Source organism: Canis lupus, chromosome 15 (assembly GCF_003254725.2).
Source record: "Canis lupus dingo isolate Sandy chromosome 15, ASM325472v2, whole genome shotgun sequence".
NCBI lineage: Eukaryota > Metazoa > Chordata > Mammalia > Carnivora > Canidae > Canis > Canis lupus.
Genome location: NC_064257.1, coordinates 57967147 through 58039235, shown reverse-complemented (window position 1 = coordinate 58039235; position 72089 = coordinate 57967147).

Here is a 72089-nt window from a genome sequence, read left to right as displayed (position 1 = left end):
CAGAAGAATCAAGATACAGTTCTTTGAAAAATGAAAGTGAATGTTTAGGAAAAGCATGAAGAATAATCCTTCCAGATACAGTTTTATATTAAAACATATCAATTGTTGTACACTTTTTTTTTTTTTAGAAAAAATTTAAAGCATTAACTAGGGAAAAAAAAACACCTGTTTTTGGAGATAGTAAACTCAATTTTGTATAGATTCACCACTACATTATGCATGTACTTGTTTTGTTGAATCAAAGATGGAATGAGTGAACATTTGAACTTGAACTAAAATAAATGAGTGATGAGTGTGGATATTGTGGCATAAATCATGCAAAACTTTAAACTTTTATTCATTATATATTTTCCCAAAATGCCAAGATGACATGGCATGGGAGGTATTATTTTGAAGCAGATTTTAAGGCAAAGGCATTTAATTAAATTTATCTTTTTTCAAAATAACATTCCTCCAGCAGTACATCTGGGGAATGTCATGACTATACACATTTAAAATGTACAAAAATATTTTTATGCTCTGAGGCTTTTCATTTGCTATTATTATTACTCATTACTATTTTCAAATTATATCATCTAACAAAGCTTTTTTAAATTAAAAAATGCAATGGCAAGCAATTGTACTTTCTGAATCTCAAAATAATGTATAAAGGGGAATAATTTGGGCCATAATTAACTTCAGGTTGCCCAAGGGAGTAAGAGAAAATTAGTTTGTGTTGTGAATATTCTTTTTCATATACACTGTATTTTAAATTCTTTTTCATCTAGGCACTTCTCATTAGAATAAATACAATTAGTGTGTAGTCATTGTTTTTAAAGTTTAAATTTCCTTTAGATACATTTGGAATTAAAGTATATTTTGGATTTAATTAGGAGGTAGGATAAACACCTTGCCATTTTAATTGTTTCTGTTTCTTATATTTGGGGTCAAAAAAAATGAACAGTTGTTGGTAACTTATTTCTACTTCGGATAGGCCAATTAAAGCAACATAGCCAACCATTTCCTGCTTTTGTGTTTTTAGACTTAGCTTTTATTGGCATTTGGAAAGAACATGACACTGAAAATTAAAGCCATAAATGAAAGCCCTATAGAGTTGAGAACACTTGAAAATAGCATGATAGATCAGAACTAGCTGAGAACAGAGGAAGGAAACTCTCCCTTGGAGGGTCTTAAAATCAAAGGAAAACAAATGCATAAACAAGATAAAGATAATGTGTTCAAAGTCACCTAGAGGATTACAGCATTTTTTTTTTTTTTTGGCACAATCTGAGGAACTACGATAGTTTTTAAATGGGTATGGCATTTTGAAACTTGAAGACAAACAACTTTAGAGTTGAATTTTGTCTGGTAGCCATCTTCCCTAAAATTTATTCTGTTTAAAAAAAAAAAATAGTGGAATGGCCTTAAGGTTAGATATCTATAATAACGATTCCAATTTTGCCCAGCTAGTTACTAAAACCCTATTGACCTCAGAAGTGTTCTACTCTACCCCTTAGCGATTTTAGCTTTCTTTTTAAATCATGTAGTTTTGCTACTTTCAGGCCTACAGGCTTTTAGAATCTCAGTATAACTGGTGTTTTGTGGCATTCTTCAGAGTCCACAGCAATATGTCTTTGTCTCTCACATTGGAAGGTTACATAGCTGATGTTAATTTTCTTCAGCAAAGTCTTTCTGTCACCAGGATTTATCCTGGAATTGTTTAGAATGGTCACGTCAATAAAAATCTTTTTTTTCTACTCTGCTCTCAACATTCAAGGATTAAATGACAATATAGATGCCGTATTACATCTAATAGTTGTATGACTTCTTGCAAAATGTCTAAATGAGGGAGGAGGAGGAGTATTTTGAAGTATAAAATCTGACTGTCAATGATGTCCAGAACTCAACAGTCTCACAGTGATTATTAGTATTAGATCGCTCTAATCTTCAATAACTTCTTCATCCCCATAATATATTTCCAGAAAGAGGATGAAGGGATTGAAAGAAATAAGATTTATGTCCTGAATTTAGGTATTTTTTCTTGATTCATTCATTAGTTTCATAAAAAAGTATCTTTTCTAATAGTACTGCAGCATGACTAGTATTAAAGTAAAAGGGTAAAAAAGTAATGGATTGAAAATAAAACTTGTTTACCAGAAAGGCCATGATAAAAAAAAGATGTGTCCTTTTTATCCTAAGCCAGTCAATTTAAAAACACATCTCTTGAAAGGAAGATTTGGAAGAGGAAAAAATACATATAAGCGTATAAAAAATATATATGTGTATAATGTATAATGCTATTTCCTGAAAGACTTGTTGGTGTAAATAATACAGGCAGATTTGCATACTGAAACAATCTCTTTCAGACCAATATGCACATGCATGCAAATGTAAAATAAGACATAGGAAACTATTCAAATTTACCCAGTGAAGTTTTAAATACAGAACAACACACAGAAATATTATCATGTGACAAGATGAACACTTCATTGGGGCAATATTTTCCCATTTTTCACTATAATAGGTAAATTGGATATATTCTTATTTTATCTATATAAATTGAGTATTCGTGTTAGGTAGAGTAGCGCCTCCCTCCAAAGAGATCCACATCCAGTCTCCAGAACCTGTGAATATTAGATTTTTATGGCAGAGAAGAATCAAGGTGTAGATGGAATTAAGTTTGCTAATCAACTGACCTTAAAATAATAGAGAACTTATTCTGCATTATATGGATGAGCTCAACATAATCGCAAGGATCCTTAAAGCGGAAAGGGAATTGGAAGAAAAAACAAGAGAGATGGTAACTGTGCTGGCTTTTAAAATTGGAAAAATGGGCCATGAGCCAAGAAACACAGGCCACCTCCTCAAAGATAAAAGAGTAAATGTTCGAGTTCTGCCCTGGTGCTTCAAGAAGCAGTCCAACCCTGAAGATACCCTGACCATAGAGCCAGTTGGGGTTTCTAATCTCCTGATTATGAGAGAATAAATTTGTATTATTTAAGCCACCAATTTGTGGTAGTTTATTACATTTGGAAACTAATTCAGATTTGGATAGCTTTCTATCAAGAATTTTCAGAATCCTTCCTTATCCAAAAATTTATGGCCACCCAATTTAATTTTCTCTACAATATTATCATGTCAGAAAAAATTAAAGTATTGAACTATTGCAGGTAAATCATTGCTTAGCAGTTACATCTGAGATTCAGAAGCACAGAGATGCACTCAAGTTTATAATCTATAAACTTTTAGTAAGCCTTTCTATTTATGTTTAGACACTGAGGTTTAATATATATTTTCTTTTTTACATTAAGATCACCATTCTGGGTGAAAGATGAAATTTTAGGCTTTACTAAGAAGTGTGACTTATTTACACGTAACAAGTATTTATTACATTCCAGCTACTGTTCTAAACATATTTGCCTCAACTCATGTAATTCTCACAACAATCCTCTGAGTTTATTTACTCTTCTCTTCCTCAAAAGAGGACTCTACACTCCAGTGTCAGCAACCTAACCAATGTTGTTCACTTAAAAAAAAAATAGTGTGGTTAGAATCAAAACACAGGCAGTCTGGCTCAAGCTTGACTGACTCACCAAAGCCTTACACACTGTATTACTCAGCTATTGCTGGGTGAATGTATAACAAATAATCCCCAAAGCTCAATGACTTGCAGCAACAAATATTTATTCTCCTGGTTTATGGATCTTTAGGTTGGACACAGTTTGGCTGATCCTAACTAGACATATTTGGTTTTAACAGGCCTCAGTTGAGGCTGTAGGCTACTAGTTCATTTATCTTCTTCAACTAGGGACCAAGAGTCACCCAGGTTATGTTCTTTTCGTGGCGGTGGTAGAAGCTGAAATGACTACCCAAACGAAGCCCAATTTTAAAACACCTTTTTACCTCACATCTATTAACATCTTATTGTCCAAGCAAGTTTTACATAGTCGGTGGGGTGGTAATATGTACACTGGTAACAACTACAAAGGCAAATGGCAAACTGAGTGGATGTGTAATTAATTACAGAGAGGTAGTGGAGGCACGGGAAGAATTAGCAAATCTAACATAAACTCTCTTACATCAAATTTCTATTTCCACTTCTGGATTTTACCTTGCTGTTTTTTCTATAGTTCAGTGTTCTTTATAATAGTTCATTATACTCATAAAGGAAAGTTTTTAAGCTAAATACTTTAGCAATACCTCAGTCAACTCTCAAAGGACTTAAAATGTATTTTACCAAGTTAGACTCACAGAAATCCGGTAGGAGTGATTAATCTTTTCATTTTATAGTTCCAGTGCGAAAGAAGGAAAGTATCCTTCATGTTCATATCTCTCTTTGGTCTTTTCAGTGAAAGTTGAGTGGTGGTAAAGTAGATTTGTTTGCATTCAGTTTTCTTATTTACTGAGATTTGCGTATGCTCACCATTTTATACTGCTTTTAAATAATTTACTCTTATTGTAAGTGCTATTTTGAAAAACAAATACACACCTATTTTTGGAGAGAACCTTAGTGAATACAAGCAACCTGGTTGTAGTCTGACCATTTAAAACTTATGTTCTTCTTGTATACCATCTCTATTCATAGAAAAGTAAAAGAATAAAAGTATGTACATGGAAATATTTAGAGAGTTTTTCTAGTTGTGTGTTAAAGAAATTTAAACAAAGTTTCGTTTCTGATTTTATTTTAAAGTTCCAAACATTTACATTAATTTTAATATATGCATATACAATTTTATCATAAAATATTTTAAAATATGTGCAATTCAATTAGGCGGGTAGCATTACTCATATCATAAAAATATATTAAATGAATTTGCTATTTAATTTCCTGAGCTTATTTAATATGCATTTATTCAATAGGATTTAACTCTTTTTTCTCAAACTGGTAATAATCCTCAATAAAGAATTATTTTCCAAAAAAAAAAAAAAGAATTATTTTCCAAATCTGTTGAATTATTTTCCAAATCTGAATGAATGTATCATAGAGTGCTCAAATATGACCCAAACTAGAAGTAGGAAAATGTCTTTCAAGCTATAGATAACTAAGAAGTAGAAATAAAAAGGTCTGTCACTCTCAATGAGATATACAAATTCAAGTGAATCTGGAATGTCTTATAGTATATACTTTTTAAAGTGATTACTAATATATAATTAGAAGACCATGTTTCCATGAGAAAACTTTATAATAATTAATTGTATTGAATTATAGAGAATACTTCCCATTCCATGTGTTTTTCAGAGACAAATATAATGGCAACTAAATTAAAATTTCATGGTCTATGATTTGATTTAAATATTCATGTATATTTATATATGATGTCCTGTGAAGCATGCAGACTTACAAGACCCAGGAAAACATTTGGATGTTCTTCTTGTCTTATATTGCAAATTAAGCACAAATGCTTTCTATGGTTTATTTAATTCACTCTCTAGGTTTTCTCAAAGAGAGAGTGGTATTAAATTTGACTTATTGAATGTGCAGAAAAGAAGTGTTTCAGACAGTTAGGCCCTGAGTAAAAATAAAGACCCCTTAGGAAAACACTCAGCATGACAGTTTGAGAGCTCCACTTCTTGTTTATTCTAAAAACTACCAGAGATTTTCTCTTTCTATTTATACTTACCTCTTATTGGTGTTATGATAGACATTCTTAAATACTCAATGGAGCAAGGTGTTTGACTTTAGTTCATCCTGGTAATCCTGTTTTTAGACAGTAGAATTATGATAGACAGAGCACTTTTTGTTTTATATGAAAGCCCCTAGAAAAATCTTGCATTGGCTGCCTTTATGTTTTATGGAAACAAAACATTACCACTTACGAACTGTAGTACAAAATACATGTAGTGCTAGAGTACAGTCAAATTGCCTTTTTTTTTTTTACATATTACTCTCTTATAATTGGATTTTTTGTTTGTTTCATGGTATAGTTTATTAATTCTTGTTCGAAAAAAGTTTTAGATTATTTTAAATTGAGATATAGTGGACGTTTAACATTATATTGGTTTCAGGTGTACAACAAAATGATTTGATATTTGTATATATTGTGAAATGGTCACAATAGGTCTAGTTGACATCTGTTACCACACATAGTAATATAATTTTCTTCTTTGTGATAAGAACTTTTAACTTCCATATTCTTAGCAACTTTCAAACTTATAACTACTGTATCATTAACTATAGTCACTTCCTAATTGAATTTTTATTTTTGCTACTTCATGGCATTAGTGTTTGTTCTAACCAAAGCTTATACACCTCACAGGTATGAATGTAATAGTGACAATAGTAGAAGCAATGGAAAATAATATTTTAAATGGAGAAAATTTTGGAAAACCTTATAAATGTGTTCCTAGTGATGATATGTAGATATTTTTATATCAAGTTTCTTTTTTTAAGATTTATTTATTTATTCATGAGAGACACAGAGGGAGGCAGAGACACAGGCAGAGGGAGAAACAGGCTCCATGCAGGGAGTCCAACGTGGGACTCCATCCGGGTTCTCCAGGATCAAACCCCCAGCTGAAGGCGGCACTAAACTGCTGAGCCACCGGGGCTGCCCTATATTAAATTTCTAAGTGGAATAAAATTCTCCTAAATAAGATCAAAATTTCAAAATAATCTAGAGATATATGTATATATGCTTGCATACACATATATGTATATTCTTGGTTCTAAGTGCATTGTGTAATATTAAATAAATAACACCTTATAGTAGAGCCTAGAAGTTCTTATTTTATTTTATTTTATTTTATTTTATTTTATTTTATTTTTAACAAGGGAAAATAAAGGCACAGGGAGAGGTTCAATAAGATTTTCTGATCAAAAGGTCAAGGTTTATCAGTATTGCAGCTGCTCTTGAACTAAAGTTGTTTGCACTTTGTATTATCTGCCATACTATATTGCTTCTGATTACAAGAGAACCTCAAACTAGCATTTCCAATAGTTTATATTTATGCCCAATGCTTTATAAATATCTTATTCAATCTTTAAAGTAAAGCAGACACCAAGTTGTGGTAAAATGTCAATAATTCTCCATAATAAATTTTTATAACTGTTCTCCACTTTAGAACCTCTGTTAGGGAAAGAAGTTGAACTGTTTCTATTTATTTCCCTTGTAGCAGGCTCTATAAGTAAGATTGATGCATTAGCCAAATGTTGTTTTGTTCCTGATTTCATTAATAGTATTAGTTATTAAGTTCACAAGCTTTATTTGTATTATAAATACAATATTTTGTAGGTCATCTATATTCATTTTTTAAATTTCTCTTAAAATTCTCAAAAATCAGTGGATTTTTATAGAAACATTTCATGAATTTTAATATTCGCTATTTAGCATCACAGTGGAACCCTTAAATGAATTTGCTATGACATGCCTACCCCCAACTGAAAGTGTGAAACTCATATACTGTTCTTATAAATAACATAATATGAATCAAAAGATAAGCACCCTACATCACTGTCACCCATAAGCAAAGGCTGTGTGTTCAAAGTAATGGAGAAAGAAGAGACAGGCAAATCATAAGAGACTCTTAATAGAGAACAAAGTGAGTGTTGCTGGAAGGGAGGTCAAAGGGGGATGGACTAAGTGGGTGATGGGGATTAAAGGGGGGCACTTGTGATGAACACTGGGTGTTGTATGTAAGTGATGAATCACTAAATTCTACTCCTGAAACTATTACATTGTATGTTGGCTAACTGGAATTTAAATAAAATCTTGAAAATAAAAAAGTAATGTCTTTGAAAAGTCAGAGAATATTAGAAATCCAATCACTTCAAGTAATTTTTTAGATGGTTCAGGATACTTGTAACTGATATGTAAACCTTAAAGAGTATAGTGTCTCAAATTTGTTATATCAAATTTAGATCAGTTTAACTCTATGATGCCTTTTACTACCTCTTATCGCTGGATGAGCTAGAATAATTTGCCAACGATTAATGTAGCTCCCTACGGAGGGTCCTGCTGTCAGATTCTTGTGAAGAAGACCATTTGAAACAGCTGACTAAACCACAGAGTCATTGTGTGTGGAAGATTTCTTACATTGATTGTCGAAACTCTAAGGAATTTGATATGTTACATCATTTTTGTTCTTTCAACACCTAAGTTTTCTATAGATGATTTTTACTTAGAATCCATGAAGTGTGTCTTTAGAAAATAATAAAACAGGTGACTGACTGAACTGATCAATGAAAAGCTTTATTTTTATTCGATTCTTTAATTTCAAAGTGGTTGCCTTGTTCGCTTGTTTACTCATTTAATTTTGGCGTGGCGTTTTAATTTAGTTTTCATTTATATACCTAACCTATTTACACTCAATCTCTTTATTAAATTATGTTTCCATTTGGAATAAGGTATTTGTAAATACTTGAAGATGCTTCATACTCTTGCAACCCAAATTATTTCTGGACAATGCTGACCAGGGAAATGCAGTTATAACTTCCTCAAGGATGAGGGGAAGACATAAAAACACAGAAAGCAAAATTTGTAAGTAATATAGAGTTTGCATCAATTTGTATTTCTCACTTTCTGCCCTTATTTCATATCATTAAGGCAAATCTGACTTAGGTAGCTCTAAAACTCTAATTTTATGGTAATAACAAATATCCACAACTTCCTATGAAGTGTATTAACTCTCTTTCAAAATCACTGACCATGTTAAAGTTAGATTATCATACAAAAGTAATTTAGAAGTGTACATTTTGTGTTTAACAATTATTTCTCAAAGGGTTTATTCCTGCTAGTTTTCATTTAATAGATATATTTAATATGACTTTGAAAAAGTTTTAGTATTGTCTTTATCAAGCAACCTGTCCATCTAAATAATTTTATAACTGGAGTCGGGTACCTCTCTTCAAGCTATACTGTGGTAATTATTTTTACTTGTTTGAAGAAACAAAAGAGAAAAACTTACATCTTTCAGCAGACCAATGTGGACTTTTGGATTTATTCTATTGAAACTTTCTGCTAACACAATCACTATGTTATTTGTCTTTTTTTTTTTTTTTCGTCAAATAACAATCCTTTGCTCACTCAAAAAAAAAGAAAAAAAAAAGATAAAGGCCATTACATTTTGGTTAGAGATGCTATACAGGCCTACCTCATGAAGGGAAACATTGTCCAAAAGACATTGTTCTATGAATTTGTAAATTCATAATTTGTAAAGAGTTAAGTGAAAAGACTGCTATATAGATGAAACAGTACATAACATGTAAATAAAAAGGCAGATAATATGTTTTTGAAGAACCAACAGAAGGTCATGTCCTATTTTGAAGAGCTTGAAGAGGTTGACAGAAGCCAGAACATGGTGTGTGTTTGTGTGTGTGTGTGTGTGTGTAGAGCAAAATTTTGTTTTATTATAAACAATGTTATTAAAAACCAACAAATATTGGTTTTGGTGTCTCTAGTATGTTCAAGTTACTATTTATCTACATAAATGACACAACATACATAGGTGAGACTTTACCCTTCCAGAATTAAACAAAAACTGGCATTTATTTAGTATATATTGACTGCTAGGCATTGTTTCTAAATGTTTTATTTATTCTTCATGACAGTTCTGAGAGATAGCTGTTGTTATTATTTACTTTACGCACAAGAAAAAAAATTACCAAGGGGAGCTCAATAAATTGCCCAGACTACCACTGCAAGTGGCAAAGGAAGATTTTGAACCCAACCCACTTAACTTCAATGTTTCTGCTTATTCTCTTGATCTTCCTTCTATTTCCTCTTCTCCGTCATCCTTTTTTGAAAATATAGAAGAAAATGCAAAAGTCTTTAATATTTCGAGGTTTAATAATAAAATGAATGCTAGCAGTTTAGTCAACCACTAAACTTAATAAATAGGATATTACCATTGGAATAAAATTCCTCAATGGTTCTGTTGTGAAAGGATCCTATATTTCCTTCCTGCCCAAAAAATCATCCAGAATGTTGTTATTAATCTTTTTATATTGTTTCATAGTGTTATGGCATAAGTATATATTTTTAATTACTCTTAAGTTGTTTTGCACAGTTGATCCTAATTTCAATGTAATATTCATATGTACTCTTCTATGACTTGATAGTTTTCATCAATTATCTTTTTTAAGGTTTATATATGTTGATGGATATGAAAGCAGTTAATTATTTTACACTGCTGAATAATATTTTTATGTATCAATCTATAAAAATTGTATTTATCCATTCAAATACTAATAGACATTGGTTTTTTGTAGTGTTTTGTTGTTAGAAATAATACTGTATGTGCATTCTTGTACAAATCTATTGCTCATCTGTGCAAGAATATTTCTAAGAGGGACGCCTGGGTGGCTCAGTAGTTGAGCATCCTCCTTCGGCTCAGGGCGTGATCCTGGAGTCCAGAATCGAGTCCCTCGTCGGGTTCCCTGCAGGGAGTCTGCTTCTCCCTCTGCCTATGTCTCTGCCTCTTTCTCTGTGTCTCTCATGAGCAAATAAATGAAATCTTTTTTTTTTTAAGAATATTTCTAAAAATAAAATTGTATGTCTACAACTTTACGTGGTAACCCCAAATGGTTTTCAAAAGTACTCTGCCTAAACTGCCTATTTGTTCTATTCTCTACTAACAACTGTTATTTATCCAATTTTTTTTTGGTGTTTTTGTTTTTCAGTTTGTTAAAAATAAAATGGTGTGCAGGTCAATAGTAATTAGTTTGTATTTTCCAGATTAATAACAAAGGTGAAATTGTTTTTTTATCTTTATCATTGAATTATATTTTTCCTATTATGAAATAGTTGAACATGACTTTAGCCCAATATTCTATTGTGGTGTTTGTGTGGTTTTTTTTATCAATAGATAGGAAATAATGTATTCTGAATACTAAAACTTTTGAGATTTTATATATATGGCTAATATTTTCTCCCAGTTTATGCTCTGTCTTTTCATCTTTTATGCATTTTTTTCAAAATAAAAAGGCTACATGTAGTCAAATGTATCAGACTTTATTTCTACGGTATGTACGGTACCCCTAAGGAATTCATTCCCAGGCCCAAAGTCATTTAAAGATATTCTCATTTGAAAAAAAATTTAAAATTTTGTTTTTCTTGTTTAAGTTCTTAATCCATATGAATTTTTAAATTGTTTTTAAAAATTATGTGAGGGAAAGAATTAAATTAGGAGGAAGGAATTTAGGGAATTAAAAAAATGGGAAAAGAAAGAACAATTCTATTCAGAAACAATGGGTGGATTATTTGGACTAAGTTAATGGTTATTTTAAGAGACTTCAAAATGCACCAGAAAGATAAGCAGTAACGTATAGTAGTGATCTTTAATATGGATCGAAGAGTTACAACTTTTCACAGTATAACATATGGTGTTTTTTGAAAGTTTTGAAGAGGCCATTTTATAATTAAATGTCCAGGAAGGATAATTGAATAAAGTTCTGCAAGTTAAACTTGAATAAAACTAAATTAAAATAGAGATAAATCAAAGGGCTGTTCTAAAAATTCACAAAAAAAAAGGTAGTGGCAGTGAAATTATAAAGAAAAGAAAGAAAATTAAACAAGAAAGCATAAAGTGATTAATAATTATCTATTTATGATAAGAAGAAATAACATATGTTTACTAGGTGTATAGGCCATGTGAACAGACAGAAGTTCAACTATAAGAGCCAAGGATATTTGCCTGAAGTGATTTGTGGCTAACAGAGAAAAAAAGGAAAGTAAAGAAAGTGTGCTAGGAAGTTAGCTAAAAGATAAATACTGTAAGTGTTGAATAGCTTTTAAAAGTCAGTGTAACTGAGGGGGCACTTGATGGGATGAGCACTGGGTGTTATGCTCTATGTTGGCAAAATGAACTCCAACTAAAAAAAAAAAAAAAAAGTCAGTGTAAGACCTTGCTGAAATTTTTAAATATCTGTGTGGTTATTATCTTTCTTTTTTCCTTGGAAAATTTGGAGGCAGAAATTCTCAACTATTTGAAAATAGTATAAAGTTATAATAATAGCTAAGGTGAAAATATTCCTACGGCTAACTGTAGCAAAGTTCAAAGCAGAAGTGCCCACTGTAGTGTAGCGTCTCACAGACATATCTACAGCAAGATTATAAGCAGCATTCCTCAAATCTATGTGAACCATTTGTTATACAGCATTGATAAAGAATTTGGAAATATGAAATTTTAGGAACATAAATTTGATTGCCTTAATGTCTAAGATCAAGAATAAAAAAGCAACTCATAGAAACTTCTGGTTTATACGTCTGCGTGTAAGGAGCTTGAAAATTGCCACTCTGTTGTAACAAGTAAATAGCTGAACAGACTGAATAACCAAGAATATTTCTTAAATCTCTAATAGAGATAAGGGAACAGAGCAAATGCCAGCCCCCAAGACTGATGAGGCAAACAGGAGAATACAGTTTACCAGAGCAGAGATTCACGAGAAGAAAACTCTGACGACATTGGAAAATCTGAATTATAATTGACAAATTATTGGAGTCTGAGAGGCAGGTATGAGCATTATAAATCCCAGTGGGATCAGTAATGGGGACACCCTTCCTTTTGTAAAGTTTACTTCCAAAACTTTGACCAAGGTCACACAGTAAATGTTGGAGAAAAATCCCTTCATCTTGCCAGAAAAGGGAGGGAAAAGGCACCCTCCCTTTTGAAATATGCCAGAGCAATGTTATTCTTAAAATAATCTGGGGATCCCTGGGTGGCGCAGCGGTTTGGCGCCTGCCTTTGGCCCAGGGCGTGATCCTGGAGACCCGGGATCGAATCCCACATCGGGGTCCCGGCGCATGGAGCCTGCTTCTCCCTCTGCCTGTGTCTCTGCCTCTCTCTCTCTCTCTCTGTGACTATCATAAATAAATAAAAATTAAAAAAAAATAATAATCTGCCCTCAGGAAAAATTAGCTAACCAGAGCCTAACTTGAACAGAACAGACTTTATGTTTTCAGAGCAGTGCTAGGTTCAAATCAACACTGGGAGGAAGGAACAGAGATGTCCCAAGGACCACCTGCCCCCACACATATAGAAATTAATCCCCCATTATTAATATCCTGCACTCTGTGGTGCATTGTTAGTGAGGAGCTGATATTACCATTGAAATTACTCAGAGTCCACAGTTTACATGATGCTTCGCTCTTGGAGCTGTATATTCTATTTATTTGAACAAATGTCTGATGACCTACATCTGCCATTAGTGTATCATACAGAGCATTTGCACTGCCCTAAAAATTCTGTATGCTTTTAATTAAAAATCGAATCATAGGTCTGACCACAGTTAGGTAGGGTATAGAGTTTTCCACAAAAGATATAATTGACTGGTGATTAGCTACCCTGGTGAGAGAAAAGATGAATGTATTGGAAATAAAAATAAATCTAGACTTAGGTGGAAACTTTATTTCTAAAAGACTATTGTGTTGCAGGGGAGACTCTGATCTTGGTAATTTGTAAGCATCTCAAACTCAAACAAACAAAAATGGTTTTCTTTGCTATGAATGCATAAGCAGAGCTAGCAGGGACTCCGTGGGAGAGGAGGTCAAGTGGTGTGAATGTGCAGGTGGTAAATCGGTATGCATCAGCAAGAAATGCTTCTCAGTGCGGTTGACTGAATCTCAGAATGAGCTGGTCAGGGGGGATGTTCTGCACCCACTGCGTTTGCACTCCCTGGAACTTGAAAGCCAGTCAAGGTTTAGGGGCCTGAGGAGAGAGGAGAGGCCTAACTAAAGTTTGGCCAAGCCAAATTTCAGTGGACAAATTTAGGGCCATCGTGAGCACTTGGTCAGCAGGTGATAGAGAAACGTGACAAAGGTTTAGTATTTAGAGACAACGTGTTCAGTTTGAGATATTTACTGTGAAATAAAACAATGAGGTCCATGAGGGGTACGTTTTTGCAGTGAAGGAATCAAAAAGCCTTTGTTTCCTAGCATAGAGTTCTAGAAAATAAGATGCTCATTAAAAAAAATCGTGGCAATATCTGCCCACACATTTTATTTATTTGTTTACTACTTGATTCTTGAGATGTTAGTCACACTGCATTGATCCGAGAAAGTTTCATGGATCCAGAGGTTTTTTTCATCCATAATTTAAATAAATTAATATAAAATAAGTATAATACAAGTTATTGCATATATACACATATGGTATTGTTATAGTATATATGTATATATGGGCAGAATCAAGATCTAGATTAACTCAAGGAAATGCAAAGTATGTGGTTTCTATAGAACTTCAAAAGAGGCAACATGACTTATAAACGTGAGATTATCTCTAAATTTCTAGTTCAAGGATGATGTTTTAAATAACGTTTGAGTTAAAGACGTGTTGCTTGAAACCTTTAGAATTAAAAGCTTTTGCAAATACATGAATCACATGCCTTCCTCACAGAATTAGAATCTAGCTTTGATAGTCATTTGAGTTTTCTTTGAATAGAGATTTTTTTCTTATAATCTCTGTATGGTTATGGATATAAATATTTTAGCTTTTGAAATTACGAAACTGTGATACTACAAATATCATAGTTGATGCACAGAACTAAAATGCAATATATAGCCTCACTATGGTATTTGCACCTCAGATTTCCTTGTCTGTTCATCCCTTCAACTTCATTTACATTCAAAATGTAGTGAAGATGCATGTACTATTATAGTAACCTTCAACTCAGTCAAAATTCAATTCAAACTGGAGCCTCAATGTTTGTTCTGTGAATGTGCACTGACCTTATCTCTGTGTTAATGTGGTATTTGAATATCACCAATGTCCTGTAATACACAATTTATGATTTACACATCAGTGAGGGGTTCACACAGTCATATATTTAGTTGATCCAAGAAATCTCAATTCAAATGAATACAGACAGTCAAACAAGGTAAAGAAATCAGCTGTAAAGGGTCAAATTCTAAGGAAAAAAAGTCAAAGATGATCTAACTTAACTGACAGAAAGAAAATGGTGATGTTTACTTCAAGAGAAATTATTCATTCTAATGGGAATACTTTATCCAAACTGAATAGAAAGAATTTACCAGCGTGTAATTTTATTCATGATATAATGAATAGGAATTATAATGTACGGATCTAAATGTAAAAAACCTTGTTCTGAAATGAGATTAAGTGGTCAGATAGAAACAGAACGGGCAGTTCAGTTGAAGAAAACCAGCATCGAAGAAGAGACTCTAATATAATTAATAATATAAGACCTCACTGGAAATACATATATTCTTTTTAAATTTGGATATTGGTTGAGACTGCAAAGAGTTTGGAAAGAGGCTGTATTATGAAATGCATGACTGTTTTATTCTTAACTCAATAGGTAGTAGAGTTTTGGTTGCGAATGGATAGATATTGACTTAAAAGAATAGAATAGGCCTGTACACTGAGTTGGATTTTTGTGATGATGTATCTGATCAAAAGACAGAGGTATGGTTATACAGGCCTAGTAATGTAAAATCAGTCTAGAAATACAGTAAGGGACTGACCTGGGCAAAATGTATTTGACATATAAATGAAAGAATAACTAAAGTAATAATGCAGAGAAAAAGATAACAGGAAATGGGGTAAATGATATTTATTGAGCAGCTACTATATGCTTGTTTGGGCTTTTTTTTTTTAATTTTATTTATTTATTCATGAGAGACACACAGAGAGAAGCAGACATAGGCAGAGGGAGAAGAAGACTTCCCGCAGGAGCCGGATGTGGGACTCAATCCCAGAACTCCGGAATCATGCCCTGAGCCAAAGGCAGACACAGTCAACCACTAAGCCACCCAGGCATCCCTATGTGCTTGTTTTGTTAATAGCATGACATACCTTATCATATCTAATCTTCACAACAAGTCATTTTGGAAGGTATTATTAGGCCAATTTCAAAGATTAGGAAATTAAGGTCTATCTGTAGAGATGAAATGTTTAGCTAGAAAGTGCTAACACAAGTATTTACACCTGGATCTTGTTCCTAAGTTCAGGAACTTTCTCCTCCCTAATACAGTATGATTATAGAATGAAGACAAATAAGGCAGTTCTAATAATTAATAATGAAGACTAAAGATTATAAAAGTAGTATGGGTTCAGTTTTCAAATAAATTTAGTGTTAAGAATAAATGAACTGTATCATAGAATTTCTGTGGAAATATATGGTCTAGTTGAGAAATGTTAAGATGGAAAAAATATGTTTAAGTTTTAACCAAATAAATTGGTGCTAGATGGCAAGGAAACAAATAAGGTGTCTAGAGCTGTGTTGTCCAATACAATAGCAGATAATCAAATGTGGTTATTGAGCCCTTGAAATGTGGCTAGTGGGTCTGAAAAACTGAATTTTAAATTTTGTAAATTTTAATTAATCTAAACTTAAATTTAAAAACTGATATTCTATTCAGGTCTTTACATATATGCTAAATCTGGTATTAAGTTTATTTTTTAAAAATTTTTTAATTAATTAATTTATTTATGATAGTCACTGAGAGAGAGAGAGAGAGGGGCAGAGACAGGCAGAGGGAGAAGCAGGCTCCATGCAGGGAGCCCAACGTGGGATTCGATCCCAGGTCTCCAGGATTGCGCCCTGGGCCAAAGGCAGGCGCCAAACTGCTGCACCACCCAGGGATCTCATTTTCTTCTGTTGTAAATCTGATGCTTTCTGTGATGGTTAAGTTTTATGTGTCAACTTGTTTAGACCATATTACCCAGTCTATAAAAATGTTTCTAGGTATTTAAGATTATTTAAAGTTATTTAATCAAACAATAATCTAGTGATGGCTGTGAAAGTATTTTGTAGATGTAGTAAATATCTACAATCTGTTTGCTTTTAGGTAAGGGAAATTACTTTCTATAATGTGGATGAGCTTTATCCAATAAATCTAAAGGCTTTAAGAGCCAGAACCTAGGTGTTCCAGAGAAGAAGAAATTGTGCCTCAAGCCTGCAGCATCAACTCTTGTTTGAGTTTCCAGCCTTCCAGTCTTTCCCAAAGGTTTCAGACACTGACTATTACAATCACATGACCCAGTTCCTTAAAATACACATTTAAAAAAAAAATACACATTTTTTTTAAAAGTAAAAAAAAAAAATTTGGGACACCTGGGTGGCTCAGCATTTGAGCCTCTGCCTTTGACTCTGGACATGGGGTCTGAGATGGAGTCCTGCATCGGGCTCCTTGTGGGGAGCCTGCTTCTCCCTCTGCCTATGTCTCTGCCTCTCTCTCTCTCTGTCTCTCATGAATAAATAAAATCTTTAACAAAAAAAGTTAAAAAGTTTTTAAAGATTTTATTTATTTCAGAGAGAGGGAGATAGAACATGGGAGGGAGGAGCAGAGGAGAAACAGACTCTCTGCTTAGCAGGGAGGCTGAAGCAGGGCTCCATCCCAAGACCCAAGATTATGGCCTGAGCCAAAGGCAGCCAATTAACTGACTGAGCCATCGAGGTGCCCCTAAAATACACACTTTAGTATATACTTTAAAAAAATAAAATGTATTATTAAAATAAATATCTTTCTGATGAAAGGCTTATATGCAAAGTATACAAAAAATTCTTAATACTCAATGATAAGAAAATGAACACAAATAAAAATGGTCAAAAGCTGAATAGATTCCTCACCAAGACAATATACAGATGAGTATATAAAAAGACACTAAAATATTTTGTCATTAGCGAACAGCAGATTAAGTAATAGATAATCTAAAAAACTGACAATACCAAATGCTGGTGAGGATATGAAACAGCAGGACCTCTCATGCATTGTGGATGGGAATGCTAACTAATATACCACTATTTAAGGTCATTGGGCAGTTTTTTCAAAGCTAAACATGGTATTACCATGCAATCCAGCATTTGCACTTCTAGGTATTTAGCTAATTTGTAAGCACTTTCTACACAAAACCTTGAAAATATAATTATGACCAGCTTTATTCATAACTGACAAAGCTTGAATGCAACCAAGATATCCTTCAATAGGTAAGTAGATAAACAAACTTTGGTACATCCATTTAAATACATGATTATACCTTAAAGGCATATTGCTAAGTGAGGGAAACCAGTCTATATAGATAGGCTAGATATCATGCAATTCCAATTAAATGAAAGTCTTCAAAAGGCAAAATTATAGTCAGTAAAATGATCATATTGGTTTCCAGGAGTTTGGAAGGGCAGTAGGGAAAGTTTAAATGGGTAAAACTTGGTGATTTTGGGGTGGGGAAGCTATTCTGACAGTGTAATGGTGGATCCATGATATTTTGTGTTTGTTAAAATCCATAGATATTTACATCAGAAAGAGCGGAACTTTATGTATCCAAAATGTATCCAAAATCTAAAAAAATCATTTAGGAAATTGAGAGAATCATTGAAAGGAATTCAGAATCTGACAAGAGAATCTAACTGAAATATCAAATTTGGAATACCAGGTACATGGAACATCCTCAGTGAAGGAAGATGGAATTGCTGACCTAAGTGATTTTAGTGGCATCTATAAGATTAAAAGTCAAAAGAACTGCATATAAGCACTGCATTTTATTTGCTAAAGTTGGTTCATCCAGGGATACAGTTAAGTATTCTATTATATAACATACTGTTATACTGTTAGATATGTATATCGAAAATGTACAATAAGTAAATAAAGAGTTGATCATGGAAATCATGGAAATCAGATTTCTCACCTTTGAAGCATGAATTTATGGGTAAGTAAGCACTGAGGCTACAATGATCCATCTGGCAATGGAATAAAATTGAAGATGGTATGAATTCATATTTAGCTTAATATACTTAGAGTGGTTACATATAGACATTTTTAGAAATACATCTATACACAGAGGTTAGTATAGACACACATACTAATTGATTACAATAAATCAATTAATGTAATACATTATAATTATAATAATTATAATATATATAATTATAATGTAATTATAATATATTATATTATATAGAAAAAAACCCAAGATACAATTGTCTCAACAGACATAGAAAAACATTTGGCAAAATCCAAATCCTTACATGAGGAAATAATCAACAAACTAGTAATAGAAGGAAAGTTCATTAACCTGATAAATAGCGTTTACAAAAATCCTACAGCTAAGAAAAAAATTAATGGTGAAAGACTAGATGGTTTCCTCCTGAGATCAATAAGAAATAAGAATGTCTGCTACTTACCTACTGAGTATATCAACTCTGTCTGTCATCATAATTTAGTTCACAGAGCCCTTGATCACCTTTCCATTCCACAAGACATCCCACTGGCCCACTACATTGATGGCATTATGTTTTTTTGAACCCAGTGATTGAGCAGTAGCCACTGCATTAGATTTATTCATAGAAAGACATTCACATGCCAGAGGTTGAGAAATATGTCTAACAAAAATTCAGTGCCTTATACCTCAGTAAAATTTCTAGGGGGCCAGTGATGTGGAACATGTTGAGGTATCTCTCTCTTTCTCTCTCTCTCTCTTTCTTTCTCTCATTTTCTTAAGAGACACATTGAGTGTGAGCAGGGGGTGGAGGAGGGAGTAGGTAGAAGGAGGGGGAGAGAATCTTAAGCAGGTTCTATGTCCAATGCAGGGTCCATATCATGACCCCGAGATCATGACCTGAGCTGAAATCAAGAGTTGGATGCTTAACCCACTGAGTCACCCAGGTGGCCCTTGAGATACATCTGCTGAGGGGAAAGGATAAATTATTGCATTTGACATTTCCCAAAAAGAAACACAATGCCTACTGGGCCTCTCTAGATTTTGAAGGCAACATATTCCTCATCTGGATATGCTACTCTGGTTCATTTACCAAGTGACTCAAAAAGCTCCTACTTCTGAGTGTGCCACAGAACAAAAGATGGCTTTGTAACAAAGGATGGCTATTGTAACACAATATTTTTATATCTACACAAGCTCCTCTTCCATTTGAGCCTTATGATCCAGTCAATCCAATGGTGGAATGAATGGTCTTTTGAATATGTAGATTATGTCAGCTGGGCCACAATATCTTGCAAGGCTGTAGCAAGTTTCTCTAGAAGGTTGTGTATGCTTTGAAACTGTGTCTGATACATGGTGCTGTTTCTCTCATAGCCAAGACCTCTGGGTCCAGGAATCAAGTGGAAGAAATGATTATGACACAACTTGCTAATACACCTGGTGTAACAAAAATTGAGTGTAACAAAATTTTCACCTCCTGTCTCTATGACCTTATGCTTTGTGGGTTTAGAGACGTTAGTTCCGAAGGAAGAGGGCTTGCATCAGGAAATACAGTGATTCTTTGAATCGTAAATTATAACTGCTACCCAGCTACTTTGGACTCTACCTTTCTCTGCATCAATAGGGAGAGCAAGGATTTCCTATACTGCTGATTCTGATGATCAAGGGGAAACTGGGCTGCTGCTACTCAGGGAAGAGTATGTCTGGAATACAGGAGATTCCTTGGGGTCTCTCTTAGTACTCTCACTGTCTGTGATTAAAATCAATGGAAAATTAGAACTCAAAACCAGGCAGGGCCATTAGGGCCCAGCTAATTCAGTGTGAAAGTTGGGGTCACTTCACCAAGAAAAGAATCACATTATCTTAATAGTTGATGAAAGAAAATGGAATATCAAATGGGTAGTAGAAAAAGATAGTTATAAAGACCAGCTAAGATTACATGACAAGATGCATAAACTATGACTATAATTGTTATAAGTATTTCTTCCTTATTTTGTTATGAATATGTTTGTGTGTTTGTGATATACATCAGATATATATGTTTTTTCTATTTATAATGGTCAACATCACAATATTTTTATATCTATGAGAAGACTGAACACCATCCAAGAACTCTGCATCCTCTTTTGGGAAAAGAGCTAATACGTTTTTCATTATATGTAGGATAATTTTACCGTGTTAGGTGGAAATGTGACTTTGCTGTTCTTTATGAATTAATTATGGTTTAAGGAGCTATATATGGATACTAAGTTGACGAGCATTGGAAGGCAATGATTATTTTCATATTCCAAGTTGGCTAGGCCATAGCACCCAGTTATTTGATCACACATTAATATATGCTTTGCTGTGAAGGCATTTTGTAGATGTGATTAACATTTAAAATCAGAGGATTTTCAGTAAAGGTAATTACAAAAATCAATTGTATATCTATATATTTGGAGTGAACATTCCAAATAGAAAATTAAGACATTTCCCCTTTTAATAGCATTGAAAGAATAAACTATATAGGAACAAATTTTAAAAAGTAAATGCAAAATTTATTCACTGCACTAAAAAACAGTATTGAAAGAAATTAAAGAGATTCAAAATAAATGGAAGAATATGAAATATTCATGTATTGGTAAACTAATATTGTTAAAATGACAATACTTCCAAATTAATCTATGGATTCAATGCAATCCCTAAGAGAATCTCACCTGACATTTTTATCTCTGCGCTAGTACATCGGTTTTTCTGTAAATCTAAATCTGTTCTAAAAATCTATATTTATTTGGGAAAATAGATGTTATTTTTAATTTTATTTTGTAATGTGGCTAGTAGAATAGAAAATTACACATGTGGCTCACTTATATTTTTGGTTTCTACTGACCCAAAGAAGCACAGAGCAAGGCGGAAAACCTAAGTATCTGTGGCCTTCTGCATAGGCTGTGAACTTTAGAGACTTGCAGTTCAGATCATTCCAGAGGATGAGAGAATGTCTATACTGAGGGTAACTGATTAACAAGAAAGAATTTGGAAAATTAAAAACAAAAAACAAACAAAAAAACAGAACAGTTTTCCTCTCATTACCTAAGTTTCCCAAAGGTGGGGGAAAAAAATCAAATGAAAACAAGAAAATTATAATGGATTGTAAAATATGCAAGCATCTACAATTTTGACTTTACTTCAGGAATTTTAATCTATCATTTCATAGAGTAGAGTCATTTCTTTTAATAACTGTATGATAAAATACCTTGCACAATAATCAACTTTGCCCAAGTATTAGACATACTAGAACTTAGAATGCTATTTATTTTAGAACTCACTTTGGTTCCCTTTCTTGGAAGGGAAATCCCTTGAGGTCAGGAACTTGGAGAATCACAATTAAGAATTTCTTTTCATTCAATAAAGTATTAATCAGTTGTGACTTATAAAGTGCAGGAATATGACAAATATATTTTCTTTTTTTAAGGATTTTATTTATACATTTATGAGAAACACACAGAGAGAGAGAAAGAGAGAGAGAGAGAGAGGCAGAGACACAGGCAGAGGGAGAAGCAGGCTCCCATGCAGGGAGCCTGACGTGGGATTCGATCCTGGGTCTCCATGACCATGTCCTGGGCTGAAGGTGGTGCTAAACCACTGAGCCACCCCGGCTGTCCGACAAATATATTTTCTATGTCACAGAGGTTTTGGTCCATCACTGAACAACTTTGGGGACTTTGTCATCTGTAGTATCTTCCCTTTAGAGCATTTTATTTCCTTATATTTGTGATTCAAATGCTTTAGAGGCCAAAGTATTAATCATAACCTTTACATATATATCTCCATTCCATAAACATTCATTGAGTAAAAATTCATGATGTTTAGCAAGTGATTTCACTGGTTAATTTTGAAAACACATGGGACTTGTCTGTGTGACTTGGTTGTGTGACTCTTAAATTCTGTAATAAAATCTTTCTGATTATTACCTGTTCCATTTCTCTTTTATACTCTTACCATCTCCTTCTCTACTCACTCTTAACTCTTATAAAAAATCTTTAACTTTTACTTCTTCCCTTCAATGCACATCTATGTTTTCAAAGTATCTTATCTCTTATTTTCTCTGACAAGCTTCCTTAAATATTAGAATAAATTTGACTCTGAAGAATCTAAAAAAAAAAAAAACTACGTTTACTTAGCACAGACAATTTTAAACAACTTCTTACTTCTATCAGTATCCCTGACATGCCCTTAAGTTTCAGATATACCTAACAATTATTTGCGATCTAGGAATACCTTGGAGACATTGTCGGTTTAGTTTTAGAACACCACAATAAAGCAAATATTGTAGTAGAGGGACTCAAATGATATATATATATATATATCATTTGATATATATATATATATACAATAAAGCAAATATTGTAGTAGAGGGACTCAAATGATATATATATTTTTTTTTTTTTTGGATTCCCACTGCATGTAAAAGTTTATAAATGTTTAACCTATACCATAGTCTATTAAGTGTGCAATAGCATTGTGTCTAAAAAAGAAGTGTAAATAACTTAATTAAAAATACTTTATTACTAAAAAATGCTATCATCTGAGCTTTTAGCACCTTTAATCACTGATCACAAGTCACCATAACAAAAATAATAATAAAGAAAAAGTTTGAGATATCTCAAAAAGAATTTTTGAGATCTCAAAAGAATCTCAAAAAGAATCTCAAAAGAATTTTTGAGATCTCAAAAGAATCTCAAAAAGAATGACCAAAATGTGACACAGAGATATAAAGTGAGCAAATGCTGTTGAAAATGGCACCAGCAGATTTACTGGATGCAGGGTTGCCACAAACCTTCAAACTGTAAAAAACACAATATCTGCAATAACATGCCTGTACACGTCTACCTCAGGCAGCTTGACTACTGCACGCCCAAGTTCACATGGTTAGAAAATGGTGGGAATTAAAAAATGGTCCCTTCATTCAACTTTCAGTGCTATTTCATTAGTGAACGCATCAAAGCAAGAAACTACGTAGCATCTACTGTAATGCTGTATGTTGGAAAAGGTGATAAACTCTAAAAATGGGAAGAGTTACATAAGACCAACAGGTCCTTTGGGATAATCAATAAATGTTGCAGTATGCTACATTTCAACCATTTGTATTATCATTTATCCTCACTTGAAGGTTACATCATGTCTCGGCCTACTACAACGGCGGTAATTATCTGAGGGAAGAAGGGGCAAGGGCTCACAATATGTCATACATACTCACCAGACAGGTTAAGAGAGGTACTTGCAATTTGAAAAACCTCCACAAGTTATTGTGATATGCACCTACATAGAAAGTGATTTTGTTGAGAACCTCTTCTCAGGGTTAAACACAATAAGTTTCATGAGTTTGTATTTTGCTCAGATGACTTATGTTTTTTAAAGATGTCTTTCCTGTGAGCCAGATCAAATCAATATTACTTAGGATGCCTGTCCGTGAAGTAATCCTCCAATGCCCTCAGTGCAAGGTTGTACTTAACAGCAAATATATCTGTAAATTTTAAAAAAGTAAATAATAGAGATATAAAACAGAATAGACCAGGACACTCAGATGTCAGCTGAAAAGATGGAGGACAAACTTCATGTGCAATGTAGAGACGAGTGTGTATATTTTCCTCTTACAATGTTTTTTTTTTTTTTTTTCCTTCCAGAATCACTCTGGCATATCCTCTACTCATCAAAATTTGCTGTTAGAAAATCATTGTAGCTATAGTGTGTATAGAGAGTAAAAATAAGAGAAGCTAATATTTACTCTATGCTTGTTATGCTCCAGGCACTGTAATAAAACTTTTTTCACATCATCATTTTGGCATCTTGACTACATTGCCTAAACTGCCCTCTCACAAATAGGTATTACAGAATTTCATCATGAGATTATATACACCCAGATTGTTTGGTTTAGAAAATACCAATACATCTATAGAATTAATACTCATAGGCATTCAGGATCTTACAGTTGAAGGGGGGCAAATAAATTTTTCAGTCTAGCTCATCAATTTTATGAAAGATGTCTTAAAAGAATAGTCAAGGTAATTCATATAATTAGGAATGGTACCAAAAACAGATTTTTGGCTACTGATCCCAATTTTCATATCCCCTCAAACATACCTGGCCCCCTATTTTTTAAATAGCATATTATGTTCTGCATTTTTTTCTAAAACTGTTTATTACATTGCATTTGATATGTATCAGATTCTTACTGTAGGATGTATGAACAATATAGTATATTGCATTTACTATTTATTTTTTTGAGGTATGGTTGATGTAATATTAGTTTCAGATGTACAATGTAATGACTTGAATGTGTATACATTGCAAAATCATCACTACAATAAGTAGTGACCATACATAGTTACGGAATCTTCTTTTCTTATGATTAAAATGTTTAAGATCCTGTCTACTACATACTTTCAAAATACAATAAAGTATTATTAGTTATTGTCACCCAGCTGTACATTATATCTCCTTTACTTATTCATTTTATAACTGGAAATTTGTACCTTTTGACCCCTTTCACCCATTTTACCCAACTCCACTCCTTGCCTCAGGCAACTACCAATCTCTTCTCTATATCCAAAAGCTTGGTTTTTGTTTGTTTGTTTGTTTGTTTTTTAGATTCCACATGTAAGTGAGATCATATAATATTTATCTTTTTCTGTCTCACTTACTGCACTTAGTATAGTGCCCTTGAGTTCCCTCCATGTAGTTGAAAATGGCAAGATTTCACTCTTTTTTGTGGCTGAGTAATATTCTACTGTGTATAGGTATTTCACAGTTTCTTCATCCATTCACCCATCGATGGACATGTAGGCTGTTTCCATGTCTTGGTTATTATACATAATGCTACAATGAACATGGGGGTGCATACATTTTCAAGTTAGTGTTTTCATTTTCTTCCAATGAATACCCAGAAGTGGAATTTCTAGGTCATATTGTAATTTTAATCTTAAGTTATTCAGGAGCCTCTGTACTGATTGATCCCCATAGTGGCTGCACCAATTTACATTTCCACCAATAGTGCACACGGTTTCCCTTTTTCCACGTACTTGCTAACACTTGTTATTTCTTGTCCTTTATTAAAAAATAATAGCCATTCTTACAACAAGGGGATGATATCTCATATTGGCTTTTATCTTCATTTCTCTGATGATTAACAATGTTGACCATCTTTTCATATACCTATCAGCCATCTGTATGTCTTCTTTGGAAAAGTGTCTATTCATATTCCCCACCCATTTTCTGGTCAGTTTTTTTTTTTTTTTTTTTTGTCATAAGTAATATGAGTTCTTTTTATTTTTTAAATACTAACCCCTTCTCAGACATTTAATTTGCAAATATTGTTTTCCTTTTCAGTAGATTGACTTTTCATTTTGTTGATGATTTCCTTTGCTATGCAGTTTTTTTTTTTAAGGTTTTATTTATTTATTCATGAGAGACACTCACACACAGAGGCAGAGACACAGGCAGAGGGAGAGGCTGGCTCCATGCAGGGAGCCCAATGTGGGACTCGATCCCTGGTCTCCATCATCACGCCCTGGGCTGAAGGCAGCTGCTCAACTGCTGAACTACCCAGGCGTCCCTGTGCAGGTTTTTAGTTTTGTGTAGCCCGACTTATTTTTTCTTTTTCTTTTTCTTTTTCTTTTTCTTTTTCTTTTTCTTTCTTTTTCTTTTTCTTTTTCTTTTTCTTTTTCTTTCTTTTTCTTTTTCTTTCTTTTTCTTTTTTTCTTTTTCTTTCTTTTTCTTTTTCTTTTTCTTTTCTTTCTTTCTTTTTTTTTTTTTTGCTTTTGTTGCATAAAGTTATTTTTAGATTGTCATTGTCAAAGAATCCAGGTTACAAGTAATTACATTATATTAACAGTGCATTTCTTTATTTGACGTTTAGGTATGGATTGAAGAGGGATAAAATATCTGGGTTGCCTAGCCCTAATGCAAATAAATAATAGGCCAAAGAATAAAGATGCTCTCTGAATTCTAACTTCAGTTTAAACTAAGTGGAATTTAAATTTTAAAGAGCCACAATTCAGAAGATCTATTTTTTTTATTACATATCACTATACAGATCAATTATTTTTGGAAATTTTTCATGTAAAATATATTAGAAGTATGCTCAGACTTTTGGAAGGATACTTAACTTTCAAATAGTTTTATTTTCTTTAAAGATAGTTTGATGTTTTGTTTTTTTTAAAGAATTTTATGAATTTTAATTTTATGTTAAGTCAATTTCAAGCTAAGACAGTTTTACAATTAAATGAAATGATAAGAGCAATTTCTCACTTCATGAGGCATTATCTTTTGAGACATATTTACTAAATTAAATGTATGAGATCAGGGCTTCTCAGAGATTCCTAGAACTGTAGAATTTCAGGGCTTGTATGCAACCATATACATTATTTCCTTAATTTATTGAATTATTGAAAATATGAAAGGAAGGTCAAGAAAGCACAATTTACACAGGATTGTTTTTAAGTTATGTGAATATTTCTGTGGTAATGGACATTCATGTATGACTATTAAGCATTTATTCATTTTGCAAATGCTTTCCAAAATATGTTTTCCTATTCTAAATGTATTTACTTATGATTGATGTGTTAGCAAAATTGACTCCCACTATGCAAAATATATCTTAAACACAAATAGCACTCTTTATAATTGATAGCAGTTAATACATCATAAGGGAATTTTCTTTCCATAAGAAAAATACGTGAAGCAAGTAGGTATTCTAGACAAGAAGACACCTAACATTTTTTTTTTTTTTTTTTATCCCATGTTTCTGATCTATGTAAACTTCTGGGGAAGCTGTTTTCATTGAAATAGCAGGTCAGGAAGATTTGTTGAGAAATCGAAAACTATAAAGAGTTTGTGTGCTGTAGAACAGCTTGAAAGTCCTTTTAATCAATATTTCTTTTACTCCTAGCATATGAAATAGTCTGATACTATCTGTTGATAATTATTTAGCTTCCTGTAAACTTCCAATTGTTCAGGATAAAAAGCTACACATCCAGCAAAACATGCCTAAATAAGTTTTTATATGCTTGAAAGCCATTTATCTTGCACTCAAGGAGTGTAAGATTTGTGAGATCTATAGAGTATGACAGAACAGGAAACTGAAATGCTTTCATCATGCCCCAGAGAGAAAAAGTTGGCTTTCAGGCTGTAATGTTAACAGAAGGGAAAAACGGGGCATCGAAGCAGATGGGATCCACTAGCAAATAGATAGATGAAGGTCACTTGAATAAGGAGGCCATGTTTGGCAGAACATGATGGCACTTCAGCGCTGGACTATTTCCAAGAGCTTGTGCTTAACTCTGGCTTGGTTTGGGCAGCCCTGGAAAACTGGACAGACCCATTAAAAAGGTTGAGTTATGATACAGTGAAAAGATAGGTGATAAAAATAAATAAATAAAAATTTAAAAAAATAAAAAAATAAAAAATAAAATAAAATAAAATAAAATAAAATAAAATAAAAGGTGATGAGCAATGCTCTGAATCAGACAGGAGATAGTGGACCAGCTTGCTTAGAACAGTGCCACAGCCAATGGAGCCCAATTTGGGGGAGGTTGACAAAAGGAAGATGGTGTGTCAAGGCTCCAAAGGGCTTGCATTTGATCGGTGTAGTACCAGATATGAACATGCCAGTACTGACTGAGGATATCAAGTCCAGTTATATTGATGTAGCAACGTGGCAGTGGGAGGGTGAGAGGGATAGTGTTGAAAGAGAGAAAGAAAAGACAGTGGACTATGTGTAACCAGGGCCTTCCTGCTAAATACCAGGTCTTCAGTGAGATTAAGTGTAGAGCCTATCAGCTGCTGAAAATGAAATTGCCAATGTACTGACTACCTTACTCAGGATATGGGCAGCCCGAGCCTTGAGTTAATCAACATTATTGATTTAAACTGTGAAAAACCAGGGAGTAAAGCAAGTTTGGATACCATATTCTGAATTACATAAGCCAATCAATAAGTAGAATGAGTGTCATTAATATTAAACATGAATGAAACATTATCGTGGTAGGAAAAAGAACAGATAATAGATCAGTTTTTAAAAAATAACTGATTTATTTTAAATATTTTTCCTATCTGTTCCCCCCCCCCCCTTTTTTTAAACTGTAGAGTCAAAAATATCTGCTTTGGTAAGAAGTACTATCATATTACCTTTAAATAGCTTCAAATGTAATTGTTCAACTCATAATTGCTGCTTAGGAGTATTCCAATGCTTGCACATGACTCATCTTATTTCTAAGTGCAGATGATTTGGGGCAATGGAACAAGATCACACAAAAGTTAGTCAAGTCCTACCATCCATGTTCTCTGGTTACTTTGATATTTGAAACTACAGAGTCGCAATCTCACAATCCAGTTGGGCAGGTTTTCTTTTCCAAATCAAGTGGATATTATATTACAATGTTGTAATTCAGTTTCTACTGTGGTATTTTATTAGGATTCCAGTGTATGCATGGTCAAATAAAGATTCTAAGAGGCACTTGTGTATCTGTCAGCATGTAATGTAAGAAACAGTGAAAAAATCCACTTAAGGTATTTCAACTAGCAAGAAATTTAATACAAGGAATTTTGTGGTTACAATATTATTAAAGGGTTAGAAACACAGGATGTAAGGAATCTTCAGGTACGCATCCACTATATTTGTCTCATATCTAAAAATTATAGCTAAACACAAAAGTATGGAATCTGCTACAAATATTCATACATGTTAGATCTTGCTTTTCAGACATCAAAAGTGCAAGAAAATGGTGTAAGTTAAAATTTCTTTCAAATCCCATGAGAGTGTTCTGCATTTCTATAATTTAAATAGATACAGAACTCTAGCTTCAAGGGAAAATAACAAAAGCAGCTTCTGCTTCCCAACCACTGTGATAAAAGAGGAGGGTGGGGGCTGAAGAGTCGAAAATGTCTGATAAACTCCAATTGGGTTATGCAACACCCCATATAAGACTGTTTTCTGGGAGAGACACGAGTTATGGCCAGTCCACATTTGAAAGGCAGTTTAATAAGCAGTAAATGTGCCAGTTGTTTAGCCATCACCAATAAGTATGTCAAGATTATTTCCAAATGGTTAGTTAATTTCACTCGGATGAAAGGACTTCTATTTTAACAACAAATGGATTACTTTAAATTGTGCTTAGGAATTAAATGCCAATTCTAAAATAATCTGTGATACCACTACAAGGGAATGATCAAAAATTAAGTAAAATGTTAATATGTATATTGATTAATATGTATATTTATTTTATGATCTATTTATAGTCTTCTTGTTTAATGGCTCATTTCTCTTTATCAAGAATTATCCAGGTATTTTAGCAAAAAGTAGCCAAAGGCAACATCCTATTCTGTCCCAGTTTTCTGTTTTGTGACTCTGTCCTTGGAATCTCTATCGTCCTCCCAACCTAGTAATTTTCTCCTGGGACAGTGGTATTTAAATTATTGGTCCCAGGGCCTCTCAGATTCCCTACGCGTTAATTTCTTTAAGCTGTAATGGCTGTTACTTTTCTTTAGTTCCTGCTGCTATTACAACTGGTTGCATCTTTCATCTGTCTCAGTGTCCTTACATTTACTTATTCATTTTTTACGTTTCACTGCTAAGCGCAAGACACTTTCTCCGTCTAGTTAGGAACACCACTCTTCAATTATTTGTAATTTGCTTTTGTCATGTTATACTGTTCTATATTGGAGGCAGTTTATATAGGCCATCCTTTCATAGCCCCAGTCAAAAGCAATTCCTATATAAACACCAAGGTTTTGGTCAAAATTGGTTGTATTTAATCAAGTTAGAATGTTGCCTATCTCCTCTACTGAATGTGTGCCATTCTGTGTGCATTTCTCAAGTTTGTACATTCTCCTTGTGAAACTCCCTCCTCTAAAGCCTGATTGTAGATAGCTAGCTAGGTATTCTAAGGGGCCAGAACATTGGTCATGGTCTGTGTTCTCATGATTTGGTTAAGCTGGAGCAGTGTTTTCCAGAATTCTCTTCTTTGTATGGTTCTAGCCTAGAGTTGGTTGAAAGATTTGGAAAGCAGAAAAGAAGCAGGGAGCCATTACTGAAGATTATCACATACCCAAGGGTTTCAACTTCTCTTTGATCTCTTTAGCACTTCTTTCAGATTATTGAACTAATTGACCCGCAGAGGCCCCAACATCACCACCATATGCTTAGCTGTGGACAGAGATAAAACTACTCTGAGCCAGCAACTACCTTCCCATAGATCTCACCATAAGTTTGTTCTTCCCAAGCCCACATTTGGGGATGGAAAAGCTTGTCTTTTCAGACTGACTGGTTAGTGACTGACTTCTTTTTCTCCTATTTTCCCTTTTCAGGCTTTGACTGTTCAAGCTTCATCCACAAGTACAGAAGGTCAAATAAGTATAGCAAATCCCTTACCCCATCACATCCATAAGGATGCTACTTGCCTCACTGAATCCTGACTGAAAAGCCAGACTGTATGAACATACTGTTAATGTCTTAATATATTTTATTTTCTCTCCAAACCGTATACATGAGCCACTTTTACTAGCTTAGACTCTTGGCTACACAGGATTCATTCTAATGACTTCACATCTCCATTGATATAAGCTTTCTTGTATACACAAATGCTTATACCCCAGTGACTTATTTCATCTTTACTCTCAATATTTTTAGAAAGCCAACTCACTCCTGTGCCACAATTAAGTACGGTAAGGTAATTTCTAGCAAGACTGGTCACTCTAGAAAAATCAGATCACTTCCTCTGTGATTTCTTTCTTTGTTTTTTTTTTTTTAATTTCTTTTTTCACCTCCTTTTTCAATCTACTCTGTTTTCTAAAAATTGTAGAATGAGAACAAAATATATCAAAAAGCATCTAGAACACAAAATGGTATCTTTAAAAAAATTTTAAATATATGTAGCTTGACTCCCCATTGCTATTGCCACACTCTAAATATGTCTAGTCAATGAAAGCAGTTGACTCTTTTGCTTTACTGATTAAAGTTTTTCCACCCTAATAATCTGGAGGGTCAGCAAGAGATTATTACCCATATGTTTAACTTTTTTTCCTAACAGTATCAAGGTGCTATGTACTGCATTTGCTAGCTGAGATTAATAACAAATATTTTAAGACTACATTTGATTCAGATACTATGGTTTTCTTTCAAGCTATTAGAAGCAATATAAATAGGATATGTCCTGCTCAAGTGTAACATAGAGATCTCTGAGCTTCGTAATAATATATACAGCTAAGATCATCCTGGTTTTAAGTGACTATTAAGTACTCAATCAAGGGCCTATGTTATATTTTTATAACAAACTACTCCAACCACCATAAAGATGAAATGTCTAATGGTCGTGTACACTCATTTACTGATACACTGTAAATCTGCCATATTTCATGTGCCTTGGCAAAGCCACTGACAGGAGGTTAAAGAAGATATGTGTTTACTATCTATCTTTATCACCACCTGAAAAGAATGCTTTGGAAAGTTCTTGATCAGAGGAATCAGATAAATCTATAACTTGTCTTTTATATGCTGCTTTTCAAAAGTGTACATTTACAAAACAGGCCAAGATGTTCAAGGACCATGATTACGTGATTATCTCTTGGCGCCAAATTTCTTGCTTTTCTCCCTAAGTCATGTTCTTACCAAAATACATGAGTTACAATGGCATTATCCATTTAGAAATATAGATGATACCTAACAGAGGTGATAATGGAGTAACCAATTTTCTAGAAGGCAACCACCATTTAAAAATCTTTGTCACAGAGATGACTTAACGAAGACAGCTTAGGGTGAGGGGCACCCATTTTTTAAAAATCAAAACAAATCAAGAAAGCTAACTTTTCTTACTTCTCAAATGATGTTCCTGGAATTCTACTTTATTCCTCTCACATTAGATAATAATTTTCATTTATAACAGACAGAACCTCAAATCAATCTTGTTTGCACAAATAGAGTATACTGACTTAGGTAAACTGAGAAATCCTGGAGTTTTCTGGCTTCAAGTTCAACTAAATTTTGATCAAAATATTTACATTAGGTCTCTTTCTGTTCATACTGTATTTCTCTTTCTGTTCATATCTTTGGTCATAAAGAGAGGACCTCTTTTCAAAAATAGTCAAGGAATGAAGAACTATTTTGTTCCTTTACCCACTCTCATTCTTACCCCTGAAACAATGACTGTGACCATGTGTATAGAAAGGTCCAATCTGAGACGGAGTGCTTACCTCTGGTGCAAGGGAGAAAATCAACTCAACTGAATAATACCTCTTGTAAAGAATCTAGACTTAGACTACAAGTAAATTAGATAAATGAGAACATAATTTCATTTGAAACATTTTTCTTTGTACCATGAACAATGCATTATTTAAAATATCTAAGGTACAAAAAAATTAAAAATACATAAAGTTACAAATGTTGCAAGGAAGAACTAGACAATAAGGAATGGATATTAAAGAAAGTAAATAAGATTATAATATAATACAGGTTTAATGTAAACCACAATATCAAGTGGTTCCTGAGGAAATACACAGAATAGATAATGAGTATGACTTTTTTCATCTATGAACCATTTCAAGACAATGGATTTCTCTATTCCTTTGGAAAGTTTCTATGGAGACAGTATTTTAAGTTTTTTTTTTTTTTCAAATTTCCTTAAAATTATTTAAATGTCATTTGATCTTATTTTTTTTTTCTGTTTCCTAAGAAATCTAGGTCAGCAGTTCTCTCAAAGCAGTATATAAAGGAGATATTCTTAGTTGTTGTTGTTCTTGTTGTTGTTTTTCTCTCAGAATGGGAAAAAAAAAAACAACATTTATTGAATTGAAAAGAACATGAAACTCAGTTGTTTTTTATTCCCTCTAAACTGGGAAAAGTACAGTTCTTCCCCACTATGGGTCTTTATCCCTATGAGTGTCTCTTTTACTACCTTCTGGTCAACAAATGAGTGGGGGATTTCCTCCACAAGAACAAGCAATTCTTCAACACCAAGTAGGTTGTCACCTCAATTTTGACACAGTGTACCTGAGGATGGCGTCAGATCCCATGGGTCCCACAAGACTCTGCCAACTTTTCCCTTATTTCTGATGCCAGTCACAGTGACCAAACAACTATAGATTGCAGGTTGCAATGACCCCCTGCTCAAGTTTGAGTAATTTGCTAAAGTGGCTCACAGAACTCGGGGATCCACATACTTATATTCCCTAGTTTAGTAAAGGATATGATAAAGAATAGATAAACAGCCAGATGAAGAGATGCATAAGGTGAGGTCCAGGAGGTTCCTGAGTATAGAAGCTTCTGTTCCTGTGGAGTTGGGGGGGGGGGGTGATCTTCCTGGTGTGTATGTTTTCATCAACCTGGAAGCTCTCTGAGTCCAATCCCCTGCTTTTGGAATTTTATAGAGGCTTTCTTACATATACATGATCAACTAACTCCACTTCTAATTTCTTTCTCTTCTGGGGGATGAGGGGCAGGTGCTGAAAGTTGCAGGCTTCTTATCATCATGCTTGGGTCTTTCTGGTGACCAGCCCCCATCCAGAGGCCATTCAGGAACCCACTCAGTCACTTTAATAAATAAAAGATGTTCCTACTGCTCTTACCATGTAGGAAATTATTCGAGTTTGTGGAGGTCTGTGCCAGAAAGAAAATAACTTCCTGATTTGGATTGGGGAAATAAAAACAGGCTTATTATCTGAATGTTTGTTAATTTTTTCAGCAATGGGTAAGAAAAAAATCCTGCCCTTATCTCTAGTCTGTGTGTTTTGTAAAAGTAATTCCTGTATGTTAATCTTTTATAGGGCTTCTGTGAGTCTGAAGTTAGCTAGGAAGTGATTTACTGTCTACCGACTTCAGATTCTGAATCTTTATTTTGTTAATGGAATTGATAAGAAAAATGGGTCTCTCCTGGCTTTTTCTTCCTTTCCTATTCCCTTCCTACTTCACCTTGGCAGAGATTTATCTGCAGGCACCAAAAGGAGTATGTATATGAACTGCAGTGGTACTTATCTGCCTCTGAGGTCACTGTAGTGTATGTCTTTCCTTCTGTAACAAGTAAAGAATAGATTGATCATAGATGCATGATAATGAATGGATGTGGGGAAGCTACTATTTTTCACAAGCTACAAGAAGTATTTGGAGGCAGGTCATGATTACTCTAGTTAGATACTACAGACCAAAGTAACTTACTCTTTAATTACAAAGACATGGGAACTTAAAAATTAAAATTAGAAATGTGCTATTTATTGAAATACCCCAAACTATCTTTGAGTTAACTAAGCAAAAGAAAATAAACTTTAAAAGAAAATGTAATCTTTAAATATACTGATATATCACATTTTGCCTTAAAACCTACTTTAATTCAGACTAAGGAGATTTTCTAAATGGCCGAGTAGAAAATGAGAAAAACAGAAAGCTTCCAGAAGTTCCCTCAGAATGTTTTTCACTTTACCCTGCCATTTTAACGTTCTCAATATAATTATCCCTTATCAACCTGCCAGACCTAGAATTTGTAGCTTCCCAAATCTTCAAAGCATTTTGATTCCTTCTTGCATTGTTAGAAAATAAGTTACGAAAAAGAAAAGAAAAGAAGTCATACTTTTCTATAGAAATAAAGGGATTAGGCCTCGTTCACGGTGTCACATTTAATAGTTTATTCTCTCCTTTGGAATTAAAGAAAGAATAAAACAGCTCTGACAATAGCAGTGTGTAAGGGATCCCCAGATATCTTTGCTCTTGCTTCATCTAGTGCTCTGTATTTAAAATACCTTGAGATATATATTTTAAATTGGAAACACTTCAGTATTCTTCATTTTTGGAGTTTTGTGTATATTATGGTACAGCCATAGGCCGGTATCACATGCATTCATGATTATTACAGTAAATAATTTTAAATAATTTTGAACAGAGGTACTTTTAAATATTATGTCAAAATATCCAATATGATAGACTATATGATATAAATATGACTCTAAAAATACATATGCATAGGATAAAGCATAGGAAGAAAGAAACAAAAATAATAACAGAGTTTGTATCTAGATATAAGATTGTTACTTTTATTTTTCCTTTTTATAAGGGGCACCTGGGTGGCTCAGTTGGTTAAGTGGCCAACTCTTGATTTTGGGTCAGGTCATGATCTCAGGGCCCTGGAATCAAGTCCTACCTTGGGCCCTATGCATAGAGTGGAGTCTGATTGAAATTTTTTTCCTTCTCCCTCTGTCCCTATCCCCACTCATGCTCTCTATCTCTCAAATAAATAAATGAATCTTTAAAAAAAATTGGAATTATGCACACCATATTAAATACACCTGAAACAAAAAAGAAGACAATTGATACTAAGATGTAGAAAAAGTTATGAAAAAGTTATTTAACTTACAACATGGTATGATTTATATTTGACATATAAGATGAAAATGTTGATGAAGACTTTAATTTATCTAAATAGATTTTATCTATTTAATCCAAATCTTATTTGATAAGAGTTAACTTTAATAAATTTTATTAAATTGCCTAAAGTTATATTGCTATTTGATGCTATAAATGGGACAAAAAAACTTGTTTTCTGGACTACTTGAGTAATTCTCTATGTACTATATAAATTTAATTTGAATAAGAAGAATATAAAGAGGTAAATTACAGCCTAGAGAATAATTCTTTATATTAATGAGTTGCTAAAGTTATATTAATAAGGGCAGATTTCCTGAAGCTGAATCAAGTGTTTAATCATTTGTTTCAGAAAATTGTTATTTTTATAGTGGGGATGTTGCACAATGTAGTAGAAAGTTAATGGGTTTGAAATGAGTTTAAACTGTAATGGGAAGCCTGGTTATACTATAGAATATCAATGTGACCTTGAGTGAGTTACTAAGAATCTCTGAACCTGATTTTACTTTGAAAATGAGCATGGTAATTCCTATCACCTGTGATACCATGAGTATTAAATGACATACAAAGTTGCTTAATACATCTGGAAGACATTCCATAAATGTCAGTTTCCTTCCCAGTTCATTACTTCCCGTACAATTCAGTGATTCGTTCATACACTTGTTTATTCATATATGCCAAACATTTCAATAGATTTTTAAAATACAACCACAAAAAGAAGAGAGGGGAAGTATCTGGGTGGCTCAGTCAGTTGAGCAACCGACTCTTGATTTTAGCTCAGGTCATGACCTCAGAGCTATGAGCTCAAGCCTTACATTAGTCAACACACTCAGCAGGGAGTCTGCTTGGGATTCTTTCCCTTTCCTTCTGCCCCTCCCTCTGCTCACACACCTTACTTTATGTTATTTTATGTAGTCTTCAATGAATCAGATGACATAAGAACTCTCCGGATTTTCTCTTCTTTCCATTGCTGATATTAGAATTGTAAACATTGCCTTTGGTATGATTTAGGATGATTGGTAGGCAGGATAAAGAAATGAATAGAACTAATTAAAAATTAAGGAATTAAATGCTATTTGACCACCTTAAAATATGAATTTTTATATTTCCTTGAAACAAAGATATTTAATATATCAAATATTGTTTTATATAGTTGTGAATTTTAGAGGTGAATGAATTCAGATTGAATTTTGGAATTATGGAAAGCTGCAATAACACTCACAATAATTGAAAATACTTTAGAAATAATCTGCATTAAAGAAAGTTCATAATCAGTGATATTTGATTTCTTAAAACTCAATGACTTAAGTGCAAATCTTTATAAACATAATTCAAATCGATATCTATAGTCTCTCATGGCTTCCTCATTTTCTTCTGAATATGTTTCTCCAGAATTCTGTTCTCCTTGTTTTTAATCTGCTTTAATTTATCTGAACCTAAATACCTGCATATCTCTATTTTACTCCCAGTCTATGCCTATTTATCTTTCTTTTTTATATATTTATCACAACTTCCTGTTCCCTTTGTATCTTATTCACTAGACAACTACATTTTTGTCTCTAACTACATTTCTTATGATTGTTGCATTTTCCTTGTCCTCTCCTGTTTCTTGTTTCTACATTATCTAGTAAGTAACGGTAACAGTGATAGGTAATAGCTGCCATATATCAAACATTTACTAGATTTAAAATAGCTAAGAATATACATGAGAAAATTATAATTGTGTATTATTATTTTCCCCACTTCAGAGTTCTGAAACTAAAACTTAGGGAAGAAAGTGAATCAATTAATTTTACAGAGTAAAAGTAAGCAAGGAAGGAATAATGGCTGTCTGTTGAGAATATCCAACATCCCTTTTTAGTTGTATGTTGGGTGAATGGACAAAAGTGCCATGCCATTTGCTTTTTTTTTCTGTCCCCTATACATGTAAAGCCAGCATATGAGGTTTATTATACTCTCACTCTTAGAAAGAATGACAAACTAATGTTTTAAAATAGATGCTGGTAATGGTCATTTGCAATGCAAAATAATGCATCCTGCTAAAAACACAATTTTCATTGTATTCCTGAGCTACCATGAAATTAAGAGACTAAGGAGAAAGAGAGACAGAGACAGAGAAACTGACTTGAAGTGAAAAATGAAATTTGCAAAGAAGTCATAGCAACTGAAAAGGCAAGAGTAAGCAAATACTAAAACAAGTCATCATGAAGAAAAGAATGCTGAAAGCAACAGTAAGTCTAAGCATTTAGCCAGTGGATAAAGCAAAGGAGCAAAACCTGAAACCCTCAGATTAATCCAGGGAGCTGGAAGGGGGATATTGCAGTCCTGGTGAAGAGTAACTTTTGGCTTCTAGCAGAAGCGAATGTAAATTTCCATTAAAAGACAGCATTTGAAAATTAGACTCCAGGGATCCCTGGGTGGCGCAGCGGTTTAGCGCCTGCCTTTGGCCCAGGGCGCGATCCTGGAGACCCGGGATCGAATCCCACGTCGGGCTCCCGGTGCATGGAGCCTGCTTCTCCCTCTGCCTGTGTCTCTGCCTCTCTCTCTCTCACTGTGTGCCTATCATAAATAAATAAAAAATTAAAAAAAAAATTAAAAAAAAAAAGAAGAAAATTAGACTCCAAAAGTCGACCTAGCCAAACTCAGAGCGTCAGAGTCAAGAACAAAACACTGTACATCAAACGGTGTCTCCAACCTGAATTGGTATTCTTGCAACTATTATTCAATACATACTAATATTTTTAATGTGCTTACTCTGATTTGTGTATTGATAAAATAAAGTAGTTGATGCTGTGGTTATTAAAATAAAATTTACTTAACCATATTTCTTGAGCAATCATTCTCAGATATAAGACTTGCATGTTCTTTGATGTGAAAAAGTGTTGTTTTTAATCTGGATCTGGTTTTATATGCAGGTTTAATTATACTAGCTCTTCCTAACTTAGCTTGAGTTATTTGAATGCAAGACCTTTAGGCATAATTTGTGTTTGACACTGATGTAAATTGCTTCTAGGCTTCCCTCCTAGCAACTCTGTTTACACACCTTACTTCTATTAGAAGCTATTAGGGCTAATTAAAGAAACAGATTTAATTTTCCTTTCAAACTGAATCAGTAGAAGCTCCAGGTGTTTTTACTACTAATATTTCCTCCTAATACTGAAAAGAGAGAGAAAAAAATTAGTCTCATAAGCAACATCATTAGATTTCAGTACATGATATACTCATGACTAAATTGTACCAATTGGAAGAAGGTGACGTGAACCTCTTTGTTGAAGAGGAATCAAACACCCTATCATTTTTTATTTCTTTTTTGTTAAGATTTTTAAAATGAGGGATATGGTTTATGAATTTGCTGTAGCTATGGAAATCTGTCCTTAGCACAAACTGATTTGAAAGAATTTGTAGCCTTTTTATCATGGATCATTACATTTTGAGTAACATTTGAAGAAAGAAAAGAAAAGAAGAAAGAAAAGAAAAAAGAAAAGAAAAGAAAAGAAAAGAAAAGAAAAGGAGAAAAGAAAGAAAGAAAAGAAAAGAAAAAAGAAAAGAAAAGAAAAGAAAAGAAGAAAAGAAAAGAAAAGAAAAGAAAAGAAAAGAAAAAAGAAAAGAAAAGAAAAGAAAAGAAAAGAAAAGAAAAGAAAAGAAAAGAAAAGAAAAGAAAAGAAACCATTTCAAGCAGTGATTTTAAATCATTTTCACCAGAGAGGCCACTAAATTTGCTCTATATAGGTGAATGATTTTATGATGATTCTGAATCTTACCTTTTTTGCTGTAGAATCAAGACTACACTAGTAAAATCAGAGTGAGGAAGTAGGAAAGTCACCTCTTTTGCTCCTGGAGTCCAAATTTGAGCATTGAAAGGCTCGTACAATTTCATCTGTTAAGAGACAGCAATATTTTGCCATTTACAGATAGGAGATCCTGAAATTCATCTCAGGGAAAAAGGTAGAACCAAAATCTTCCAGAAGAAGACTTCATCTTGAACTTTTGTCATTAGTTGTTGTTATTATTATTTAATAAAAATGAGATTGAAACCATAGAACAATTTAGGGAATTTTGCCCCCACAATAATAATAGTCTTCTGATTCATCAATATGTGATACTGCTCCATTAGTTTGATAATTTAAAAATCTTTATTTTTAAAAAAAAAAAAAATATATATATATATATATATATTTTTTTTTAATGATAGGCACACAGTGAGAGAGAGAGAGAGGCAGAGACACAGGCAGAGGGAGAAGCAGGCTCCATGCACCGGGAGCCCGACGTGGGATTCGATCCCGGGTCTCCAGGATCGCGCCCTGGGCCAAAGGCAGGCGCCAAACCGCTGCGCCACCCAGGGATCCCTAAAAATCTTTTTTTTTTTTTAAGTTAGAAATTTAAAAATTTCAATAAAAATGTTTGGTAGTTTTCAATGGACAAAATTTTCACTATTTGCTAAACTTTTTTCCTACTATTGTATTTTTGAAATTATTATACGTGGAATGGTTTTCATTTGGATTTTTCATTGCCAGTGGGTAAAAAAACAAATAATATTTGAATATTGAACTAATTTTCTGTAAATCTACTGACTTGATTACTGTTTCTGAGGTTTTCTTGGGATTTTCTGTTCATAAGATTAATGCATCACATTATAGGTGAATAGAAATATAGTTTTACTTCCTCCTTCCTAACCTGGAGGTCTTTTAATATTTTTCCTGCCTAACTTCCCTGTGTAGAATTTCCAGTACAATGTTAAACAGAAGAGGTGAGAGTGAAAGTCTTTGGCTTGCTCTCTACTTACAGGGAAAACTTTCAGTCTTTAAATATTATTTGTTAGCTGTGGGTAATCTGTAGATGGCTTTTATTGGGTTAAGGAAGTCTCTATTACTAGTATGTTAAGTGTTTATCAGTAAAGTTTTGTGCCCAAGATTGCGAATCCGAGAAACCACCAAGGAGCTGACACCAATGCAAACACACGAGGGTTTATTTACAAGCTGGAGCTTGGGTCCAAGTATACCCGATTCAGCAGAGCAGGGACTTGGACCCCGAAGTGGGTTACAGCTGGGTTTTTTATGGGCTGGTTTAGGGGATTTTCTGAAGGGATGGAAGAATTTTTCCATTCCAATATGGGGGAAGGGTGGGGGAGTTTCTTAAGATCTGATATGGGATCCCCTGCCAAGGGCATTCTGCAGTTTGTCCTATAAAATTTAGCTCTTATTCCCAGGGGCCTAAAATGGCTGTGCTTGTGCTAATGCTAAATTTGAGGTGGAATGGCCTTGATTTTTCTCGGCCTTCACAAAAGGGTGCTGTATTTTGTCAAAGGCTTTTTTTCTGCATCGCTTGAAATAATCATGAAGATCTTGTCCTTTATTCTATAATATGGTGTATTATAGTGATTGATTTTAGGGTAGATCAAACTTGCATTTTTATGGTAAATCCCACTTGGTCAAGAAATGTAATCCCTCCTATACATTGATGGATTTGGCTGCTAGTTTTTGTTAGTATGCTATCTATATTTGTAAAGAATGTTGCTCTGTAATTTCTTCTTCTTCTTCTTCTTCTTCTTCTTCTTCTTCTTCTTCTTCTTCTTCTTCTTCTTCTTCTTCTTTCTTCTTTCTTCTTCTTTTTATAACTTTGCCTCGTTTTGGGATCAAGGTAACACTGGCTCCATGAAATTAATGGGACACTGTTTACTGCTCTTATATTTTGGGGAGAGTTTGTATAGGAGTGGTACTAAATATTCTTTGAATGTTTGGTGGAGTTTACCATTGAAAGCATCTAGGCCTGCAGGAATGTGGGATTTTCAAAATTATTAATTCAATTTCTTTACGTTTTGTAGAACTATTCATATGCTCTATTTCATCTTTATTTAGTTATGATAGTTTGTATCTTTCCAGTGATTTTTTCCATTTTATCTTGGTTTTATATATATGTATAATATATATTATATATATATATATGTATAAATTTGGCAGATAGTTGTTCATGTTATTTCCCCATATCTTTTTTTTCCAAGTCAGTAACAATGTTCCTCTTTTATGCCTGATGTGAGTAATGTAAATCTTTCTTTTTCCTTGGCCAGTTAGGCTAAAATTTTGTCAGTGTTGTTAATTATTTCAAAGCTCTATTGCTTTTATTGCTTTTCACTATATTTTTCTATTTTCCATTTCATTTATTTTTGCCCTAACCAATTTTATTTCCTTTATTCTGCTTGCTTTGAGTTTATTTTACTCTGAATTTTATATTATGCTCAAGTGAAATGGGTAGATTTTTTCATCTTTATTCCTTCTTAATATTGATGGTTATAGCTGTTTCACAGTAAGAAACACTTAGGATGCATTCCATAATTTTGATATTTGTATTTTGATATTTCATTTTCTTTCATGTAAAAGTGCTGCTGAATTTTCCTAGAATTTACTCACTGACCCACTAGTTTTATGATTTTTTTTAAAAATTTCCACACATTTATGAATTTCTCAAATTTCCTTTTGTTATTGATTTCTAATTTAATTCTATTATGACCAAGGCACATATTTTAGATGATATCAATCCTTTTAGAATTATTGAGATTTATTATGTGGTTTAACATATGGTATACCTCAAAGAATGCCCCATATTCATTTGGGAAGATTACATATCCTGCTGTTGTTGGGTGAAATGTTTTCTAGACGTCTCCTGGTTATATTTGATTTATTGTTTTGGTGAAATCTTTTATGATCTTTGTGTTCTTCTACCTATTTATTCTACCCTTTGTTAAAAGTAGGATATTTAAAACTCCAACTGTTGTTAAATTTTCCACATATTTTCTTTTAATTCTCTCAGTTTTTTGCTCTATGAATTTTAGAAACTTATTAGCTTTAAACATGCTTACAATCGCTTTATCTCCCTGATATTTCTATCCTTTTATTGTTTAAAATGTCATTCTTTAATTCTAACAATTTTTTTCTTCAATTCTATTTAGTCCGATTTTGAGTCACTCAAGCTCTCTTTTGGTTTTTATAAGCATGGAATATATTTTTCTGCCCTTTAATTCAATCTATTTATACTTTTTAATTTAAGTTGCATCTCTGTCATAATATATAGTTGGATAATTTTTTTTTCATTTTGTCAGTATCTGACTGTTCATTGGAATGTTTAATCAGTTTTAGGTTTAATGAAATTACTGATAAAGGAAGACTGTATATGATATTTTGTTATTTTTTATATATCTTATTTTTTTATATTCCTCTATTTCAACATATGTTACAGTCTGCTTTCATGTTAAATAGACATTTTCTAGTTCTCCATTTTACTCCCTTGTTATTTATTTTACTATATATTTTGAGACATTTTCTTAGTGGTTGCCTTGGGAGTTACAATTACATCTTCACATAAACCTATGTAATTCACCTTAATACTACTTTAATTTAAATAATATATAAAATGTTTTCTCCAAATAGATCCATTCTCTACCCTCCTTTGTGTCATCTCTGCCATACAATTACATCATTATATGCTATAACCCACAATGCACTTTTATAATTATTTTCTTTATGCAGTTGTTTTTTAGTAAGATAGTTGAAGAAAAATGTAAAATCTAAAAACACCCATATTATCTTTCCCATTTACTTATGTAGTTATCTCTATCAGTGATCTTTATATTTTTTTGGATAGTTGACGTTATTTTCATGTATTACTCCAGCCTGAAGGACTCCTAGGGTTTCTTATAGTGCACATCTTCTGGCAATAAATTTATTTAGTTTTTTAAAAAATCCATCTTTATTTTTGAATTATTGCTTGTTGGATATAGAATTCTTTGGTGATGGTCCTTTTCTCTCAGCAATTTGAATATGTCACCGCATTGCTTTCTGACTTCCATGGCTCTTATGAGAAATCTGCTGTTATTCTTACTGAGAATCCTTTGTAGGTGATGAGTCTTTTATCTCATGCTGCCTTTAAGAGTCTCTCTTTGTCAGAGAGAGGCAAACCAAGAAACAGACTCTTAAGTAGAGAACAAATTGATGATTACCAGAAGGGGAGTGGGGGTGGGGGATGGGTGAAATAGGTGAAGGGGATTAAGGAGTGCATTTGTGATTAGCACAAGGTGATATATGGAAGTGTTCAATCACTATATTGTACACCTGAACTAATATTACATGTATCTTAGTATATTAACTAATTGGAATTTACATAAAAACTTAAAAAAAGAGGGTCTCTTTGTTTTTGATTCTTGAAACTTGACTATAATGTGACATGTTGTGAATATCTTTGAATTCATAGTCTTAGGAGTATGAATTTCTTGGTTGTATAAATCATGCTTTTTATTTAACATAAGAAGTTTTTGACCATTGTTTTCAAATACACATTCTGCCTTTTTCTCTTGGCTTTCCTTTTGTCACTTTTATTATTTGCCTGTTGGTACACATTGTGAAGTCCCCTAGATGTATGAAGCTCTGTCCACTTTTTTCCTCATTCTTTTTTTTCTATCTGCTTTTACAGCTGGATAATTTCTATTAACCCATTTTCCATATGCTTATTCTTTCTTAAGCCAACTCAAATCTGCTGTTGAATTCTTGTGATTATTTTAAATTTCAGTAAATGTATGTCTTAGTCCACTTGAGCTACTATACCAAGTTTGCCATAACACTGTATAACTTACAAACAACAAACATTTATTTCTCATAGTTCTAGAAGATGGGAAATCCAAGGTAAAGGTACTGGAATATTTGATGTCTGATGAGAGCCTGCTATCTGGTTCATAGATGGACAGCCATCTTCTTGCTATGTCTTCATTTGGTAAGACAGAATTTCTCCCAAGACAGTTAATGCCTTAATTTTAAGAGTAATTCACTAGGTGCACACTCAAATTGCTCTTCATCAACATGCACTTTTTATGCAGGCAAAATAACACATTTATATGCAATATGAAATAATCTGCTACATCTCTGTGTATATATTCATCTATATATTTACATAAGCAAATATTTGTTGAGCAACAAAAATATTCAAGAAATTGACCAAACCAGCTGTCTTTACCTCAATGGATTTTTTATTCTATACTGTCAAGTAGATCATCAATGATGTTGGAAAATTCTTCTTATGTTTAATTCCTATTATTCATTTCATATAAAAGTCAAGGTATGTCTTCATTTTCACTTTTGATAATAAAGCAATTTAAAATGTAAGAATTTTGTATTCTCAGAAATGAAATTTTCACTATATAGCAAGTAAATAACATATAATCCTTGTTGAGGCTGTATCCTATGAAAATGTCTCTTAAAGTTGAATAAGGTATGACCTATTTTAAAGAATAATCAAATTTTTGTGAACAGCCAGTCTCACTATTAGTTTTATTGAAATATTAAATATAATACTTTATATATAAACTCTTATGCTATGGTTTCTATGCAGCTGTAAAATCAAAACACATTTGCAAATTAAATATTAACATAACTATAGAAACAATTAAATTTAACTAATTCATTAATTTAATGTTACAAATGATGTGCTGAAACCGCATTCTTGATAGAAGCTCAACTGTGATATTGATATCTACAGCACAGGTTTTTTTTTCATGTTTATCATATCTGGAATTATGAATGAAATGTGATACATCAATCCATATGCCTTTTTATAAAGTTTGAAATATTGCAGTAACTTTTTTGTACACATAATAAAATATTAAAAGCTTCATTTGACGTGAAAACATAATTTTATATCATATTTTACTGATCATTTCTCATTCACCTTTGTAATTTAAAGTAGACCACTTGGGGATCCCTGGGTGGCGCAGCGGTTTGGCGCCTGCCTTTGGCCCAGGGCGCGATCCTGGATACCCGGGATCGAATCCCACGTCGGGCTCCCGGTGCGTGGAGCCTGCTTCTCCCTCTGCCTGTGTCTCTGCCTCTCTCTCTCTCTCTGTATGACTATCATAAATAAATAAAAATTATAAAAAAAAAAAATAAATAAAAAATAAAGTAGACCACTTGTCTCCAAGGTAGTTAATAGCACACCAAATATAGACACTAAAATGATGTGGCAATGCTCAGTTATAATAACCAGTTGATTCAGATAACTATAGCAATTCTCAGTAGTTATCTTCTTCATGCTATGTCATACTACAAAACTTCTTAAAAAGAATGAGCTAGATTTTCATCCATGGACATGGATTAAGGCCCAAGAGATATTACTAAGTGCAAATGTAATTTTGAGTAATATTAAGTTCTTTTTAATTTTATATAATGTACTAAAGTATGATATATTAAACATTATGTACATTATATATGAATAAGTATCTACACACACAGAAAATATCTGGAAAGATAAACTTTAAGCTATAGGCTATTTTTATTATTTTACTGTTGCAGAATGCAAATGGGTAGAGCAGCTGAAAAATTACTTTTTTTTGTTTTTGTACACTCATGTAATGTTTATACTACAAATGTCTATGTATAGAGAAAGTATATATTTTAATTCTACAGCATTAGAAAGTTTAGGACAGGAATTAGATATAGTTTTTCTAAATACGTATTGATAAAATTAGTACTTAAATGAGTGGTTAGATAGTAGACAGTAGTAATGAGAATTTTTGTTAAGCAGACCTGAAGTGGAAAACTATCAAATATCTGAACCTTAATACATGATGAAAAGCAACATTTTCCTTTTCTTTCAAAGTTAAACTATAAATTAAAATACTTGAAATTTATTTTAGATTTCAAGGCTGGTACTATATAAACACTGTGTTTGATTCAGAAATCTAAACATTTAATTAATTTCAGGCAAGATAAAATCATCTCTGCATATAGATTTATTAAGAAATGTCAACTTCTAATACAAGAATAAACCATTTCATGTCTTATGTGATAGAAAGAGCCAACTGCTTTACAGCTAGCAGGTGAATTTATCTCTCTATTTCATATTGTCTTCATAAACTACTAGATCATTCTATTACCAGCCAGATCTCTTCATCACAGAGAGTTCAAAACCTAAGCCACAACCTTTTGTTTTTGAATGTTCATGCAAACATGGGATATCCTAATATAATACAACATACGTAAGGATAACAATAACTGTTATTATTTTCTCAGCAAGATTAATTCCTGAATGTTTTTGTCTTGAAAAATTACTGTTTTATCCTTACATAATTATTGATAATATTTATATAATAATATAAATTTTAACTACATACATATTTGCCCACAGAAGAGTTATGTTACTTGTATTTTGTTTCTATCTAAAATGGATCTTTAAACCTAATCTTCCCCACAACAACAACCCTTGAAAAGGAGCCTGTTGTTTCTTTCAGTACTCTACACAGAAAATTCATAACTTATTTTGATGGAATAAATTCTTAATATCAAAGTGAAAAATGTAGAACCCTGGAAACAGGAGATAACACATTAGAATTCTCTATTCCTAGTAGGATTTTGATAGCTACTTCCTTAAACAGGGAATACTTTGAATATCTGGAGTCTACATTTGCACCAAGTGTTCATGTCTTCTCTTAATCTAATTTATGCTTCAATGTGCATAACACATGGAGTACAGAGTCACATTTAAAAACCGAAGAGTAAATATTTATGTGATATAAAGTATTTCCAATGATAAGTTAAATAAAATATTCAACTTATAGTTTGGTATTATACCCAACTATTTGCTTCATTTTTTACAACCCAAATTTGTATAAATACAGAGAAGTTGAAAAATAGTAGAAGAAATACTACTACCCATCTACCTAGTTTCACTTATATTTGATTACAATACATAGTTTGATATATTAGACTTCATTTCACTGTAAATTCAATAGATATTTTTTGTTGTTGCTGGATCACTTGAGAGTAAGTAGGAATATCATGATATTTTATCACAATTCCCTCAAAATGTGTTTATTTTTTTTAAGGATAGGTTTTATTTATTTATTTATGGACAGAGGGGAAGAGGGAGAGGCAGAGACTCTTGAGCTGACTCTGTGCTGACTGTGGAGCCAAAGCAGGGCTCTATCTCACGACCTTGAAATCATGATCTGAGCCAAAATCGAGAGTCAGACGCTTACCTGACTGAGACGCTCAGGCATCTTACAATGTATTTCTTGAGTTATATTCTCCTCTCTAATCATTCTACATTCATACAGGTTTTCCAGTCTTTGGCAGTATCAACATCATAAATTGAATTCTTTCAGACAGTAGAAAGAGATAATGTTCCCAAGATTTTTTAGACAGGAAATTAATGGATATCATGAAAGTAGACTGCAGGGGTGCCTGGGTGGCTCAGTTGGTTAAGCATCTGATTCTTGATTTTTTTTTTTTTATATTTTATTTATTTATTCATGAGAGACACACATACACAGAGAGAGAGAGAGAGAAAGAGAGGCAGAGACACAGGCACAGGGGGAAGCAGGCTCCATCCAGGGAGCCCAATGTGGGACTCGATCCCAGGACTCCAGGATCACACCCTGGGCTGAAGGCAGATGCTCAACTGCTAAGTCACCCAGGGATCCCTTGACTCTTGATTTTGACTTAGGTGATGATCCCATATGCCTGGGATTGAGCCTCACATCGGGCTCCCTACTAAGAGGGGAGTCTGCTTCTGCTTCTCCTTTTCTCTTTGCCCTTCCCCCTGTACTTGGAGTCTCTCTCTCTCTCTCTCTCTTTCTCTGTCAAAAAAATAAATAAAATCTTAAAAAAAATAAAGTAGCCTGCACAATTCAAGATTGACAAATCAAGATTTAATAATGTAGGACTAAATGAACTAAAAAACAAACTTGTAAAATTTATAATAGTAATGTGAAAAACCCATTTATATTTTCTTTATCTGCAACCCACAATTTATTGGATTATTGTGATATGAACAGGCATTAAATATTTATTTACATAATATCTCTTTCCAATTAATATTTAGAATTAAAATTATTTTGCTAAAATGATTATTGATATTGATAAGCTAACAAATTTTAGGAAAAACACTTAATACCTCAGTTAAGAATGATGAGTTTACAAAATAGCTCAAAACAATAGCAACAGTATTTAAATATTTCTCAAAATATCTTTACTATGTTCCATTACTTTGTTTTGTTTGTTTGTTTGTTTATTCATTTGTTTTATGGATGCCACATGAGTGAAATCATATGGTATTTGCCTTTCACACTCGGACTTATTTCACTTAAGATAATACCTTCAAAGTCCATTCATGTTGTTGTGAATTGCAAACAAATAAACAAAAAACTCATCTTTTTATGGCGGAGTAATGCTCCATTGCAGACATATACCACATCTTCTTTATCCTCTATCAATGGACATTAGATTGCTTCCATATCTTGGCTATGGTAAATAGTGCTACAATAAACATAATGATGTAGATATCTTTTCGAATTATTGTTTTCATTTTCGTTGCTAATACCCAGTGGTGGAATTATTGAATCATATGGTATTTCAATTTTTAATTTTTTGAGAAACCTCTAGAGTGTTTCTCACACAGTGGCTGTACCATTTTACATTCCCACCAACAGGCAGGAGATTTCTTTTTTTCTCCACGTTCTCACCACTTGTTATTTTTTCTCCTTTTGATTTTAGCAATTCTGACAGATGTAAGGTGATATTTCACTGTGGTTTTGATTTGCATTTGCCTGATGATTAGTGATGTTTATCATCTTTTCATGTGTCTGCTGGCCACATGTGTGTTTGGTTTAAAAAAAAAAAAGTTCTGTTCATTGTATTGTTTGTTTGTTTGTTTTTTTGGTGTTGAGTGGTGTAAGTTGCTTATATATTTTAGATATTAATCCAATATTGGATATGTCATTTGCAATTATCTTGTCCCATTCAGTAGATTGCCTTCTTGACAAAGGAAGCAAGAATATACAATGAGGAAAAGACAATCTCTTCCATAAATGGTGCTGGGAAAACTGAACAGCCAAATGCACAAGAATAAGACTGGAACACTTTCTTATACCATACACAAAAATAAACTCAAAATGGATTAAAGACCTAGACTTGAGATGACTTGAAACCATAAAAATCCTAGAAGAGAACATAGGCGGTGATTTCTTTGACATCAGCCACAGCTATATTTTTCTAGATATGTCTCCTGAGGCCAGAGAAACAAAGCAAAAATAAAGTATCAGGACTACATCAAGATAAAAAGCCTTTGTACAACAAATGGAACCATCAATAAAACAAAACGGCAACCTACCAAATGGGAGTAGATATGTTCCTTTACTTTCGATGGCCATGTATTTTTTTTAATTTAATAAAATATCCCTTTCCTAAAAGGACAAAATTGGATATATCAAATGTATAACTAAACTGTGTTAGAAATCTTATAAATTAGGTGTGATACATATCAGTATAAGAGCTTATTACTCATTTAAAAATAATACTTATAAAAATAATACTTATAAAGTCTTCCTAGGAAATGGGTCTATTGTCTGCTTTATAATTAGTGGAATGACAGGGTTAGGGTATTAAAGAATATAATCTTCTGGCAGGACAAGAACATTGATAATATAGATATCTTAGAAAGCAAAAGAAAATGCTTTTATAGGTACTGGAGGTGAAACATAGAAGAGTTGGTTTCAGTGGTTCCCGGTATCTTGTCTCCTTAATATAACATGATGGCAAAAATACATAAACACAGTAGTCATGCTTGAGCATTGTCATTTTCATGATGGAAATTCCTGTAGTACATTTGCTATTGAACAGATATATTTTTTATTCAAATAGAATTCTCCTACATTAGTAAAGAGTTCCGGTATTACATTTAAGTCACTATTCATTTTGCCCTATATAAAAATACTGTTTTGATTAACCATTATTTTTCTTATTTATCAATAGGAGTAAGGAAAGTTTTGAGAATATGCATGTGAGTATGACTTTAAGGGAAATTCCTTGAAGACAGACAAGGGATAATCAATGTAATTGTGATTAAAATAGCCTGTTAGGCAAGCTGCTGAGTAGTAAGTCAGTTCTCCTAGGATTTCTAAAAGTAATCTCAAATCAAATTTGCAGCTTTCTTTCAATGTTACATACATAAAAATCTTGCTGAGTGATGAATACCATGGCTCTTTAGGTTTTTGCACCTGCTTTGAAAGGATAGTAAAGGCTCAAATAAAATTATTGTAGGCACTTGAAATTTCTCACCTGTGAAAGACAAAATGCTGCAGTAAGTAAGAGTCCTTGGAGGCCACTATAAAATATTCATTTGCAGATAAGCTCAAGTGCCTAAGAGAGAACTTTTAAAGTATAGGAAAATATTTGATATTTGAATTTTTTGTATTACCATAGTAGTTGTGAGAACAAACGATTATGCTTTCTTGAGTATTATTTCTTTAGTAAATTACAATTCTTTAAAGATAAATAGCACCTTTAAGTAAACATATCTCAATAAAAGCTATAGATTAGTAAAAATTAAGATTAAAGAAGAAATTAGGAAGCTTTAAGAAAAAGAAGTTCACTGTATGAAGTCATTATTTTCAGTGCTTAATAGAATTCCGAGCTTCCTGACAACTTACTCTCCGTATCTTCTAATGTCAAACATCTTAACTTTATTGCATGTAATGTTTTCCATTTTTATTTCCATCTTTACATATTACTATTTTTTTATCTTTCCAATCTTAACTTTATGTTCTCTTCCAAACTTGTTTTCTCTTACTTCTATACTATCTCAATTCTCATTTATATTCTTTTTAGCACCCTTTATTTTTTTGTAGGACTTGTTAGGGTTAGATTAAATAATTAAATGCACAATTATCTAGGTAAGTCTGTTTCTACCTCAGAAATGTAAGTTCCATGATGCTATGGACCTTCTCTTGCTACTACTTTCTTCTGAATGCCAATCACATTCCCTTATGGATAGAGAATTCTCAGGAAATCCCACACTAAGGATAAATGGTTATATCATTACACTTGAATGTCCTATCACAAAAGACAACCAACAAAATGATTAGAAATGAAGAAAATGATACCCTTGAGACCATGACATCTTTTATATGATAAAAGTTGGTTGGTGGTTAGGCTTTTTTCACTTTGAAAAAAATGTCTTATTTGTCTGCATTCTTTCTACACAATTCAAAAATATGTATCCATTGAACATAAAAAAAAAGTATTTTATAAGTGTTAAACAAACTAATGACTAGACTTATGTAGGGCATCTTCCATATATAGTCCCCAGAGAAGCCCATAATTGAGGGCAGGGTCAACCACATTTTACTCCTAGATGCTGATTTATGATATTGAGGAAGAATAATAGAGATAATGAAATGAGCCCTAACTCCCTTCATATCGGTATTCCTTTAACTTTATAATGTACACATTTAAATTGGTATTTACTGAAATTTATATTTGTTATGGAACAGAAATTATACTTATTGGAAATACATCATTCCTTTATTTTAAATCAGCATAATTACAGGAGCTGACTTGCTTGCATAAACCGGCAGGTGCCTTTGCTATTGATAATTAGGCTGCTGTATTTAAAGATAAAAGTTGGATATAAGAAATGTTTCAAAAATTATGTTAGTTTAAGAGAGATTGCACCAAGAAACTTTGTCCAGTTGGTCTTTCTCAGTTATAGTTTAAAGTTTGATTAATGAGTCTAGTAATTCTCTCTAGACTGGGGGCTGAAAAGTGACCAGACTGACACAAGAATATCAAGTTACAGTAAGCAAATTCTCAGAAAATAATATATAGTATGTGATTGTAAGGAGCCTAGAAACTGTTAGCTATTGCTTCATGAATTATCGCTCTGTAATAAAAAACATACATTGGAATTCATACTAACTTGAAGTGTACTTGATAAGCATTGACACAAGGAAAATATTAAGTCACATTAACCCGTGCCAGCAATGATAGCTTGAGAAGCCTATTCCTTTGAGAGCATGTGACTGCATCATCTGGAGCAATTGACCATGGCACTTCGTCTCTCACAGAGTACCAGACATATATCAACAGGTTATTTTTTATAGAAATTCAATTTTGGGGGCCTTGTGAATACTTTCTTATTCTTACGAATAAAAACTTTCCCTTGTATTTATCAGGAAATAAATGACACTAACTTTGCAATTGAGAATAGCTTAATAAAGAAACCTTTTTAAATGGGGCAGGTGGGAATAAGAAAAACCAATAACAAATAGTAAGGGAGCCTTGGATTGCAATAAGGAAATCCACCCCACACCCCAAGTTATCGGAACCGGAACAGATTAGTAGCTTTCATTAAAACAACTTAACCCATATGCAGCAATCTTACAGGGATGGATTCAAGAGAAATCTTCCAAGAGTGGCTCAACTCCCACCTGCTGATTTCTTCCTAGTACTTCTCGTAATTCAACTGGATGCCAAGAGCAAGGAGTGCCTTTGACGTATTCCACAAACATCTGTCTCTTCTGGCTCATGGCATAGGAGAGAGGAGTTCAGGGTGGGTTTGGTGAAGCAGAGAGGTACACAGCCCATACAAATAAAATATTTGATGAAGCTGTACTTACTAAAATGATCATATCAAACAGATCATATCTCAGATACCTTGATTAGACTAAGTCTATTCAAAATCCATTTTAGTGAACAATTTATAGATTATTATTTAGTTTCAGTCATTTTATTAGAGGGCTGATCTCATTCACTCTGTGAATTTTTCCAAATTGCATTATTATAAAGCAACCTTGATTTTAAGTTATGGGTTCCCTTATGTCTTCCCCTGTATACTGATTAAAATTTTCAGAGCTTCCCATGAGAAAGCCTTAATAACACACACATACACACACAAGCAAACACTACACAAACCTGGAGTCTGCAGATGTTTCATCCCAGTGTTTTGATTAGAGAAATGTTCCTTTCCTGTACTTTTTTTCCTTTATATGTAAGAACCTATTAATCTGTCAGTCATCAACTGCATACCTACTAATATATGTTCTCATTGTACTGATTGCATTTCAAACATTTCAAGCATAGCTGAATTTTGTTTTTCTTCATAATGTTCTTCACTTCACATTTACTACTGGCTCTGCCGTGGTATTATTTCTCTGACAAACAAGAGGCTATTGTGATTATAAAGACAATATTTTCACTTCCACTATTCCAAACAAAGGATCAAAATCAAGTTTGCTTTCAGTGGGATGTGAAGGAAGAATTGCTTTGTGCTTTGTGTCCTGAAAATGCTACTAACCGCCTCACAAATGCTGTCATTACTGACATAGTAGGTAATACATATATCCGATGCTATCATTAACATTCAGTGATTTTTTTCAAATGAAAATGTATCTGTAAAGTGTTTGAACATGATTAGAATGAAATGATTGAGCCAGTGAAAACTGATCATTGAAGCTTCCGTTTCTTAATCTAGTCAGCTCTATGTTATCTCTATTAGTGGGAATATGAAAATCCAAAGAATTAACCTATAAATTACTACATCTTATTTGAAAATGGGACAAGTGGTGAACAAAAGTCATCTAGCATCTAAAACAATTTAAAACCAAGCATAAGGAGTTAAACATTTTAATCTTGGTCATGTGAATAAAATTGGCTACTCAGACAATTTTTCAATTCACCTGATGATTGTTTTCTCATAAATCAGTCATTGTTTAACAGATATTTTTCCTAGTCGCTGCCACACACAGATGTGTGTGCATGTGACTTTCTAATATAAGGACTCATATTTATTGACTAAACCTGATTAGTGCCTAAGACATACTGCATAATAATAATAGCAATAATAAATATTTAGCTAGAAAGAAAGAGTACTAAGTGTTTCTGATAATTCTTTTCATTTAATTTTCACCAAAATATAAGAGTGTGCCAGTGGTGTTAAAAGGTCAGAAGGATACCTTAATAGTATGCTGAACTAAGAGCAGCCTTGCAACTAACTGTTGAAAAACAAACACACAGCACTGAAGATAAAAACTGCCTGTATAGAACGTCACAATAGGCCACTTATTTTTTTAATTAACGAATTTCCTGATAGAAATGCTTATTAAGTGTAGTTTCTAAGACTATGAGTAATTTTCTTTCATTCTCAGTAACGTTGTTTATGACACGAGCTGTATTTGTGAATTTGTGTTAGCTTGCTTACTCCCTGCCTTCAGGAATCCGCAGATGTAGGACTGCTCGTAATTTATTCTTTCATCAGACACAGTCATCGACAGAGAGCTTCCGACACATATGGCCTATCTAAGGGATTTCTCATTCATTTCAACTTTTCCAGCTCTTCCTTCTTGGTAAACCTATCTAGGCAAGCCCACATCAGCCACTGAACTGTGGTCCCATTTCTCTGAACAAGGGATACTTACTTTTTAAAAAAAAATATATTTTATTTAAATTCAATTTGCCAACATCTAGTATAACACCTGCTGCTCATCCCATCAAGTGCCCTCCTTAGTGCCCGTCACTCATTTTTCCCATTCCCCCACCCATCTCCCCTTATACAACCCTTTGCTTGTTTTCCAGAGTTGGGAGTCTCTCATAGTTTGTCTTCCTCTCTAATGGGATGGTTACATTCCCTTCTCAGGTGTGCTGCCTCCTTTCTGTAATTTTCTGTCATTTATCTCTGAAATGTGAAGCTATAGAAGTTCTTTTGAGACTTCCTGCAAACCCCCTCCATCTAGTTCTATTAAAGATGGATTTTGTATATCATTGTCTCATATTCTTCATGGTTTCTGACAATTTATGAGACAAGGAAGGGGCATTCAATTTATACTCTACAATGTAACTATTGTAAATAAGGGTTTTGAGGGGGCAAGGTGGTGGTGGTTGTTATTTTATACTGAGTCTCAAAAAGCTAGGTCAGTACTTTGAGACTAAACCTAACAATAAAGGAAAAGTAAATGTCTGTGCACAGTGCAGAAAATATTGTTGATTATAGTCTCTTTCTTGGAGCAAAATAATCTTCAAATACATAAGCCAGGGATAATGAGAGAAAATCTGAGAAATAGAAGAGGAAGGAGACTCTCTGGGTTGCAGAACAGAGAGGACTCTGCAGAGAGACATGCAGAGTGGGTGTAAATCAGGTTTAACTATGTTATTTTTAGTAATATACACATTGTAGTTTTGGTAGTTTGTGGAACAAATAATTATTATCTAGATATTTTTTGTGTGACGCTGGCAAGGTAAATAGGGGACATAAAAGAGAAAATACTTGGTCTTTTATCTTTATGAGTTTTCAGTTAGTAGGGGAGATGAGCTAACTTTTGTGAAAGGCAAAAATTCCTTGTCATTAAAAAAACAAAAGGATACATTGTGTTACATGAATCTTGAGGATGCAGAGAATGCCTTATTAAAGAGTTGGTTCTTGAGGGTAGGAATTATTCAAAACAAGGAAGGGAGAAAATACTCCCGATAGAAGAAAGAGCATAGGTGATGAGAAAATACATGCTGCACATATAAACAGAAAGTAAATAACATCGGCTGAAGCGCAGAAAATATAAAAGGCACTCTTTGAATAGAAGTTTGAATAGCTTCGTAGAAACTCTTGAATTCCTTGCAGTTATTCCATCCCTTTCCTTTGCCGATGTTAAAAAAGGCTATGAAATACAAAGATAGTTTTAATTGATGAGGTGAATGAATACGTTTTTCTTTGAACAAGTCTAAGTTTCTAAATTATTTGTTTCTTTTAAAATTTTTTTTTGTAGTAAAATAGACCTGAAAGTACCTGACCTGTACAGTTTTATTACTCACAGGATGATAATTTCCACCTAGGTGCAATGTTAGGAATTCTCATTTGGCTGGTTTTCCGTGGATTAATAAGAGAAATAAATGCGTTGGCCTTTTTGCTGTGTTGCTGCCCACCTCTTGAGGTATGTATGAAAATTCGTAAGTTTTCACTCTTTGGTACCTTCATTAGGGATTTCCACCAGCAATTAGCAAAATTCTGGCCATGTTGTACAAAGAGTATATGATGGCAAACTTGCAGTGAAGCTAATAAAACTCTAGCTTTGGGCCTTTCACTTGTGTGGGCTTCTTCCAAAGGCGTAGTGTGAGCTCTGGATATTTGTTCAAAAAATATGATATAGGGACGCCTTAGTGGTTCAGCAGTTGGGCATCTGCCTTCAGGTCCGGGTATGATTCCCGGAAAATGGAATGTGGGAGAATGGAGTCTCACATAGGGCTCCCTGCATGGAGCCTGCTTTTCCCTCTGCCTGTGTCTCTACCTCTCTCTATGTCTCTCATGAATAAATAAATAAAATATTAAAAAAAAAAATATATATATATATATATATATATATTTGTAAAATTTGCCAAGGTAGGATTTCAAATGCAATTGTTAAAGTCAACTATCTCATAATGGTTCATTTTACCATCTGTTATCTTTTCTCTCATATTGGCTAATACTGGACTAAGCATGGGTGCTTTTGAGGATATCACTGAAGGAACATTGAGTTGGGGAATCTTTTGCTTTTGGTTTTGTAGGATATATTTCTGGGATTTGCAACGTGTGGTTGGCCACCTCAAGTGTAGCAATTGCCCTTCACTGTGCTAACTCAACTAGCATTGTGACACAGGGCCAAAGAAATTCGCCGCGCAAATATGATCTATGGTAACTGGCTCTGGAATTATGTGAGAGGTGTAGGGGGAAAAAAATTAAAGGTATGTATCCAGAAATAGTTTTGTAGAAAATTGTTGTAATCGTGAGCTGTATAAGTTGCATTACTCACTTCATTGGTCCTTAGAATGGATAGTCTCTCCTGTGTGCTTATATGTATAATTAGTTCATTTTCACTAATATATAAGGTATAAGTAGGTAGGAAAAAAGATGATAGGTATATAGATAAGTGATAGATAGATTATTTGAGAGTTGGCCAAGAATTGTGTCAAATAGAAATCATCAAAATTCATGAGTTTTTGCGGCACAAATTAATATTCAGTATTTCAAATAATGAATGAATGTGAAGTAACATATGCATTTCAATTATATAATACACTGATTGCATTTAGTATGCTTCATATGTTTTCCTGACAAAACATGGCAATCCTAAAAGAAATGGCACACAAAATTGCCTCTGGTGTGACAAAATGCCCTGAAGAAACAAATACCATCCTGACAAAAGTCCTACACGTATAAACAAATAGGCAATATTAAAATGATTTTAATATACATTTTTGAATTTTTTATAGCTTAATACACAGTTGCAAATTATAAAGTGCTTTGAACTATTTTTGTGCATGCTTTGATTTCAGAGTAATTTTAAATATTTTCCACAATAATTGAGCCTACAAAACCTAAAATCTGACTGAAAGAAATCATCCTAGTGGAAGCCAAAAATGTTAAAGGCTGCCAGAAGCATCAAAATATCAAACATTTATTGATTTTTGTATCTTTTAGCAGGCAGTTAACTTGATTTGACTCCAGCAGAAAACTGTCTTGTGAAGAAGCTCAAATCTAAGTTCAATTTTTTAATCCTTGTCTGCTTTGTGTCTGCTCCATGTAAGTGTAGCTCAAGGGTGACCCAGATATTTAGACTGTGCTGATACACAGATTTCGGGGCTCTCCTTTGGCTCTCTTCTTCCTGGGATTTCTCTCACCACTCAGCCTTGTCGTTGTCTCAAACTCTATATTTTTGTTCATGCTAGAAAGACTTCACATTTTCTTTTGAAGATGTAGCCACAGCCTGCCTCAGGCTAAAAGTCATAAAAATTGGAAACTCACCCAGAGACATACCCTTCATTCAAGTGCCGTACAGAGCTTGCCTTCTCTTTGCTCACTCCTCAGTGTCTTCAGATAGCCGTCTTTAGTGTTTAGTCTAGAGTTTATTAGTTATCTGCTAAAGGTTGTTCCTGTAGGAGCTTCTATGGCGAAGTCTAAGTGTAGGTTCTTCTCACTCTTTTGATTAAGAACATAGCAGGTTTCTGATTCTTCAGAGCTAACGGGTTATAGAAAATTTCACTCTACCCCTCAGGGGCCTTGAGTTTAACTCTTTATCCTCATCCTACACATCTTCACCTATGTCTTGAGGCAGAGACTCATTGTGTTTGTGTGGCCAGAATTTCCTGATTTCCCCCGCCCCCTGAATCAGTGGGACTTTTTATCTTAAGGACTGGGAAATCTGTGAAAGCATGGGTCATCTTGCTTTGTCTTTCTGGCCCTGACATCCAGCCTCACGTGCCATCCTAAAACTCATAAATTGTGCAGGGGTAATGCTGGCTTGTATCATGGGTTAGCTAATTTCCAAACTGTCAAGGCAGTCCCAGGTAAGATATGAACAGATACCTCAGATACAAAGAGCATATACGGATGGCAAATAATCACAGGAAATTATGCTTAAAATAATATATTAGGGGATTACACATTAAATAATGAGATACCACTACATGCCTGTTAGAATGGCTAAAATACAAAGCATTAATAGCATCAAATACTAGTGAGGATGTGGCATAACAAGAACTCCTATTCACTGTGCTGGGGGGAATGCAAACTGGCTGTCCACTTTGGAAAGCAATTGGCAATCTCCTATAAAGGTAAACATATTTTTACCCTATGATCCAGCAATTACACTTCTTGGTATTGAACCCATATGAATTGAAAACTTATGACCATACAAGAATCTGCAGATGATGTTTATAGTAACTTTATCCATAATTGCCCAAACTTGGAAGCCATCAGGATGTCCTTCCATAGGTGAACGGGTGAACAAGCTATGTACGTCCACATAATGGAACATTATTCAGCAATAAAAAGAAATGAGCTATTGAGCCATGAGAAAGCATGGAGGAGAAATACCTAAAATCATACTGTTAAGTGAAAGAAGCCAATCTGAAAGGCTCCATCCTATATGATAACTATATGGTATACTGGAAATGGCCAAACTAGAGCAATAGTGAAAAGATCAGTGGATTCCAGTGGCTGTGGAAGAGAGGGAAAGAATGAATAGGTGAAAAATGGGAATTTTAGGGCAGTGACACTATCCTGTATAATAGTACTTGAATGGTGGATTCATGACATTATGCATTAGGCAAAACTCAAACTGTAACCAAAGGTGAATCCTAAGACAAACTATAGATTTTAATTCATAATGATGTAGAAGTAATTGTTTATTGGTTTTAGCAAATGCACCACACCAATTCAAGATGTTAAGAACGGGGGAAACCGTGGACAGGTGGAAGAGTATATAGGACTTACTCTATTCTTTTTTCCAATTCCTCCGTAAACCTAAAACTACTGAAAGAAATAAAATCTATAAATTAAAAAAAAAAAAAACACATAGTAAATGCAAAAAAAAAATTGATTTCTGCTATTTATCAAGGTTTTTTTTTTTTTTAATTTATCAGGAATGCTTACCTATCACAGCTTACACATAAGTGGAAGTCCCAAATAAGGAGAATTTTAAAGTAATATATTTTTTTAAATATCTTATTTATTCATGAGAGACACAGAGAGAGAGAGAGAGGCAGAGACACAGGGAGAAGCAGGCTTCCTGCAGGGAGCCCGATGTGGGACTCAATCCCGGGACTCCAGGATCACACTCTGAGCCAAAGGCAGACGCTCTATCGCTGAGCCACCCAGGGATCCCTAAAGAAATATTGGACTAAGTTCCAATATTGTATTTGGACTAAGTTCCAAATAAGCCTATGGAAGACTTTCTGGACTTATTCTCTGCAAATTAAAGGGCTTGTACACAAGCACTGTGTAAGTACACTTCACAAAATGAGAACAGACATTTGGGGCACCTGATTGTTTCACTGTTAAAAATCCTATTGCATAATAGGACCTAAAAACAGCTACTAATCTCACTCAGTGCATGGGGCATTAGGCCACCAGTCCAGTTGTGCCTTGAATACTTGAATCTGAGGTTGTGATTACAGAATAGAGAGCATAGAAGTCATATTTAACAATAGTAATATACAGTATTTTTAATATACTTCAGTATATTAAAACTGTTTTTGTCACAGTTTTGATCTCACAGAAAATCTGAGGTGTGAGGATAAGAGTTCTCATAATACCCTGTACAGAGTTTCCTGTTTTTCAATGTCATACATTCATATATTACATTTGTTATAATCTTTTAACCAATATTGATATGTTATCATTAACTAAGGTCTGTAGTTTACTCAGATACCCTTGGTTCTTATCTACTGTCCTTTTACTCTTCCAGGATTTTATCCAAAACACATCATATTTAGTTGTCACATCTTCTTGGGATCGTCTTTTATGTAACTGTTGCTCAGATTTGCCTTGTATTTTCTGACCTTGACAGTTTGAGTGCTGATCAGATGTAGAAGTCATTTCTGTTGGAGTTTTTCTTCTCTTAACTATACTGAAGTTGTGGTGTTTTGTGAGGACGATCACTGAGGTAAAATGCCATTTTCATCACATTATATTGAGGAAACATTATTAACACGATTTACAATTGTTGCTGTTGATTTTGATCACCTAATGGATGTAGTATTTGTTAGGTTTTGCAACTGCAAAATTACTCTCGCCTCCACCCCTGACATTTTCTATGCTATTTTCTTTGGAAGAAAGTCATGATGTACAGTTTGCACTTAAGGAATAAAGAGTTAAAAAAAAAAAAAAGAGTTATGCTTCACTTCCTTGAGGGTGAGGTATTCGTATGAATTATTTTGAATTCTTCTGAGAGATTTTGTCTTTCTTCATTCATTTATGTATTTTTTCAATTAGTTATATCAGCATAGACTCATGGATATATATTTTATTTTTTAAAAAAGATTTTATTTATTTGAGGGAGAGGGAGAGAGAGAGACAGAGAGAGACAGAGAGAGAGCATGATCGGGGGGAGAGGCAGAGAGAGAGAGAAAGGGAGAAGCAGACTCTCCGCTGAGCAGAAAGGCCAATACAGGGCTCAGTCCCAGGCCCCTGGGATCAAGACCTGAGAGGAAGGCAGACGCTTAATCAGCTGAGCCACTCGGGTGCCCCAGATATTTATTTTATAATTTAGGTTAAAATCCAATGCTACTTTATTTATTTTTTTAAAAAAAACATATGTATGTATGTATATATTTGTAGAGAACACAACAGGGAGAGGGGCAGACAGAGAATTTCTAGCAGACGCCACACTGAGTATGGATCCCAGTGCAGAGCTTACTCCCACAACTCAGATCATGACCTAAGCAGAAATCAAGAGTTGGATGCTTACCTGACTGAGCCACCAAGGCTCCCCAACTTTCCTTAATTTTTGATCAAATTTTTACAGCTTGACTAATTGAGAGCTCTTTCACTTGTCCCTTGTGCCCCTTTGACTCGCTCTCCTGTGTTTTGTTGTTGTTTGGTTGGATTTTTGAGCAATTTCTTAATTCTGGCACTATAAGATGCTCCAGGCTCATTTTGTATATTTCCCATCCCAAATTCTACACTCAATCATACCTCTAATGAGCTCTGATCCCTGTTATTGGAGAATGGTATTATAATCTAAGATCTGCCTGGTGGATGTGCTCATTACTACCAAGGTGTCATTTTTAAGGTCATCTATAGCATTTTTATATGAATAACAAAAAAGGTATTACTGTAAAAAATGAGTTATGTTATTATGAAAATGATATAATATTAGAAGTAAAAGCCAAGACTTAAACTCAAGAATAAAACAAAGTAAGGAAGTAAGTAATAGCTAGTTGAAGCACAGATTTTGTAGAAAACCCTTGCGCTAATCAATGGGCAACTGGGGAGTTGTTTGGTTCCTTGATTAGTTGGTTTTGGTTCATTTTAAAAGCAGAAAACGGCATCAAATCTTGGATACAGTACTTAAAGATAAAACTCACCTAAAATTGGGTAATTGTTTTCTGCATTACAATGTCTCTAAGATGATCCATTTTGCCAATAATTCTGTCTCTAGGTGCCTAAGAACAGAATTGCATGTAACTTGGAATTCAAAGAATCTATCAAATCATGTTATCTACCCTGATCATGGTATTTTCAATGCTAATCTGTGACCCAACATATTTGTTTTGAAACAAGAATAACTGAGATTGTTATGAGCCCTTTAATCACTTTTAAAGCATACATACTTATCACACAATACATAAGTTGCTCAGGAATGTATTTAAGAAATGTGTCACTAACAGATTAGTTTAGAAAATAAAGCAGTGCTGGATAACTTTTTTGGATTATTTATTACATAACAGTTATCTTCAATTAATGACGACTAATGCTAGAAAGAAATTTTAAAAAGAGAACATTTTCTAAAGCTTCTTTCAGTAAAATTGTTATAAATGAGAAAATGATTGCTATCTCACTGTCCCTAAATGTGCAAGCCACCCAAATTGGCTGATAAAAATAAAACGCACAATTGGAGAAAAAAATAAATAGAAAATAAAACTGAAACTGTATAAAAGTACATGCTCTAAATTTAGAATTTGTTTAAAATTTAGAAGAATGAGAGGCTTTGATGGCATATATTATTTGCGAAATATGACCCAGAAATAAAAACTTCTTTGGACTAATGGGCCAAAAACAATATTCACAATGGTACCAATTGTCATTCATCAAAATTGGCATGAATCAAAATTTATTGAATATTCATTTGAAAGTTAAAATGCAACTAAGTGATCACAAATAATTTGTGAGTAAAATTATGAAAAATGTATTTAGTTATATTTTTAAGAAAAATACAATTAAATTTACCTAGTGGAATTTAACTACAAAAAGTAAATTTCCCTCTAGTGTTCAAACTGTTTACATTACTTTGAAAAACATTACTTCTCATGTTTCAATTAAACATTTTGTGCAAAAAGCATTAAAGTCAATATGTCCACTAAAGATGAAAAAAAGCAGATCTTGAAACATCTTGGATTCTAGCTGCCTGTGGGTCAACACAAAAAAAATCCATTAAAGCTTACATTGTCTGAAGTGATTTTCCTCACTGGAATAATTTCCCTACTCACTTAGAATTTCTTAGTACTATTGATTTCATTTGAATTTTTGTTTCTAGAATCCCAACATCTAGTTTAAACATGTTGACATTCTCTTTAAAAAATTGCATTTCTATTAAGGAATTTAATATAAGAACTCTAGGGATTAACTTTAGAATAGAGAGAAGTAAGTAAGTACAAGGATAAGTAGATAAGTAAATCTATCTATTTTGCATGTTACAAAGAATGAAATGAAACTGGAAGTGTGCTGAAACAAATAGGTAAGAAAAATTAGAATTGTTTAAGATTTGGCTGAATTAAAACCAGCTTTATCAGTTAAACTTCTAGGCAGAACCTCATTTCATCCAACAATATTACAGGTATTTTATTTATTTTCTAGGAAATTGGAAATTGCTACATATATTAGTTATGCAGATGCTTAGAAACAAAGATGGAAACTCTAATGTATTGAAAAAGAAATGAAAATAATATCTTACATACATTTTTGTGATGTGTTCATTCCTAAAGTTGAGAGTGAGGAAAAAAATAATTTCCCAAGAAGTTTACTTTATAACATAAGCTTCTTTAGGGGGTATTCAAACTATTATTTGCAAATGCCACCAATTCATGCTTTCATTCAAAACAATGTCCTCTATTAATTTCTATGTATATTATGTGTTCTGGTTTAATTACTAATTTAATAGAATATTTCATTTCTCACATACAAAAATATATGTAGGTAATAATACGTTAAATGATCATTTCCACTTTTCAAAAAAATGTAGGCTATTAAGCAAATAAATATTCAATCTTGTCATCAGTTAAATATATTTATGGTTCCTCTTCCATTGCTAGCACATATAACACACAAGGCCTTGGGTATAGGCTTACTAGTAAGCCAGATAAAGAGCTTTATTTTCTTAAACTATTTTCACACAAAGGAGAATTATTTCAGAATGCTTAGAAAAGTAATGAATCCCTATATTAAAGACAATTACATTTTCTGGGATTTTTTTTTTTTTTTTTTTGGCAGTGGTTTCATAGAGCCATATGGATGGCTTTATTTGTTTATTTTTTTATATTTTTGGATTCATCTACTGTTGTTTCCTTTTTCTCCTTAAGGATACCTTAGATGTCTTGTTTATAATATTTCAAACAGCTTTGGGTCCAATGAGCTCTTGCAACTCTATAGCACTGACAATAACTAAAACTTTCTCACCTTGGAATGTCAGGTAAGTGTGAATATATATTCATGATCTAATGAATCTCCAATCATGTTTATGTACCAGCTGTTTGCTTTTACTCTGCTGCTGTGATATATCTGGCTCTGAATTTTCTCTTGCTTTTTATTAACTCTCTTGGAACAAGAAAAGAAATAAAAAGTCAACAGGATGTGAAAAGATTCTTCTGATAAATGTAAAGTTCTGACATTATAACTTTGCAAAAATATATGTGCCGTGATGAAACTCAATATTCTATGTACACCAAATACATCAACTACATTTATTATTATGCTTATTTTAGATGGACATTTTTATAAATATGCAACATATGACTACAAATACATAAAACCGATTATCATAAAAATATTTTGGCTATTTCATCAATTCACAATCAAAGCCTACCTAAGTTAAACAGTTTCAGTGTTTTTCTTGTTCCATTTTCCACTGAGTCTACTTCTCTGATTTTCTGATCTCAATACACAGTTTCACAAAGTTGCCAATATCTTAATTGAAGGTGCAGAAAACCCAATAACATTTGCTGTGTCTATTACAGTTGAAATGGTAAAAAATAAAATGGAAGTATTAATTTATTAGATCATTAATATTGAAGTTAGGAAAATTTATTTTTTTAAAATTGTATTTATTTATTCATGAGAGACACAGAGAGGGAGGCAGAGACACAGGCAGAGGGAGAAGCAGGCTCCATGCAGGGAGCCAGATGTGGGATCACGCCTTGAGCCAAAGACAGACACTCAACCACTGAGCCACCCAGGTGTCCCAAGATTAGGAAAATTTCTGTCACCTTTAAACTGAAACCAGTTTGAGATCTACATGTGGTTATTTGAAAATTATAGATAAAAGTGTAATTCGCTCAGATTCCCACCTAGCCCATGGATTGTGAAAGTGTCACCTACCTACATCAGGGTTCAGTAAATTCTTGGAGGTTAACATTTTCATGGCTGCCTTAGTTTCTAATATATCTTGAGTAAAGAAAGCCAGTCTCATGGAAATACGGTAGGTGCAGTAGATATCCCTCCTTTGGGATTTGGCAGCTGGTGTTATAGTGTACATTGAACAACTGTCTTCTTGTTGCTCTGACTGATAAAACACTCCTCCTCATGCAAAAGGGAAAAATATGGTTCTAAGTTGTTCATTAATTAATCCATTGATTTAACAAGTATCTAATGAATGCCTGCTAAGGAAGCTACTTTACAAGACTGAGAATTCAGTAGAGAGAACAGAATAACTAATTCTCTTTCCTCGTGGTCCTATGTGTGCCACACACTTAAAGAGTTTCTTAATAACTATTTCCTATGGCTTGAATGGATCCTGGAAATATATCATCTACCAAAATGACTTTCTTTACAATGAGAAATATTAGTTAAGAATCATACAATTATATGTATTTTGAAACAGATATTATGCAGGAGGAAGAGTTAACGATACAGATATTTGATAAAGTATTTGTTAATTTGGTGTTCTGCTGATTTAAAACCAATTTATTATTATATTTCATTTTCCAAATGTGTAATCTGAATTCCTTGACTGCATTATTCATCTATGTATTCTTAATTTTGAAATCAAGACACCTATTTCAAAATTGCAGGTGCTATAGATAATGAAGATTCAATTGTTAATATTTGTTCTCTAATTTAATCTAAACTTATCAAATTTTCTGAATATTTTGTTGGAATGGATTTTTAAAAGAAGTACTTTGATATTTGACACTTAATGATTATTTTCTGTAACAGTAAGTCTATGGGTTATATTTTCACTAGCATCATATGGAGATGCTCATCTTATCCCTTCCAGGCTCTTATTTATATCATAATCTAATCCCAGTATAATTAAAAAAAAATGATCATTATTTGATTGCTGGATGATGATTTTTGCCATGTAGGGTAAATGTTTTGTTCTGTAGTATGTCATGTACTTTATTATTATTTGATATATAATATATTCAAGATTTTTAAAAGAAAAATGGAATCGTTTCAACAAAATGCAACAATTTCCTGCTATTGTTATCTTCTGACTCCTATCAGTGCAACTTCCCTTGATACTTTTAGATTATTCTTCTGTTAATTACCACTAGATATATCAAATTAATATGCTTTCTCAAAAGTGCTTGATTTATCAATTTTAGATATTAGCTATTAATTTTTGTTATAATAAATGAAAACAGCTCATTTGTTTCATCTTGTACCTTTCCTCCTCCCAACCTTTTTCCTACCATATTTTCATCTCTAATTTAATTTATTTACACTTGCTTTAAAATTTTAAATAACTTGTTACATTTATATTTTTACTTCTTTCAGCTATCATTTGAATCCTGTTCTGTTCCACAGAGTTGGGTGTGTTTTTGCATGATTTGGAATAATCAAATATTTATCTACATTCATACATTAACACTTAATGTGCTTTTCTACTCTATTTTATCTGTGATATTTGTAACTTCATTTTAAATTCAACAACAACAAAATATGCACCTTCAAATAAAAATCACAATGAGAAAATTCAAAGCTGTAGGACATTCAACAAACTCCAAAGTGAGAGAAATTAAACCTTTGGTTATCAGTAAATAAAGCAATATAAACAGAAGTGAAATGCCCAAATAAACCACAAATTTTCATTTTATCTTAAAGATAGCAGAAAGCCAGAAGAGATTTTATGCTGGTATTTAAATGATCAAATTTTTAATTTAGAAAACTAACCCTGAAAGCATAATAAATATTGAATGTGTATGGAAAAAAAGAGTTGTGAAGAAATATTTATAGGTAATTGAAAGAGGACAGGACATCTAACTAAAGTAGTATAAATGAGAATACAGACAGAGAGAGGGGGAGAGAAAACTAAATAAAACAAAACAAGTTTGAGATTTATGACACAGGAAGACACAACAGCAATCTGATAACAGATTTAGCAAGAGCAGGAGAGAGGTCAGGGATAGTGAATGACATAAACTCGTAGCCTGATTCGCTAAATAAATAGTTGTCCCGACGTGTAGAGTACATCACAAGGAAGGAGAAGAAAGTTTGAATGGAAAAGAAACAGGTTTGTTTTTGACATGTTGATTCTGAAGTATATCCTGGAATAGCTATTCAACCTCATTCCCCCACATTCTCCTACGTTCTCCATCGTCCCACTTGACTCTTTGATAAAGGCCCAGAGGACTTGTTTTGGCAGGATATACCAACTTACATTCCATCAACAGAGCTATTCAAACATATGCTTTCTAGCCAAAAATCTAGGGTTTTTAAAGATTCTTAGGAAAATAAAAAAAAACATTCTTAAATATGGTTTAATACCCTTCTCCGTTTCTATACATCACAGCACTCAGAATTTGCTGCTTAGCTGTAGAGAATGCAAAGTCTATGCTTTTCACCTCTTCTTATTTGTATGTGTAAGTATAATATAGATCAGTGTATATTGATACACACATCAATGTGTGTGGGTGTATATATATATATGTAAATATATATCAGTGTGTGTGTGTGTGTTATACACACTATATATATAACTGGAGAGTACACATTGCTTAAAAACTATAAAAATTTGGCATCCTTTCCATAGTTAAATAATAAAACTAAAAACTACATGAGAAGCTGCATCCCCTAAATGTGTGAAACAACAAACACACTCAAAAATATAAATTTACATCTGATTTCTCTGGTCTTGCCATATCACATTAAGACCCATTTACCAATAGCATTAAAAAAAAAAAAAACAAAAAAAAAAAACACTATACCGTACAATATTTCCAGAGCAAATTTGATTTGTGAGAATAAAACAAGATTCTTTGGATATATTTAGCTTTCTCATTTCTGCATCTTTAATACTCTGAAGTCAAAACTTTTCTTTCTAAAGATTTAGAATCTATATTATATACAGGAGATAAAAGGCAGGATAACTTGTTGTTGTTGAGGTGGTACTGTTAATATCTATAATATTTCTCCTTTTTTGGTTTTTATTAGCATGTTATGTCTCTTTTCTCTGTTGGTGTTTTCAAGATGTTCTGTTAGTCTTCGGCATTCTACACATTTTTGCAATATATGTGGGTGTACTTTAGTTTTTATCCTGTTTGGGATATATTCTGCTTCCTTTAGGTTCATATCTTTTATGTATTTTCTTTCTCTTTCTTCTTTCTTTTTTCTTTTTTTCTTTCTTTCTTTCTTCCCTTCCTCCCTCCCTCCCTCTCTCTCTCTTTCCTCTCTCCCTCCCTTTCTTTCTTTCTTATCTTTTTTCTCTTTCTTTCTTTCTTTCTTTCTTTCTTTCTTTCTTTCTTCTTTCTTTCTTTTCTTTCTTTCTTTCTTCTTTCTTCTTTCTTTCTTTCTTTCTTTCCTTTCTTTCTTTCTTTCTTTCTCTTTCTTTCTCTTTCTCTTTCTCTTTTTTTTTTTTTTTTTGTGGGGGGAAGGGCAGAGAGAGAGAGAGAGAGAATCCCAAGCAGGCTTTACACCCAGTGCAGAGCCCCAGGTGTGGCTCTATCTCATGGTCCTAAGATCATGAACTGAGCTGAAATAAAGAGTCAGACACAACCAACTGGGCCACCCACCCAGGTGCCACTCTTCTATGCATTTTCAATCAATCATTGCCTCTTCAAAGACTGAAGAGCCCACAGCTTTTTTTTTTTTTTTTCCAATTTCTTTTCCTGAAAGTCTTTCAACATTCCTCATATAATAACCTTAATCAGTGAACTTGAAAAAGTTTGATAAGGTTTGAAAAATAAGTGGCATTGGAAAAATGCTAATTGACATTACTCAAATTGAAACAGAGAAAAATAGAAAAGAAAATGGAAAAGAAGAATATTTTAAAAAGTAGAAAAGAAAATAATATAATGTATCGCTACTACTCAATATCAAATGGTTTAACATGCATGTAACTGAAATTTCAGAAGGAATAGAAGATTAATGGACAGAAGACTATCTGAAGAAATAATAATAGAAATTCTTACAAAAATTGTGAAAGGTAGCTAACCATATTTTCAAGAAGCTCAGAAAGCATCAAGCAATATCTTAAGATTTTTTTAAAAAGCAAGGGAGAAATTAAAATTTCCAAGACACATCATATTCAATTAAAGAAAGAGAGAGAGAGAGGAAGAGAGAGATATTAAAAATATTCTGAACTTTGCCAGGGAAAAAAGTTATATATGGAGGGACAGAGATAAGAATTACACAGTCTTCTTGTTAAAAACTGTATATGAGAAGAGAGACAACTAAAACATTTGGTGTTGAAAAAAATAAAAGAAAATCTACTAAGCTGGATTCTTTATTCAAATTTTCATCCTCCATTTTCTTCCTATCTTTCAAAATTGAAGGAGAAAAACAAGCCTTAACAGTTGAAGTAAAACAGTAAGAATTCATTATCGGCAAACATACACTATAAGAAAATTTAACATAAATTCTTTAAGCAGAAGGAATATGGTAAACTTATTACATATTAATGATAATATGATAGAGAGAGAGTTCTTCTACACAAGCTATGGTGAGCGCTGGAAACGGCAAAAAACAAAGTAGGGATAAATTTATCTTTTTAAAGTTTAATCTTTCTAAAAGTTAACTGACTGCTAGACCAAAAATAGTAGAAATATATCGGTATTTACAGCATATGCAAAAATGTAATATATATCACTAATACCATAAGGGATGGGAGGCTCTTATACTATGTATAAAGAGCCCTATAATATTATTTTAGAGTAAACTATGATTAATTAAAGGTATATTTTACATATCCTAAGATAGTATCTTAATTTTTAAAGTTGTATAAATAATAATTTCTTCTTCACTAGTGGACAAGAAATGGTATCATAAAAATACGTAATCAAAATATACCACTTTCTTACATGAGATGAATTGTGATGCTCACAGTATCTATAATGTCCCTTCATACTTTTGCTAAATCAAAGGAATTAAGGAATATTTTTTTAAGGTAAATGTATCATGATCACATCACGTCCTTAAAAAAGTATCGTCAGAATGTTTTCATTTTTCTTTTTTTTAATGAAAAAGAAACTAATTATAAGCAGACCATAGCATCCCCAGAGTTTGCCATCTTAGTTTTGATTTAGGCATCCAGCACACATACCGGTGTTATCTTTAATCTCCCTGGCCACTTTCTTCAGTGTACTTCCTTGGCAGGGACTGATGATAAATTGCTATCATTGTTCCTTTTGTTATTTATAAATGGGATTAGATTGAGCTATTTCTCCCACTGGAAGCTCTAATTGCAATGCAGTTTTCTATTCTCCCAGAAATGACCTGAAGGATCTGTTTTTTTCCTTAATTGAAGACTTCAGGCAGCCTGCCTTTGTCATGCAGTTACTGAAGCTGTGTGCTCAATGTCTACCGCTATTAGATCATAACACAGACACAAAATAATCATCTGTTTATCATGCGGTAAATCTTCATTTAGCACTCATAAAAGGTACTTACGTAATAATAGCATTTTCTCTGAGTCTATTCATTCTGCAAATGAAATGAAAATTCATCATCGTATGTTACCAAGTCTGGGAAACACTTTTGATTATTTTGATTAAAAAAAAACAAGTAAAATACAAACTAAGAATTTAATATTAAGTTCTATCAATGCCAAATTTTTATCTTCTGTGAAATGAGATCAGATTTTTGAACAATATTTGTTCAGATCGATTGGGTTTTTATGCCAATACATTTTTCAAAGATGCCTGAAGTAGGTGAAATGGAATGGAAAAAGCGAGGATTCCGCTTAAAGGGGGGATGTGTCAAAAAACTTGGAAACTGGATAGTAAAGATAGAACCAAACTATAGGTAACCATAGAAATGAAATGTCAAGTAAAATAATTCATCCAAACACATTTTAGACTTGTTTTTAAATGAATATTTCCTACATTTCATTATGAAGTGAATGTTTAGGAAATTTACTATGTTTTTTAAAAATTAAATGACCATTCAAGACATTTTCTTTTAGAATTACCTTATACTCTGGACCTGCAGCAATCTAGTGATTGCACACATATATAACATACTTTTTTAATATATGTGTGTGTGTGTGTATATATATATATGTCATGCACACACATACACACATGTATATGTACTCATACTATATAATTTATATACTATAAACTAATACATAATTTGTCAATAATATATATTATATGTAATTATACATAAAATATACATATACCTGATT